The following is a 71,032-nucleotide window of genomic DNA, read 5'->3' as shown; positions in this document are numbered from 1 at the left end:
TGGGCAGCCATCCTGACAGACGGTGTACACTGGACACGGGAGAGGACAGGAGGTTCTCTCTATTGAGTTTTCCTTGATGGGTCAGGTCAGAGGCAGTTTTTCACACGTAGTTATGAAATCTTCTGACGACAGAACTGTCTTTTGTGTTCCGTTTGAAGGAACAGATGTTTTATAATCTTCATAAACAGGTATATGAATATGCAGAATGTGTAGGCGCTGGGTAAGGTAAATGTTTGCGTTTGCAGGCCGCATCTCACTGACACTCGAGCAGACTTTGTTTGCGCAAACGGTCTGAATGCAGAGCAGTCTTTACATTTTTGGATGTGATCATGATATTTAGATTGAAATATAGAAAGCTTGTTTAGAAGTAAAAGTGACTGAATTCACATTTTTACACCCAAATTTGAGAAATTAGTCGAGCATAACATTTGCACAATAAAACAGATTTTTCTGTTCAGGGATGCAAGTAAATATATATATTTTTGGCAGCTTAACGAAAAATGAGCAAACCAGTAAACATATAATTATTTCTAAATAATTAAATATGATTAATAAATATGATTATTGATAATAAATATGATTATTTGTCCACACTGATGGATTAAATACTACAGAAACATTAAAAAAGGATTTCTTTATTTTTGTTTTTGTAAAATGACACCCGGGAGTTTTTGAAAGTTTGTCTTCTCACCACAAACAAGAGAATTTCCTAAATGTTGAACTATTCCTGTTAATTGTTGACTAAATGTTGAAGAAAAGTATGATTTTTGTGTGCTGCTATACAATATCACCTACATGCATCTGCTGTTGGTTCATTCCATGTCTGGCTCATTTGGCCAGTGTTAAACATGATAACTTGACAATTTCTTAAATAGCGCTTTTCTACCCCTGCATGATTTCTCATTTTGCAAATCGAGCTCAACACTGCCCCTAGCGTCCTGGAGCACCTCTGTTGTGTTTGTATGTGCTTTGTCTCCAGGGGCCACTGCAGACAGTAAATAACTACTTGTTACAACAAAGTCATGCAGAAGAGCAACTGTGATTGACCCTTGAAGCAGACAACCACATCAGGTGCTGCTACAAACAGGAAACTGAGGCTACGATTTGCACAGGCTCGCCTAACTGCACCATCTCAATCATCATGTCAACATGGACCAAATCTCTGAGCAGTGTTTCCAGCGTGTTGAATCTATGCCCCGAAGAACTCAGAGAGTTCTGAGAAATGGGTCGAAGCGACCGGGAGAAACTACAGTGGTGCCTTGGAGTTGGTGCAAGTAGAACTTTACTGCCATCGCCTGCTTTTTTACAGCGTTCAGAAAGAATGACACCAATAAAGGAAAACAAAGTGGAGCTTTCTTCTCTTTAATCCTTTTTAGACTCTAGTTCCTGAGGGCCGAGAGCAGGAAATGTAATAAAAAGTCACCTGATGACGGATTCAAGGATGATCTGACACTCGAGAGTTGACCATTTTCTGCGGAAATTCATGAGATTCTTGAGATGTTCTGTTGAACAGTCAAATCCAGAGTAGACACTATAAATTGACATGGCTATTGTAAAACGGTCTGTGTTAATTCAGTTGTTTCCTGCGTTTAAAGGATGCTGTTTGCACAAGTGCATTAGCACGTGTCAAGGAGAAAGTCTGCATCTACAACAGCAGGAAAAAAAAACCCAGTACTTCACGGTTAAGGCTGCCCCAAATTCTGTTCCTGAAAGTTCATTTAAAGCTTTCTGAAAGCTAAATAATATCTATGGAAGCTATTTGGTTTCGTGTTAAACATGCTGTTAAAACTTTTGCCCTCTGAGCAGAAACAAATCAAGATTTATTTCCGCGGATCAGACCAGCACTTCAGTAAGCAGTCATATCAGTCCAGACTGAGTTATGAGCACTCATTTAGAGAGGAAAAAACAAACACTGGAATGAATTGTCTAGACTAAACCAAACCCAGTGCCCAGAGCTGAGCCAAAACAAATGCCATTCTTGACATCAACACAATCTTAAGGGGTGTTTTTTCTTCTTTTGCTTCTTTTTTAATAGAAACCAAACAGAGTGCTGCTTGAGAAACAAAAAGAAAAACTTCTAACTGTCAAAAGTGCATGACAGTGTGAACAAAGACAGGGTACAGCTTGCTTCCAAAAACAAACAGCAAATACAGCCAGATGGATTTTCCATTGCAGAGCTGTGTTAATGAGAGGAAGCAGAGGAGTGCTTCCCAGGGATTGCATTGTGAACCCGTGCACCACTCCACCTTAACTGCTTGATCGAGGGAAACCTCCTAGAGTTTGGCCCTCATTTTTACCTGCCCTTCTCAGTCAGAGATGGTAATCCCCACATGGGATCACTTGAAAACAGCCGTCCAGCATCCGCTTTCAGCCTGCTATATAATAGGATGTCTGATAATGCTCTTAGGTATATGTATGACTCAAAAGCTGAACTGCCAAACTTAACAGTTAGTTGATGCCAACTCCACTTAATGTTCTTCCTGTTCTGGCCTACAAATTCGTGGAACATATTTAAAAAAAAATGCACAGTGCAGTCCAAGGTCAGAAATATCCGAGAGCTATTGTGGGTAAACATCTTGAAGAAATATTTAGATATGTCTGAAATCTTTTTTTAACACATGTATGAGTCTTTGTTGCATTCGCAGTCTTGGAACTGATCATACAAAGTCTTAAATCAAACACATGTCGTTAGCTTGAAGGTGGTACACCTCTCTCCGGCTGGTCATGATGGAAACCAATAAAAGTGGGGAAAAGGAGATAAACAGCCCACTGTTTATCTTCCATCTGCAATAGAGTCTGTTGTCTATCCCAACTCTTATGAACGCAGAGGCGGGGTACACCCTGGAGAAGTTTGCTAGTGTGTCAGAGGGATAATGCATACAGACACACAACCGTTTGTGCTCACAGTTACACTGACAGCAAATTTAGAATCATCATTTAAACTCACATTCATGTCTTTGAAATGCGGGAGGAAGCTAGAATGTCCGCAGGGCTCTCTCCTAAAGACCAATAACAGGAAGAAAAAAGGACCGCATCCAAAACTTGTTCGCACTTTGACTCTGTTTTGATAGAAAGGTGAAAACCCAGTGAAATCCTAACTCTAACAGGTTGTCTAAAGAAATAAAAAGGACAAAGACGTGTGTTCAGAGTTTCATTTTTGCATTTGTTAACTGATGGGGAACATTTCTCTAGACTCACCTTTAATCGGGATTTCTTTGTTTTTTTGACATAGCTGCTTTGAAATCCAGTGATGATGTTTCTTTCGTAAATTCTATGTGTAAAAGACATTCTGCATATGAAAAAAAGTATCTCTGGCTCTCTTCCACAGTTTGTCTTTCTTCCCATTTCCCTCCTCTCATCCTCAGCAGGTTGTAACCAGGGTCTGGTTATGCTGGAGGTTTCTTCCTGTTAAAAAGGAGTTTTTCCTTCCCATTGTCGCTAAGTGAGTGCTCGGAGGAGGTCATGGGATTGTTGGGCTTTTCTCTGTATTATAGTAGAGTCTTTACCATATAAAGCGTCCTGGGGAGACAGTTTTTGTGTTTGGAAAAGCACAAAAACTGTGCTATAGAAATTGAATGGAATTTGATTGACCTGAAAAATTTCTAGTAAAACTTAAACAATACTTTAGTTAAACCACTTGTATTAAAGCTGAAAGTCTAATCACAGTACCACAGTGGCTGCGGTACTGTAGGAAAGCTACAAAAAAACCCCCAATTTCATCAGACTACCACCCAGTAGCGTTTTTTGATACGGGCGACACGGGCGGTTGCCCGGGGCGGCATCACGCCCATTTACTCGTACTCATGCTGCCCGACGTCATGCCAGCGCATATTGGGAAAGTCATAGGCACCAATCGGTTTTCTATCGCCCATTTGCTGGGAGTAAAGGCGCCCTTGCGACGTGCGCCTGCTGCTTGCGGCGCAGGTAGGAGAGGGCAGGGCGGCGGGGGATTCTCTGGCTGGCTGGAGCAGCATCTAATAACCAACTCGCAAAATAAAACAAAATAAAAACAAACCAAACACGAAAACAACAGACATTATAAGACAGACTTATAATTTGCACCGCTGTTTTTTCAAAATGCCGCGAAAAGTGAGCGTGAGAGCCCTCGGTGCGCCCGCTTCAGGGGCGATTTTGTTGACAATATTTGCTGTTTGTGTGACACACTACTAAAAATATAAAAGCATACAGTACTTGGTTGAGACGTAACACTTTAACAACAAAAGTATAGATAACCTCCCCCCCTCCCAAAGTGGTTTGTTCCAGCTCGCCTCTCCCCTGCTCTGGCTCTAGCGCCCTTTCTGCCAGAGCGATGGTGGCTGAGACACAGCAGAGCGGAGTTGTAAGTGCCTGGCTTAAAACAGGACATGTTGGCTGCATTTAACCTTCAGTTACTCTTTATATAGTTAGGTAGGAGTCAGACCATGTTTCTTTTTAGCTGAAAAACATTACACCAGGTAACCTGCAGTGTTGAAAACGTGTTTTTCCAACTACGGTTGCCACCCTACAATCCGTCCTGCTCTGTAGTAAAATCAGCGACCGTCCTGTTGCTCCCATTGAAATGTATACAGCCTATTTAAAATCTAAAACTTATAATTGTCCGTAGCCTACTGTTGTTACCACTGTCCTGTTTGAAATCTAATGAGAGAAACTGGTTATTTTCTCATATGTGCATGTGCTGATATTGAACCCAAGGTACTAACTAGCTAACTGACTGGATGCCCATTAACCTTATAACTCCTGTTTTGTGTGTGTGTGTGTGTGTGTGTGTGTGTGTGTGTGTGTGTGTGTGTGTACAGAGAGACAGCCAGGTTAATAATGGATATGAGGAGTTTTTTTCAAAAAAAGGAGCCACATTCAGGTAAAAGTGTAAAATCAAATGATCCATCGATAAAGGATAATGTTGGATCAGTGTTTCAATATTTATATCTTTTATTAGATGTTCATGTGGTTTGGTTATTTGCCTTTTGGTTTAAAGTACACTGAGAGAGGACTTTTTTATTAGTGATCTTAATAGTTTTTGTTTTTTTTATCTAATTGAATACAATCTATTTGTGTATGATTGTCAGTCCAAAGAGGGAGAGAGGAGAAAGTACAAGGTCAGGAAGAACCAGGTAAGAAAACAGGCAGGAAATACTAACAGGCACAACACAAACTGTTAAACTGGCAAAGAAAAAAAAACTAATTTTACTCGTACAATCTGGAAGTTGTGTTCTCCCTATATTAAAGCTGCTATACAGAATCTGCTAAACAAACTGGGTTGTCAGCCCTGGCACTGCATTACCATATTGAGCTTCAGTCAGAGGAAGTCACGGTTGCCAAAAACTTTTTGAAGCTCAAGAGTGAGGCTGGTGCCATCCCAGATATGTTTAACATTGTGCAATCTTCTGGATAATCAGATCTTCCCCACACTGAAAACTGCTATTCAGGTTGCCCTAACAAACCCAGTTAGCAGCTGTAGCTGTGAGAGGTCTTTTAGTGTCTTGAGTCAGCTCCATACAGTACCTGGCTGAGAAGGACCATGGGTCAAAGCTGACTCCAGCAACTGGCTGTGATGTCAGTTGAGAAAGATGCTTGAGAGACTTGACCACCAAAATGTGATAGACAGATTTGCCAACCTCAAGCTGAGGCGACATAGGTTAAAAGAAAAGATCTGCAGAGCAATAGTAGCATCTGCAGTAAAGATCTTTTCATACATTGTATACATTGTACCGTAGGCCAAGGTGTCTCAATTTTTCTAATTTTTTAATAATATTTTGTACATTTCAAGGACTCTATTTTTGGAGTGTATTTTTATGTATCTGTATTGTATTATACATACACTTTAAAAGTGAGTCTCTGTCCAAAATATGCACTCAGTTTACTTCTTACTCACTGTGAGCATCATTCATTATTCTCCTGCAGTAATTAAGGTTAGGATATATTTTTCAGTCCATTCTTCATTAGCAGCATTTAAATAACCTTTATCAAATTTGATGGTTTTGTTACAAACTTTTCAAAAAAGTGTTTTGCTTTTCTTTCACAAATGTGGGGATTAAATTGTGTTAAAATGTACAAAACAGTGATGTCATGTTTTGTGACGAGGACCTAGGCACAGAGAGACTTGATGAATTTAAGAATGTTATGATTTAATAAAGAAATTTGCAGACTTGCACAGAGATGGTAAAATTATGATGACTGATGACGGAGACGAAGAGGGAGGAACAGAGGTTTAAATGCACCAAGGAGACAGTCAGAGGGAACTCAGGACAACTGGAGACATTTAAGGATGCAGGGACTGACAGAGACAGGGAAGAAGTCTCATTGTGACGAATAAAGTTTATCTTGCCTGGATGGGCAGCTCTCTGGGTGCTCAGCACCCCCAAACCTGTGATTCTAGAATCGCCCCTGGCCTGCTTGCGGCTGAAGTCAAAGTAAACTTTATTGTCATCTCCGCTACATACAGTCCAGTATATAGAGAGACGAGAAGACGAGGCTCCAGTTACAACAGTGCAAGTAAACAAACAATAAATATAATTAGAGTAAGAAAATAAATATACACTTTAGGACGAGGGGTGAAGGGATCAATAACAATTTAAAATTTATATTTGATGATTTAAAGTCTCACACACAACCCATCGAAAGGGGAAGGGGGCCGGCTGCTTCCAAACAGAGCACATTTCATTTATAATATTGTAAATCCAAGCCCATTATGTATTCATGATTTGAATCCTGGGTTGTGCGAAATCTCAGAAATAAACACTAGACAAAGTGATTCTGTGAACTAAGGTGTAGGTCTATGAGGTTATGTTGTGGTGATCCTCAGGTTGGGGGGTGATTGTTCATACTGGAGTGCAAAATTAAAACCAATGGAGGTTTGGACAAGAAAAGTTCAAAGCCATCAGGTGCTCAGTTTAGAAAAAAGAGAAAGGAAGAGGAGAAGAAAAGAGCAAAAGATGCAGGTAAGCAGATGTGTCATTGGATAATGGCAGCTCATCCTGAAACAATCAGAATCAGAATACTTAACAGTAACAGACTAAACTCCAAACATTATGTAACATTATGTTACAGATTTTACACATTTAAGAAATAGCATTAAGATATATATGCTATATATATATATATATATATATATATATATATATATATATATATATATATATATATATATATTAGGGGTGCAACGATACACAAAATTCACGGTTCGGTTCGATACTTTGGTGTCACGGTTCGATATTTTTTCGATACAAAAAAAATGTTCATGCATTTTTAATTTGTCATTTATTAAAATTATAAATATATATTTTAACTCAAAAGTACAGTTTTTAAATTTAACCCTAACCCTTGTGCGTGTTTTTTATTTTGACAGCGAATGCGCACCTGCGGACCACTTATGTGCAGCCCTGGTTATTTAGCTCGTCATATTGCAGCCACAGAAATTATTTTGTCCATGAAACCATAAAGCTGCACTTTCTTTTTGCCTTATAGTCTGATTTGTCATAACTTTTCCGTTTTGTGGTAAGCTTTTCTTTGGCTGTCACTTCTTCACCCTGACCTGTCTTATTTGGCTCAGCAGAACTGAAATGCTTTTACACACTCACTCACATAAGCTCAGCGATTCTCTGCGCGATCAACCTCTCGCATGTTTAAGCTTGCTGCGGGAGATTTCACTTGTCATGTTTGCATAGTAAGCTAACGATTAATAAGACGATGTCAGAGGAATTGGTGCACAAATTATCATCACTCACAGATCAGTGCTGTCGCTCTCTATACACAGTTCGCACGATTGCAAAGTGAAAGCAAAAAAACAAGCGCAAATTCAAACGCAACTTCAATATGTCACATATTGACAGTGGCTCACCGATGCCAATGACATAATTACCCAGCTACATTTCTGAAAGAATGCAAAAGCATTGACATATATTTTTCCTACAATAGCCCGACGGGCAGGGAAGAGATAGATTTTGGTAGCCCGACTGAAAAGATCGCTAGCCCCGGGACGTCGGGCTAGCGATATTGCAAGCCCTGTATCTGATTGAGGAATCACTCATCTTTGGAAAAGAGAGTTTATTACAGAGAAATGGCTCTTTCCAAAATAAAAGCTATACTATCCGCTTCTTCTGGGCTATATTCTCAGCAGCATAAGGAGAATCATGTGCTAACAGCTGTCTAAATGACTTGGCTAAAGTTAGTAGCATGCTTGCTTTTTTTTGTCTGCTTCCACTTGTCTTTGCACTAGGATGATGTCGGCGTAAATGTGCAGTCATATTCGATGTGTTCCCACTAGTGCTTTCAGGTTAATCTCGTTGAAATGACCTTAACGCCACAACACGGCAAATCTCCGTTAACGAGCTACCGCCGATCGCTCCGTGCATGGGGCTAGACGGCCAACACGTTAACGAGCTAACTGCGCTAACACACTAGTTCCCACCCATGTAATTGAGCATTGCATGGCACATCCAACATACTGTTTTACTTTAGTCCATGACTCGCTTACCTTCAGGGTCATACGTCACATGAAAACCAAAATAATTCCAAACGCCAGATCTGAATGAGGTTCAATTTGCCTGTTGCAGGGAGAGCTTACTTCTGTCTCGCTAGCTTGCCCTGTGCTCTTCCTTCTGACTATGCTGTCTGTGTGGAGCGCTCAGGGGATCTGCGCTGGACAGTGCAGCCTAGGCAGAGTAGTCGAACACAGATTCACTGAGCGCTCAACACAGACAGCATCGTCAGAAGGAAAATTGATAAAATAAATTACAAATGTTGTATTGTTCGATACATATGCGTACCGAACCGAAAGCACTGTATCGAACGGTTCAATATCGATACGAATATCGTTGCACCCCTAATATATATATATATATATATATATATATATATATATATATATATATATATATATATATTGACAAGAAAATTGACAAGAATATTCCAGAGTAGAAAAGAGCGTGTATAAAAAGGGTGTAACTATTGCAGTGTTCACAGTGTATTACTTCCTGTTTTATTTTGGCAGTCTTCTGTCCCTTATATCTTGCCTTTAGAGTTTTTTTTTTTCCTTTATCCCCTTATCCCTTGCTGTGTGTTTACCCACCTGTTCCTCAGTCCCCTAATTAGCCTTTTGTGTGTATATATAGCTTTTGCCCTCCCTTTGTCCTTCTTATGTCATACTGTTGTCTTTACTCTGTCTATTTGTAATTCCTCATTCCTAGTATTTTTCATGGAGCTCTAGTGTTTAGTTGAACATTGTTTTGCCACCATCTACTTATACTAGCCTTAATAAATGGCCCAGTATTTATTTACTAATGCTCCTTCTCTCTCCACCTCTACATTTGTGTCCTTGCTTCATCACACTCCAACATGACTGTCAGACGGGCAGTAGTAATAGTGCTGTTACTATTTTCTATATTATCATTTTAGAGTTATTTGGTTTTATAATAAAACCACTGTTTTAAGACTTTTTATTTTTTTACTATACTTACAGATCAGAAAACAGAAAAGGCAAATGTATGCAATCGGAGAGCATACCACTAACTACTGTACAGTCCAATAAAGTCACACTGCACACATTCAGCAGCCACTTTATTACTTACACCTGTCAAAACAAGCTGCTGATGTTCAAACTGAACATCAGGAAGAAAGGTGAGTGAAAGTGGCATGGTTGTTGGTCTGAGTGCTGATCTACTTGACTCTAATGGATTTTCCCACACAATGAGGCAATGGTACAAAAATGACCAAATATCTTATGAGCCACAGTTGTCTGGTTGAAAATACCTTTTTGAAAATGCGCAACAAATCAACACAGTAAGAAATATCTTTACCACTGATCAATACATGGAAACCATAGCAGGGAGTATAAAAAGCTGATTTGAGAGCTGCATTAATAGTAGTGACAAAGACTGTTCTACTGTGAGGTTAGTGGCAGAGTGGAGAGGATTCTTACTTTTTATCTGAAAACATGTCTGCAGGACTAAATGTGTTGTTTTCTGTCAATATTTCCAAATGGAATACATGGTTATTATTGAATAATTACTAATAATTTCTAATGATCAGAAATTGAAATGAATCAATGTGAAGCAGCAAGCTTATATGTGAATGTAAATTTACCAAAAGCACTTAAAATAAACTTGCTGGATCGTGTTGTGTGACCACCCTTTACTACACTGACCTTACTGCGGTAAGGGGACATGGAGATGGCCAAACATCTGCAGTTCCATGCTTTTCAAATAAATATATCCCACCACCTGCTGTGAAATCCCACACGCTCACGGCAAACCTCCCAAGTTATTTCAAAGCACACGGCCACTCATTCAGAATTCAAATACAGATCCTCTGAGAGGTCGGCATGTAGAATGACCCCTGCTGGGGCTGGCCAACTTTGTTATGGTAAGCCCACGAGCAGCTCAGACATGAAAAAGCTCAGCGGCAGCAGCAGAAGGGAAGTTCCCTCCTAGTGCATAACGTAAACTTGGCTCCAATAAAAGCATCCGTTGGCACCTCAGCGGACAACAGGAAATCTTTGTTTAGTAAAAAACATCCCGTTGTTGGCCCCGGGTTGGATGACCCTTCTTGTTGCAAGACAGTGCAGTCGTTGTTCTTGAGCTCCATATTTAAAGCTCTGTTTACTGAACAAAGCAGCCTTACTCTTAAGATAAACAACAAAGACTTTATGTGTAGGTGGGCGTATATGCGTTGGCTACATAGATTGTGTGTCGGTCCAGTGCCTGTTTGTCAGAGTACCACTTGGTATGTATTGTTTAACATAGTGCTAGACAGCATGTCTGACCCTCCGGTGATCAGGGGTCACAGCACCTAAAGTTAGAAGCTGGCAGAGTAACTGACTAAAAGCATATCCATTCTAACAGTTACTCAATTTCTATTGGATTTCTCAGACTTTTTAAAGTCTAACTTAGTGCTCTGTTATGATAAATGATGATATTTTATTAGACCAATCCAAGAACAAGCTAACTTCAATCATTTCTTCCTAAAAACCATCATTGTGTCTTTTAGACCCCATCCCTGCTGCTTAATAAAGTTCCACCATTAATTAATCCTTCAATTGTAAACATGATTAACTCATCTTTATTATCAGGCCATGTACCACGGGTTTTTGAGGTGCCAGTAAATAACCTTCTAGGCACGACTCCTCTGCTTCCTTAATACCAGATCACTCTAACAGGTCCCTGAAAAGTCTTCAGTTAATCCAGAATTGGAGCTATAAAAAGAAACCATGTGTTTCCCATATTAGCTTCTTTTCATTGGCTCTCTGTTAAATTCACAGGTGAATTTGAAACCTTTCCCCGCACACTCAGGCTCTGAAAGGTCACACAACACCTTATTTTCCTAACAGAGCACCTTGTTCTCAGACTGGTGGCTTACGTGCGGTTCCTAGATTTGATAAAAGTTTAGTTATAAGCCGAGCATTATTAAGCCGTCTGTGGGACCGGCTCCCGGTTTGGATTCAGAAAATTCACCGTCACTGCTTTTGAAACTTTTGTTTTTGATCAAACCGATAGTTAGTGATGGATCAGGTGATTCTGAACCATTCCTTAGTGACGCTGCAATAGGCTTAGGCTGCCGTGGGGTTTCCCATGATGCAGCGAGGGTTCCTTCTACACTATTTTTTGCACTCTCTGTATGTTTATACAGTACTGCTGATTTTTTACCTGAAATGCAAAACAGAATTTGAACCCACAATGACAGAGCTGCTGAATCACTTTACTCGACCCAGTCAATGGGCTTTTATTATGTTTCCAGCAATAGATCCATTTCATTCACAGTGACACAACAGATTTCCATAAAATTAATATGCAGTACTAAGAAAACATTGTAAAAGTAAAATGCAAATGGAGGATGTTTTGAAGAAAATAAAGCAATTTTGCATTTTTCTGTATTAGTTTAATTCAAAGTGCAGTCATGAAAAAACACCAATAAAACTGCACCACTTTTGTTTGATCAAAGGATCTTGGAGACCTTGCCACAGTTATTTTATGACTTCTTTCATGTTATATATAGCAATGAATGTTTGGCCCAAATCTGACCCACCTCATTGGATTTGGTGCAAATGTGACTTCTGCAGCTCAGCCACAGGTCCACTTTATCTTATATCCACATTTGTAACACTCACAACATTTGCCAGTTATATCGGTAAGTGTCAGAATGATCCCAGATTAGGTCCAAATGTTCAGGACCCTTTGTTTTTCTTATCACTAAAGCCAGCATCATATTGGCCTAATTGCACGCAGCAGAATGACTTTTTAACAGATCAGGTATCTGGATAAGAAGCAAACAGCTAAACAACAGCAAGTGTCTTTAACTTTTTATGCACAGTACTGTACATCCATATGCTCTATATACCAGAGAAAGGGTATATATCATTGGGTAAATATATGCTGAAGAGCAGACATTGTAAATCATATTGAAGTTTTTTGTGCAATGACAATTAAGAAATAAAGGCTGAAAAACTAATGAACATGATGTTACATTCAGAGGATATATTCTTTTTTGTTTACTTCTGTAGAGGTGTAAATAAACAGCAAAGTACTGTAAATCATGGTGAGTTATTAAAATACACAGTTTGTTTCATCGTTAAAGCAAAAGCGAACACGAGGAAATGGAGAATTGTCACTGAGGATGTACAGTATGTGCAGTACCTGAGGTTTTTTTTAAGTGGCTGGTGACAAAATCAGTTTTGGTCAAGGTGCATGTACATCTCATCTTCGCAGTATGCCTGTGACTACTCTCCTAGCACAAACACTAGTGGCTAGTCTTCTCTGTGAAGTTTAGTCGCATCTTCCTTATTCTCTGCAGGCTGAGGTGTAGCGTTCCTGATGCTTACTCTGCCTCTCCGTCTTGGCCGGTGCTCTGAGAACCAGTTGGAGACGGTCATGGCGAGGCGGAGGAAACCCAGGCTGATGCAGTGCACCTCTGAGGTGATGGGAATATCGGAAAAGAGGGCGTGGTCCCGGCACATGAGGGCGCTGCTGCATTCAAAATCTTTGACGACATTGAGGATCTCCTGTCGCTCTGCCTGCCGCATCATCCCTCGAACATTCAGCAGGGTGGAGACATGCTTCTTCCTGCAAAGAGGAAGGATACAGGGAGGACGAAGGATAAATGGGTATGAATCGGAAATTAGATCTGTGTGGTGTTGTTAAGAAGTGCCATGACGCCGAGTAACGGTCATTTTCTCTGAGTCACTGTGTTCACTTCTGGGAAGGACAGAAAATTCAGTGCCCGTCTAAAATTTTGCATGGCGATGGTTTTAAATCATATTGGGCCTACTTAAATTTACAAGCTTCATTTAAACTTAAACTAACACTGAATAAGGTAAAAACAAGAAGCACTTGTGTATGTAAACATTACAGAATAAAAAACTACAGTGGGGCAAAAAAGTATTTAGTCAGCCACCGATTGTGCAAGTTCCCCCACTTAAAATGATGACAGAGGTCAGTAATTTGCACCAGAGGTACACTTCAACTGTGAGAGACAGAATGTGAAAAAAAAAAATCCATGAATCCACATGGTAGGATTTGTAAAGAATTTATTCGTAAATTAGGGTGGAAAATAAGTATTTGGTCACCTCAAACAAGGAAAATCTCTGGCTCTCACAGACCTGTAACGTCTTCTGTAAGAAGCTTTTCTGTCCCCCACTCGTTACCTGTATGAATGGCACCTGTTTGAACTCATCATCTGTATAAAAGACACTTGTCCACAGCCTCAAACAGTCAGACTCCAAACTCCGCCATGGCCAAGACCAAAGAGCTTTCGAAGGACACCAGGAAAAGTATTGTAGACCTGCACCAGACTGGGAAGAGTGAATCTACAATAGGCAAGCAGCTTGGTGTGAAAAAATCAACTGTGGGAGCAATCATCAGAAAATGGAAGACATACAAGACCACTGATAATCTCCCACGATCTGGGGCTCCACACAAGATCTCATCCCGTGGGGTCAAAATGATCATGAGAACGGTGAGCAAAGATCCCAGAACCACACGGGGGGACCTGGTGAATGACCTGCAGAGAGCTGGGACCAAAGTAACAAAGGTCACCATCAGTAACACACTACAACGGCAGGGAATCAAATCCCGCAGTGCCAGACGTGTTCCGCTGCTGAAGCCAGTGCATGTCCAGGCCCGTCTGAAGTTTGCCAGAGAGCACATGGATGATACAGCAGAGGATTGGGAGAATGTCATGTGGTCAGATGAAACCAAAGTAGAACTTTTTGGTATAAACTCAACTCGTCGTGTTTGGAGGAAGAAGAATACTGAGTTGCATCCCAAGAACACCATACCTACTGTGAAGCATGGGGGTGGAAACATCATGCTATGGGGCTGTTTTTCTGCCAAGGGGACAGGACGACTGATCCGTCTTAAGGACAGAATGAATGGGGCCATGTATCGTGAGATTTTGAGCCAAAACCTCCTTCCATCAGTGAGAACTTTGAAGATGAAACGAGGCTGGGTCTTCCAACATGACAATGATCCAAAACACACCGCCCGGGCAACAAAGGAGTGGCTCCGTAAGAAGCATTTGAAAGTCCTGGAGTGGCCTAGCCAGTCTCCAGACCTCAACCCCATAGAAAATCTGTGGCGGGAGTTGAAAGTCCGTGTTGCTCGGCGACAGCCCCAAAACATCACTGCTCTCGAGAAGATCTGCATGGAGGAATGGGCCAAAATACCAGCTACTGTGTGTGCAAACCTGGTAAAGACCTATAGTAAACGTTTGACCTCTGTTATTGCCAACAAAGGTTATGTTACAAAGTATTGAGTTGTATTTTTGTTATTGACCAAATACTTATTTTCCACCCTAATTTACGAATAAATTCTTTACAAATCCTACCATGTGGATTCATGGATTTTTTTTCCACATTCTGTCTCTCACAGTTGAAGTGTACCTCTGGTGCAAATTACTGACCTCTGTCATCATTTTAGGTGGGGGAACTTGCACGATCGGTGGCTGACTAAATACTTTTTTGCCCCACTGTAAATGAGAAAATGATTTTGATAACTACCAGCAGCTGTGGCATAAACCTTACATTGGGTGGTGATCTAATAAAATTGTTAAGCACTGTATTTTATTTATCATTGGATTTTTTCATACTTTTTATCCACAATATGTAGACACAGCCGTATGTGCACAATGTGACTCTTAAGGTAGATAAATAAAAGACTCGGGAAATCCTGCATTGACTTGCGGGTCTGTCATAAGGTACAAAGAAATGCAGCAAGTTAATGTGTCTCTAGGTCTGAACTGCTACTTTTTCTCTTCTCTTCCACACCTTTCTCTCTCTGACTCAAAGAGTGGCACCAGTCTGTCTCCTGCAGGATGGCAGGAACAGGAAGTATTCGGCAGCAGCTTCCTGTCTGTTCCTTGGAGGGTTATGCGTCACGTGCATTAGGTCGAAAACCGTCACTAATGTGAGTCTTAATCTGTGCACAAACAGGCTGGAACTCCCCCCCAGAGGCTTGTCTGCTTCATCCATTCTCAAAACAGACCCGCACCGCTCCAAAAATAGCAAAGTTAATGTAGATATGTTTCCGCGCTCCTTTTCCTTGTTTTGATCCATTGCAACAAAACAACATATGCAGGCTTACATTTTTCTTGTTTTAGCGCAGTGCCAAAAACAACACAGCGAATGTGTAGCCGTAAGCATAAAAGAATATAGGACCTTTGGGAGGGACCAGTGCAGAGAGCATCTGTCTTATAGATGTTTCCTGGTTGTAACATTTCAAGACTGTTCATTTGTGAGGGGGGGGGGGAATCCTTACCGTATATCTGGAAATTCTTTCACCAGGACAGCCACCTCCATTTGGATGGAGGGCGTGTCCTCCAGGAGAATGATGTCAGCAAGGTGACAGATGATGCTGTCCAACCAGGAGGAGCTCGATTCCTGAGGCAGAGAAGAGGCGACAATTCATTCACAGGAAACTCAGGACTACAAGATAAATCAAGTACTTTGAACGTCAGTAAGACTACAAAAGTAGCATATAAATGCAAGCACGCTACATAAATAAATATAAATCTGTCAAGTTGGACAGCTGTGCTTTTGTTTGAACTTATAATGTCGTTTGGGCACTTAGTTCTGGTGATTACACCTAAAATACCTCAAATACAGTGGATGAAATTTCAAAACACATAAAAGGCTAAAGGCTGGCATCCTTGCACATCTAATGGTAATGTATTGTTAGATATAAAAGTCATAAAAGATTCTGCAGACATCTTTTTCAAAGAAAAACAGTGAGCGAGAGACGAGACATTGGATGGACAGAATGAGAAGAAATGGACTGCAAGAAGACGCGAGTTCCACTTATTTATTATCATTGCCCATCCAAATGACCTCTTCTTAAGTCTTAATGTGTTTTTCAGGCAAGAAGTGACAAGCAGTTTAGTGAACAATGAAACCCACAGAGGAAGCACAGGTTAATGCCTCTGGAGGCCAAACACTTAGGAATTTGATTAGTGAATACCAGACCTCAACCTCTGCTTTCCCAGTTCTTGTTTTTTTCTCAGGAACACTGAGGAAAAGAGAGGTTGCTTGCCACTCACTAAAAATAACAACGTCTTTTTTTGGTGGTCGTTAAAAACTCATCCTCCCCCCAATGCTCCTAAGTTCCCAGTTTCCACAGAAACTTCATCCCACTCCTCAGCGAAAAAGGCCATCAAGGCCATTCCAGAGCCACATCAAAGTGCGCCAGCTGACAGGAACAGGAAGTTTCCTCCGAACACAGCAGCTTCCTGTTGTCAGCTGAGGTGACGGACACTTGTTTGAACTTGTAGATAGAAAGGGGGCAAATGCCATGCCGTCAGGCCTCGTTGTTTGACTCCCTCTTCCCCACTTTGGCAAGTGCTAACGTAAGCCCGGTTCATCCCTCTCCATTTCACTGACGGCAGCCATTTTTCAGAGCTCAGTCCTGTATCAACACTGTCTGAGTTATTCCTGACCTAGGAAATTCCAGGGTCAGGCTCCAGTCACAGCCGGCACACTCTTTCCCCCTCCCCATTCCAAGTTTTTGAGAATCAGCACTTTGGATCGGTTTGTGCTCCCCGGAAACATAACCACTACTTGTGTCTTGGACTCTGTAAATTTCCTTCTCCATATTTGGAGACCATTAGCACTCTAAAATATAATTTTCTTTTCCACACTAACACAGTCTAATAAAAAAAATGTTTTGTGTCTGCAGACCAGACTTACCAGATCCTTAAAGAGTCCTTTGAGCTGCTTGGCCTCATCTTGCAGGCGGAAAGCCATCCTCTTCCTCATCTTGGAGGATGTGCACATGAGGCGTCCCCTCATAATGGCTCTCACATACTCCACTAGGACCCGCCGGTGCACCTCACCCACCAGTGTCTGTCAGTCATAACAGCAATTGTAGATTAGCTATAGTTTTATATAGTTTCATACCTTTATACATTGAAAATGTTATCGACTACCATTTCAAACGTGTATTGACCTGATAGGGTGGAGAGTCCATCCTTCTAAATTTCTTGAAATGCTGTTTAATACTGGCTTCAATAGCCTCGAAGGCCTCTGTGTTGTTCAGCCACTTTCTCTTCATCAGTTTGTCAAAGAAGGGCTAGAAAGGCAACAGACAAAGTACAGATTAAGAACAGATTTAGGTTTGGTAAACCTAACCAAGGAAGGAAAACAGCAGATTAGCCTGGGTAAAAGACTGAAAGTGAGCACACAACGACGTGGGCTGCTGGCAAAGTTTCTGGGCTGCCTTTCCTCATAACAGCCATCCCTAGGGTTGCCAACCGTCCCTTAAAATACGGAATCGTCCCGTATTTCGAAACAAAAGTACACGTCCCGTATTGAGCTAATAAGGGACGCACTTTGTCCCGTAATACAGTGAGAATCAAAAGTAGTCTATAACTTTTAATGGAATTAACGCTTTGTTTGAAAACATAATTCCCAGCCCCTCTCCTGCTTTGTGACCAATGAGCTGACAGCACACTTATGACAATTCGAGTATGACAATTCAGATTACCGCTCATCTCATTGGTCGAGGAAAGGTCGCTTACGGAGAAAATACCGGAAGACAACAGATGACCACAACAAGAAGCATGGCCAACAGGGAAACAAACGCCGACTCTGCGGTGCAAGTCTCGGACGACAGTACACCTAAAGCTGGGCAAACACTGTGCGATTTTTTCAGTCACGTTATTCAGCACCTGCTCAAACTGTACGGTTGACTCGCAGGGGTTAGAAGTTGGTAGGTCACGATGCAGGTCTCACACTATACCGCCCGATGCTCTGATGCGACCTGAGTGCTCACACTGTGCCTCCATAACATGAAGGTTATAACAGAAAATCTGTCGCTCTGTCTTTCACTCACACAGACACACAAACCACCACCATCAACTTTGCTAAATTGCTAATGAAAAACACTCATCAGGCAGCTGTGATTGAGCAGCAGTGTAAATCCAACTGTTTTCACGGTTGTTGTGGTCGTGATAATTTTGTGATGCCACATCGAAAAGGCTCGGATGAGCTTTCCAAAGTTCTACAAGTTGTGCCTCCATCGCTTGTGTCCAGATCACACGCTGCACAGCCGTGCTGCTCCATCTTTTACACCAACGTTTACGTGTTTGCGCGCGAGCAGTGTGAGCGGCTGTGGTGAGAACCTCACGAGCGATTGATGATCGGGAGCTGGTCGTGAGGTGTTAATCACTTCTCGTTACCCCACGTATACTACACGATGCACGATGAAGGCCAAAATCGGTCCGATCACTCAAAAATCGGCTCAAAATGGGCCTAAAACCGCACGGTGTAAGCCCAGCGTTAGAGCAGCAATGTTTGTTCCCCTCAGACAAAGGGAAGAATGGGAAAAGGAAAACACCTGGCTGGAAAAAGTTAATATGGGCATGTGCAGTGAATATCAGCGCTATGTGGCCAGAAGTGTGATAATATAATTTATTTTGTGTAATAAACAACTGCAAGGATAGATGATTACAACAAATAGATGACTAATACATAAAAGTAATACATAGATGAATAATGATGATGAGTTAAGATGCGTAATCATGGGAACAAGCGGGTTTACAAACAGGAGCAGCTGATTAGCATTAGAAAAGCTGAAATAATATTTCAACTGAAGCCAATTGTACTAAATGCACTAAATGTGCACTGTTACAAGAATGTTTTTCTTTCTATTGTTTTCTATTATTTTAAGTTAAGCAGGACAGAGTTCTTTTAAAGAAAGATTTACTTATATTCTCAAAAGTTAAGCATGACAGGCTTCTGTTTAAGAAGGAGACCTGTTTTATTGTGTTAATGTTGTCATTTTGAGCTAAAAATAAATGGCTAAATGATCATTTGTTTCACATGTGTTCATATCACAAAGAATACACATCTACTTAAATCAAATTCAAGTCAAAGGGTTAAAAAAATAATTTCACACACAAAAAAAGAGCTAGAAAATTCACCACACTGGGAAGGGTGAAGACAACTGGGTCGCCCGGCCCTGGCCACGAGGTGTCCCTTATTTATTTTTCAGGGAGTTGGCAACCCTAGCCATCCCTCAAGAGTCTCTCCATCAAAAACAATGCATTATCAGGGGCTGTAACATCTAGTCCTTTTAACTGAATTAGTGTGGATGGTTTTATTACTTGAAATTTCAGATATAGGAATGAGGTAAAGACTGTACTTTATACTCATTGTTTATTATTATTATCATTATTATCATCATCACGTTGGACAGTTGTATTTATTAGCTGTTTTTGTCGAAACAGCTAACGAAACAGCTAATGATACAGCTAACGAAACAGCTAACGAAACAGCTAACGATACACTAAACAGCTGTGTGTACACAAAACACTTCTGCCCAAATACTGACTTTTCATGTATTACATGTAAGTTCTCCATATAATTCGGTGTATTATCAAAATAATAAAAGACACAAGTATGTGACCAGAAACTTAGCTACAAAAAAATACTGTTTTGTTTTAGCTTACCTGTCATGAACACAAATCTGCCAGAAACTTGTTCAGAACTAATAATAAGTAAACTTAATGAAATGAATTTGTGCTTTGTACCAAAAGCATAACCTTCAACCACTAAAACTATTTTTCTGTTCAGGAATGCAAGTAAATAACTGTAATTTTGTATCTTAACCTGATAAATAATAATGTGCTTTAATGTTTTTTTCTTTTTGTACAGTAAATTGAAAAATTCTTTGATAAAAAAAAAAAATTATATTTTAGCATTAAAATATAATTTTATTGAAGAGCTTGTGCATACTGGAGCAACCATTGCAGTGACACACACAATAATTTTGCCGATTACCATTACAGTACTGTTAATTTAGGGTAGCTGTGGAACATTATTAGTTCATTCCCTCTTTTTAAGTCCACCCTCAAAACTCATCTGTTTAAAATTGCTTATGTTTAAACCTCTGTATGCTCTTAACTTTTATCTGTTATTCTTATTATTGTGTATATTTCCAGTTTTTGTGTTTTTATCTGTTGTACAGTGTCCTTGGGTGCTTTGAAAGGCGCTATTTTTAAATAAAATGTATTATTATTATTATTATTATTATTATTATTATTATTATTATTGGGTGATGCTCTCATAAATTTGTTAAGCACAGCACATCTGGGTCATGATCGTAATTATGTTTCCAGAAAACCATCTTTAATGGCTCAGATGAATCTTGCCACTGTCCTACTCACTCTGATGTGGTCAAATAGCCTGTCAGTCAGCACCCTCACTGACTGGTTGATGATCCTGTCCAATGAGGAGTTGGCTTTCTGCGCAGATTCCTCACTGCCCTGTGGGTCACACTGCCTGCAGCGGTCCACAAAGGATCTACACATTACACAAGAAATATGACATGTCAGTTTAGTTTCTGTAGCTCTTTTAGAAAATTTTCAGATATGAAGTTTCACTGATCTTTGCCAACCTGAGAGGAGGGCAGCAGTTAACCAGAGCTATAGTCCTTGACACATATCCATCTCCTCGGTCTCCAAATTCTGCCTGACTGTCATGAAACATCTCCACCTTCCTCTGGAAACTGAATGCATAGAGGTTTTATGAGAACACTTTGAATGCAAATACTCTCTCTCTCTTTCTCAGTAGATAGATATATAGATATGATTTAACAGCTATAACCTTAAACTACTGTCCACACACCTGTAAATGAAGTCAGCCAATCCAATGAGACTGCAGCGAGCCACTCTTGCTCCTAGAAACTGGTTCACAGATGTAGATCTGTCCAAATCCACCTTTACCCTCTGAAATTTTAAAAGACATGAGTGATAAGACAGAGGTTTCATTCAAGGAAAATGTTACTGAAATAGTACGGCTTTGTACCTGGATTACTGAGCATGCTAGGTGAGACTGATACTCCTCTATGTGCAAAGTCTGGGCCCACCGCCTCTCCTCTTCATCAAGCACATGGATCAGCTCTGTTGTCACCTTATCCTGAAAATTGAAAAAGCAGGAAATTTAAATGCATCGCTTATCCACATTTTCCCAGCAACAGACATTCAAACACTCTTTTCTCACCCTGACTACACTAATGCAGTCTTGTTCCAGCCTATCCACTGTCTCTTGAGGCAGAATACCATCCAGTGTGCTGTAGTTGATGGGTGTGGTGGTCCCGATTGTTCCTAGGACATCCCTGGTGGGAAAGAATTAATGTAAAAATTTAACTAGGAATAAAAGCTTGTTGTGTGTGTCGTTATTGGAGCAGGCAATCATTACCAACCTGTTGTAGATGTTGTAGAACCAGTCAAGTAGTGAGTATACGTCTGTGATCTGCAGTGGGCCACTGGTAATAGTGCGAAGACGTTTGGCCACAGCTCGATGGTAACTTTCCACATACACCTGGAAGGCTGCAAACTCCTCTGGGTAAATGGATATAGCGTTCCTTCTCGCTGCATCCAGATCATCCACCATTCGACACTTCAGGCGCTCCAGGTATGAGGCCAACTGGCCTGCTTGGGTGTCTACCTGATGTGGCAGGCTCCAGTCTGCAGCCTCCGCTACAGCCTGCCTCCACTTCATCTTCAGTCGCCGGGGACGCTGGCTGGGCTGGATGCGGGGGACCTCTTGCTCTGGCTTAGTCTCCTCCCTCAGAGCCCAGGCAGCATCAGCATGCTCCTCCTGCTGGATTACCAGCACCACCAGACCAAGGTTGGGGCCAGCACTAGGCTGACGGAGTGACTCCCGCACCACATCCCACATCTCCTTCTGAAGGGCTTCATACAGGAGCTCCACATCCTTAGCTTTTCTCCGGCTTGAGTCCAAAGTCGCATTAGAGCTGAGGGACTCATCAAAGGAAGAGGACAAACACAACATGCTGGGTGGAGTACTGGGACACAGGGTAGGAGTAAGGGTAGGAGGAGTTGTGTTTGGCAGGAGAGACAGGAGCTCACACTCTCGCTCCAGTTCCTGAATGTGTGTGTCAGCCAGGAGAAGGTCCCTGTGATTGACCAGCTGTAAGATCTCCAGAACTGTGGGAAACCAGAAGAGAAACACAAGTTTAGAGGTAATAGGTTTAGTGACAAATATGTTAATGCACGTATCTCATTCAGCAGCTGTGCATGTACCTGGCTGACAAACTCGCCTGTTTTTTGCAGGTTTGTCTGCACATTCCTCTGTTCCTGATAAAATTCCCTGCCGGAGTCTCCAAACAGTAGCTGGACTGAATTATCTAGAGGAAGCTGGGGAACATTTCTGACCCTACTTCCTCTCCTTTTCAGCCTGATGGTAAGTGAGCGCAGTGGCTCCCAAGTGAAAAGTTTTAACCCCATCAGAGGGTTGTCTAGGTTTCAACAACTGCTGTTGAAATTTGACCTGAAATATTAACTAATGTAATGTAGATTCTTTGCTAAAGTCTACAGGGTCACTTGGAAAGAAATTTTTTTTTATCGACTTCTTAATTATTACCTGAGAGGGGCTCTCTGGTTTTCACTACTGGATCCTCTGCCTCCTCCTCCATTTCCTCCTCCGCCTCTTGGGATGCCTTGTCTGACATGGATTCCCTCTTTAGCTTGCCCAGACTGACCATCCTGAGGAAGGATGATCGCCTGGAAGTCTCTACCTCGTTGCCTACGCTCAGGTCTCCACAGGGCAGGCTTTCTCTGCGCTCCTCCTTCCGTCGACCAGTGAAGCTGCAGAACATCCACAGCAATGACAAAGAGCATAAATCATGGCCCTAAATGATGCAAGGACTTTAATGAGTGCATGAGGTTTGTATTGTCCTGTACGGAGTTCCTAGGAAAACCTGTGCTTTGAGTGCCACACATTCACAGTGTTGCTGCCGTGTGTGGCTACCTCGTCTAAAAATAGTCCCATTGAGTGAGGACAGCAAGTACACAACATGCCACTGAAAAACAAAAGAGGTTCCTTAGATCAACAAGTTACCACAGCAAATTACACAACCGCTTAGGAAATAAGGGCACTATATGTTATTCTGTCACTGACCAGTAAACAGGACTTTTATTCTCAGTCGCTGAAAAACAATTTTTTAATGCAATCAAAAGCATCATATGAGTCCAATGAGCATAGAGTTGCTTCACATAAGTGACATACAGTTGTCATCAGAATTTACATGGCTGTGAATATCACGGTAATTTGGGGGCTTGATTTCTTTGAAATGTTCTTTTTCCAGTCCTACATCTTCAATGACTTAAAAATTAACCAAAAATTGTTTGCACAAATTTTCTTTCGTTTTGGATTTTCTCTAATCCACACAGGGTCAAAGGTACATACAGGCTTAAAGAAATACAGATGCCCCCACTAATATTTGTTGCTTAGATAGTTGTGCCTGAACTTCTGATCACCGACAAGCTCCTGGCATAATTCTTGCTGGATATTTGACCTGTACTCTTGGCAGAATTAGTAAAAATTTTATTTAAATTGGTTGGTTTCCTGGCACAAATCCAGCATAGTCCAGAATTTTTCAACGGGGTTGAGGTCTGGGATTTGGGAAGGCCATGCCAGAAGCTTAATATTAGCCTATTCCAGAACCATTTTAATGTGCGTTTTTACATTATTGCCCCATTGGATCACCCAGTTATGTCAAGGTTTAAAGCGTCTGCCTAATTTGGTAGATGGTAAATGGACTGGTTCTTATGTAGTGGTTTTCTACTCTACTCGAGCACTCAAAGCAAACAGTAGCTTACCAATGCTGAACGCTGAACACTGGCACAGGTTTGAAAGCCTCTTCCAAACGTACCTCTTTTAACTGTGACTCAGTCTTGTCTCGTCTGACAATAAAACTTTCCCACAAGGCATTTGGCTCGTCCACATAGGGAGCTACAAATTTCTACAAATGGATTAACCCTGAAATGTAAAACTTGCTTCACTGACAGTTATGCCAGCAGTTTTTCTGGGTTATGGTTAGGGATGTTTCTGAATATTCTAGCCAATTTTTATTTTTAGAACTTGTGCTTGGGTATAACTCCTTCAAATGATGAGCTCAGAATCTGCAGTTTTGTGGAAATGACTAAGACACCTTCCCAGCTTAAATTTACGTAAATTTAGAGTTCTTATTAATCATCTTTTCCCACAGACTTCTCTGGATTTTCCCATTGTTATGAGTATTAGTTAATCCCATGTGTGCTGTGAGCTGTGAAACACATCCTTTTTGTGCTGACAAAGATAAAGTACCAGTTGTAGTCAATGGTGATCACTAATGAGAAGTTAGTAGGCCTCGGCAAGTTAAAAGACATTCAGTGGACCTTCAGTGTCACCTATTAAAAGATTCAAGTGAGTGTATGAATATATTTTAGCCTATATGTATACGTTTGGCCCTGTGTGGATGTGACAAAATCCAATGTCAATTCAAACTTGTATACTCAAAGTGCAAAAGCATGCTGCACAATGATTACACCTGGAAAAAAGAACATTTAGGTCAATGATGAGTGAATGTAAACGTCAAACCACAACTGTACCACAGGTTAAATTGTTTAAAAACTGCTTTCTTTCTACTCCAAATCTCTCCTCACCGAAGCAGGGTCATTATTCCCTCTGAGCTCCTGCGTAGTCCTTTTCTTTTCTCTTTCTCTGCTGGTAGTGTATTTGAATCTCCAGGGCTGTAGTGTGGGGTGCTGTTCCCCCATACACTCCGTCCTGATATGCGAAGCCCCTTTCCCAATTTTCCAAGGGTCTTAAGGGGAGACACTCCACAGATCCGCTCAAGGGTCCCCCGCAGTGGCTTCACTTTAGGATTCCCTGCCCCGTGTTTCCCAGCATTTACCTCGTTCTCCTCCTCTTCACCATCACAGGACGACTTCAGCTGGAGGTTACCCTTGACCTCCCCCATAATGAGGCCCATGTCACCTCTGTTCCTGTCATCATCATCATCCAGGTCCACATCCTCAAAGGGGTTCAGGTTCTTGTTTAGATCCTTCAGTTCATTAAGCTCCTTCAGGTCCTTGAGCTCGTTCAAGTCCCTGATGTCTAAGTCTAGGCGAGGCAGAATCAGTTCACCGTTCACTCTGGGGAACTCGTGGCAGCTCTTGGATCTTCCCGGGAGTTTCTTCAGAATGGGCATGGTTGCATTTAATACGTTAACAAACTGCAAAACAAAGATAATGTGTAAGATCTAGGAAAAATGTTTCTTTTCTTTTTCTTTTAATTTAGATTTGTGTTTGTAATTCTATGGAAATACTTAGGATGAAACAACTGGGATAAAACACAACCTACAGAGATCTGTCAACATTACCCACAGTTAACATTAACTAGGACATGAGTACCAGACATACCCGGGCTTTAACCTACCAAGATAAGAGCAAAATAATATAATTTCATGCCCCAAAGAATTCAGAAACAGTCCTGGATCAGAGGTTTCATTTCAAACTACTTATAAGTGAACTCATTTTAAACTGAAAGTTAAAATAACTTTTAATGACATTTTTTATATAAGAGTTGGTTTGTGACGTTTTTTCAGTTCTAATATAAGGTGATGAAACTGAGTTTTTGCTGTTCTTCTTGGCCCCGATTTACACCTTAGTGACAAAACAGTTTCCAGGGAAACACAAATAGTCCGTTTCATACCGAGAATCCAGGTGGTGTCACATTAGTTTCAAATATACGAGTATGTGACAAATTAAAGGAAAAAAGTAGAACTTTTGATCCTTAAAGTGATGGGATCTGGTGACTCTGCGGTGGGCAAGTTATTGACAAAGTTCTGGAGCCACTCGTCGCCTTGTAGGGAATTGTCACTGCACATCAGAGCAAAATGTTCACCTTTATCCCTCTATGAAACATTTCTGTCCTGGTGGGAGTGACAAAAAGCCAAAGCGACAACAATAGGGCATTAGAGCTCCCTGAATACTTTCATGTGAAATATATTTGACCTTCATAGTAAGAAGAACGCAACACAATGGGTAGTGTATATCCTATAGCAGTGCTGTTATTGTGCTCTCTAGTGCTGGAATATCCTTTTGAAGAATGCCGTTTCATCCCCCGAACAAGACTTAGAGAAAAGAAGCTAAGGTGCTGTTCAGGTGATATGTATTGGCTAATATATGCAAGACTGCACACAGCCCTGGGTGGGATATCGGTGAGAAACAGGACAGCTAGTTCTTAAGTGCTTAAGTAACTTTACTACCTATTAAAGGTATCTAAAGATTGTTTTTCCACTTCCAGTTTTTAAAAAAAATCAAGTCATTGTGCTGTTATACGTAGAAAACATAAAATTGTCTGCTCTCATGCGTTGCATATTCAATGAGCAAATTTTTACAGAATCTTAAAAAGTACTGAAGGCAAAAAGCACCCCCTGCTGACTCAACATTATATTAACACCAGGCCTACAGTAGATTGCTGTTTTTGTCTGACTCTCCATTTTTTCTGCTTTGGCTGTTTTTCATTATTGTGTTTTTTTGCCTTATGATGTGGTCATAATATTTCATATGATTACTTGTGGTCAGATGTGGTGGTTACTTTTTTGGAACCCAGGAGTATGTTTTTCTTTCATTTGTACTTTTTCATTAATTCAGTAAGTATACTTTGTTTCACTTCCACTATAATGAGAGGCTACTGCTTCATGATCAAGAACAAGAAACAGTGTTTAGTTTCATACCGCATGCGATGCTGAAAAAATACTTTAGGTGCTTTAATAGTGATTAAAGTTTGTACGGTATCATGCCAAGCTCATTTCAGTCAGTTTTTACTCGTTATATGGACTTCATTTTTAAATAATGACATTGAATAGAACAAATAGTAGCAGGGGAACAATTTTTATTTTTTTTTTGCTTTGATGGCAGTGAAAGAGAGTTCTCCTTTTGTTTGTTCATCTTTGTTCCTGCCAACAGAAACAGCCAAACTCCAGACAGTGACAACAATTGATCTTTTGTTAGTAAAAATTCAGAACAGTGACTCGAGTTGAGATGGTTACTGTGATGCTTTGGCATTTGAATCCTTTAGTGTCTAGATGGAAAAATAATACTGAATGTTCCTGATGAAGAAAGTAGACGAGCAGGGATGGTATTTATCAGTTGTGTCTTTTTTAAGAAGATGACCTCAAAGTTCATAAAATCAGTGTGACTGGCAAACGCTCAAAAGCCAGACATCAGCATTGTATTACACTTAGCAACTGGTGGGTTGATCAAATATGAACTGTGTATGATTTTTTTTCCTTGATATTCTTTCTTGATTTTTCTAAGCTGTTTATTTATTTGTTTGTTTGTTTGTTTGTTTGTGTAATTAGCCAGGATAGGGAAACTCTTCCAAAAATGAAAAAAGTAAAGGAGGAACGGTGAATCAGTTTGGGGTTTTTTTCTAAACACAAAAATGACTACCCAACTTTAAGTATATATGTTACAGACAGAGGTGGTGAAAAACAGCCAAACACAATGATTTCCACATAAAAACAATCATTTGAACTTAAATCTCTATCACAACGGAAACACTCAGTATGAAATAATAGATGATTGCAGAGGATCAGACTTACCTGATGACGATGCCTTGCTGTGTTTCAGTCCAATGTCATCCTGGAGTGTGTTGGCTAAATGAGCTGCCCGGCTGTAGAGTGTCTGTGATGAGTGTGAGAGCGTGTCTGAAAGTCCTCACTGACTCAAGAGAGCAATGTTGCTGCCTGCGGTTTCCTGATTTCCTGCGGTTTACCCTATTGTGGTTGAAGGTGATATGTTTTCCTGAGGAAAGGCTTGTCCCGTCCTTTCTGCCCCCCACACACACACCACAGACCCCCACCCCACCACCACCCTGTCCTGATCAGCCCCCGCACCTTGGGCCCCAAGTGTAATTAATTACACTAATTGTATTGACCTTAAGGTGAAGGAGGACAACACATCCCCATGTTTTGTTCTACGGTTGTGAATATCTCTACATTCTCTCTGTGTTTGTGAGTGTGGCTTCAGTAGAAAACGTAAAATGCGGATTATTCATTGTCAACAGCCATGAGGGAAAAGTCCCGTTCTTGCACTCTTACTTGAACGTCTTTGCATTACTGCAAAGTTTTACGTTCATCATAGCCGCGACAGAAGTCTAATGCAGGACAGAACAATTGAAGAATGCAGTGAGTTTGTAGAGTTTGAGCACGTGGACGGTTCAAAGTATTGTGAGTTTAAAAAAAAAAAAAAAGCAACATGTCAACAAGATGCAGTAACACATGAAGGGCCTTTATTCACGCTGGCTCCCTCCTGCCACCCAGTGTGCAGAGAGGTGTAGTGCAAAGGGTTGCGTTCTGCGTTTAGTCCAGTTCAGACATGATGACTGATGGAATTTTCTCATTTCTACTCATGTTTTCCATTATGAATGTCTCTCATCATGACAGTGGTTGGGTGAATTTCCGTTGTGTTTTGTGTGCTTTCGCAGCGTTTTTCTTATTGCTGGTGTTGCAGTCCGTTTGGCCTCTCAGGGCCACCGTATCATACAGTCAGGGATGCTGTCCAGCATTGACTTGTTTTCTTTACAATAGGCTAGGCTGGTAGCTGAAATCAACTATGCTGCAAACACAAAGTACAATTTAATGTAACCTAGGTCAAATATAAATACAAATTTGATTAAATGCACTCATAAAACTTCAAACCTAAAGAGGTTTTGCTCTAAAACATCTAAATTTTAGAGCAAATAAGATAAAAGTAACAGCTTTGTCAGCCACTGAAAAGATACACACAGTGTATCATAAGTGACATGAAAACGACTGTGTCGTCAATGTCACGTTTCAGATATGTTTTTATAATGTGCTATTTCCAAGGACGCATGGCTAATATGATATGAATATGTTGTGTTCCAAAAAGCTCATAAAGATGTAGTGGTGAATATGTTGAACTTCAATTATCAAGATTCCTTTTGATTTGATTACAAACACAACAGCTTGTTAAAGATGAGCCCAGTCGCTAGCATTCATTAATCATTCACAACTTTCAGATGTCTAAAAGTTGTTAACAGCTTCACCAGATTGTAGTTTTAGTGGGTATGTTTAGAGTCATAGAATGTGCATTTATAATAGTAAAATGAGTCCAGTCAGCTGGAGTCTTTGAAACCATTAAAAGGTCAAAAGGTCAATACAGTTTAAATGTGTGTTTCCTAAAATGTGTTAAATATACAAACAGAGCCAGCAGGCTCTCAGTTTGAGGCCGAATTCTTGCTGTGATGAATACGTTCCCACAAAGGTCAGGATGAGCCAGGATGTTCGCCACACAAAAGACCCCTGCTGGGGCACCAGGTAAATGTCACACGTTAGTGTATACATTAACATCGTAACATATTTGCAGTGCCTCTATGAGTACAAATAAACACATCCTACAGCTGAATTATCTTACATTGCTTAAAGAGATCTTTTATTTGCGGAGATGGAGATTGGTAAGTCATCTCGCTTCACCTAGCTAGAATTTGTATCGAATACTGCTACAAGACTCCATACCAGAGCCTCCAGACATCCTCATGTCAAACCTATGCTGATCTCACTGCACTGGCTCCCCGTTTAGATTCAATTCCAAGGTCTGGTGTTCATTTTTAGGGCTCTGGATAACCCACCCACCTACACAAGCAAATTTTTGCAGCCATGTCACCAGCAGGGGCCTCGGTTCTTCTGATCAGGGCTTTTTGTCAATTCCCAAAGCTCTCATAGAAATGATCTATGAGCTCACTGGACTCTTTTTAAAATGGCATGTCTTTCTTCTGAGCCTGAAGAAGTCACTTGGATGAAACGTTCCTCCCACTGGAAATCCTACGTCCAGATAAACAGTATAAACACTGGGAAAAGGAGTAAGTGGCCACCCTTACTCTCCCTGAAATTAAGTTTACTTCCAGAAGTATTAGTCCAAGGGTTTCTTCAAGTTAATGACTGCCTGTGTTTCCACAGTGGTCTATGTTTTTCTGCCTCCTGTCAAAATGTTATTTACTGCAAGCCTCACCCACATAGTTCCTCTACTTTTGAAATACTGCCCTTCAGTAGGGACTGCAGCACAAACTGCAAATTATATTTCCCCAAGCAGCTGGTGAGCTTTAGTAGTCCTGGTTGAGGAATGTTGTGGCCTTTGACACAAGCTGTTTTTTTTTAAAGTTCATAATTCACCATTGAACTTATGTGTCCCACATCCAGCTGTATATTAGACTACACATCTCAGCGGATTAGTGCAACCTCCTCCTGAAAACAAACATTATAACTGAACAAAATTATTTTATTAGACATTTCTTCAGGAGACTTCGGTTATTTTGCACAACTACAATTTAGTGAATATATCGACATAACTCACAATGTAGCAACACCAAAACTCAAACACAATATGAATAACAATGAAATATTAAAAAGCTACAGTGGATAAGCAATGCAACAGGATTATTTCCAGTGTTACATCATACCAGTATGTTAGATCCTTATCCTTTTTCTGTAATCATGACAATAAATAACCACTGGAATTTACCAGCTGTTAAATAAGTCACACGTATGTGCATGTGATTGAGCGGTGTTATTTCTAAACCCATGTTCATGTGCTCTGTGACACAGTTCTGTTCACACAGTGAATTTGTTGACCTAGAAGCCACCCTTGGATGTCACTTCAAAATCTGCTGTCAGTCCTGTTTTCCTTCATATACATTCATCCGTTACCACAACAGTTTCTGACACCAACTATATTTACGTAAGGAAAGTGACAAAGAGTACAAGTTAAGCGGTGTTTTGTTTTTCCAGTCAAGTAAACCTACATGTTTGTTTGTGTTTTAAGGTATAGTACGACGTTAAGGGACATATAGAACTGGCTAGACATAAAGACCAAAAATAGGGGGCAAAGCAAAGCTTCTTCTGTCTGAAAGTCACTCTCTCTCTCAACATGTACATCTCCTTTTTGAACCAACGTTTGTTGGCTGTGAGCTGAAACCAGAGCTGTGAGCAAGTGAGCTTCGGTGGTGCCGCTGGGTCAATGTGGGCTTCAGAGTGAGCCAAGAAGCTAATCTATATTTTCCTTTATGAATACTGTATTGGGTTTTAAAATTGAGTGAGATACAGAGGGACTTCAAGAGAAATCTATATTTAATAATTTTGTTGTTGTTTTCAACAATGTATCCAATGCTTCACCGACTTTGCCTTCTGTAATCCAGGACGACTGACTTCATTTCACAATAGTATCTGTGTGTGTGTGTGTGTGTGTGTGTGTGTGTGTGTGTGTGTGTGTGTGTGTGTGCACATGTTTATTGGGCCATCAGAGGGTCTGATTTTGCTCTTGGTTGTGGTGAAAGTGGTGGTGGTGCTGTGGGTTGTTGAAGTGATAAGGCTCATGGCGATAGTGGCCATGACAGATGACAGGATGCTCGATGCCTTCACTCTGCAGCTCATCCTTCCTGTGAACTCCTTGTAGCTTGACCACCAGCTCCTTGATGAAGGTCTGAGGGTGAAACAGAAACCCAGTCCGTTAAGAGATCTTTCACACTTAACAGCACAACCTAAATCTAATCATTTCTGTCTATAATACACAAGATCTAGTATTTAAAAAGTATTCCATGACTCTGCCCACAAAACAAACAAAAAACTAAACAAAAATGGAATTTGAATCAAATCGATTGACAATGGGGTTAATCCTACCCACAGCACTCAGGCTTACTGCAGTTTACTTTGGTCTTTTTTTGTTTAAAATAAAAGATGACAGTAATAGCACCTCCTTATGGCTCACTGACTGAAGCAACACTGGACAATAGTAGAATTTAATATAACTAGAAAGTAAAATGAAGTTACAATGAGCTCAATATAATTACACGTATGTACTGTGTAACAACTGCAACCTCTTCAGGAACTCAGTTATGCCTTTGCCAGTTGTAGCCCTGATTAGATACGCGAGATTGGTAATACATTAAAGATGGGAACTTTTTTAATCAGATATTTAGGGTTTGTTTTTTTTATAGATTTTATTTATAGGAGACCATAGTTGTGTCGGTTGCAACATACTTTATATGTGGAACCATCTGGAAGCATCTGAATCTACTATTACAACCCTGCAGCCCTTATCAGACAATCAAAAAAAAACAAACAGCTTCTTATTTGATAACAATTAATTGTTGTGAGGCACGAAGCAGAACCAAATGTAGCGTTTAATCATTTTTCCACACATTCTTGTTTAAGAGTATTCAGTGTTCATATGTCCATAGATGGAAGAATGTCTCGAAGAGCACCAGAGTCCCGGGAGAATGACCTCAAGGCTGCGACGAGGGAGGTCCCCCCCCCCCCTCCATGTTGTGATGTGGTGTAAATGTCCTCATGAGTAACTACTTAATCTGGAGTTAGATAAAAGTTTAAATGGTCAAAGTAAGGTCTAGTCCATGTGTATAGAGGTTTAAACACAGAGTCATCATCTTTTTCTTAAAAAAAAAAGAAAAAAAAATGGGGAATACATGTCATCACAGCAGATATCTTTCTGAAAGTGCTACAGCTACTGTTATATTCTTCAATGTCATACGCCAGGGGTAGGGGAACTCCAGGCCTCAAGGCCCAGTGTCCTGCAGGTTTTAGATGTGTCCTTGATCGAAAACAGCTGATTTAAATGGCTACATGACCTCCTCAACATGTCTTGAAGTTCTCCAGAGGCCTGCTAATGACTATGTCATTAGATTCAGGTGTGTTGGCCCAGGGCGATATCTAAAACCTGCAGGACACCGACACTTGAGGCCTGGAGTTCCCCCACCCCTGCTATACACCAACACAATACAGAGCAGCTACAGGAACTACCAACATAGAAGTCGATTATGTTGTTAATAATCTTATTTCTTCACTGCACACGACTCTGGATACTGTAGCTCATCTAAAAAAAGAAAGCCTCAAACCAGAGGTACTTGACTCACCAGTATAATTCTTAAATGCGAACCTTAAAGCAGACAACTTGTAAGCTGGAGAGGAAATGGTGCCTCAGTAATTTAGAAGATCATCATTTAACCTTGAAAAATAAATTGTTGCTATATTTTTTTAAGTCCTCTGTAAAGCTAGAGCTACTTATTATTCATCACTGACTGATGAAAGTAAGAACAATACCAGGTTTCTTTTCAGCACCGTAGCCAGGCTGACAAAAACTCAAAGCTCTGTTGAGTAAAGCCTGAGGAAGTCAACTTCAGTAATAATTTTCTCCAAGCCATCAACGTGTCTTTTAGACCCCGTTTCTACAAACCTGCATAAAGAAGTGCTGCCATTAATTAATGTTTCAATCTCTAATAACCAGCTATGTACCACAGGCCTTCAACCTGGTAGTTGTTAAACTGTTACCAGCAGTCTTCACTAATTACATGCCAATCTCCAACCTTCCTTTCATATCAAACATCCTTGAAAGAGTAGTTGTCAAACAGCTAACAGATCATCTGCAGAGGTTTATTTGAAGAGTTTCAGTCAGGTTTCAGAGCTCAGCACAGCACAGAAACAGCTTTAGTGAAGGTTACAAATGATCTTCTTATGGCCTCTGACAGTGGACTCATCTCTGTGCTTGTCCTGCTAGACCTCAGTGCAGCGTTCGATAATGTCGACCATAATATCCTATTAGAGCGATTAGAACATGCTGTAGGTATTACAGGTACTGTGCTGCAGTGGTTTGTATCATATCTATCTAATAGACTCCAGTTTGTGCATGTAAATGGAGAGTCCTCTTCACACACTGAGGTTAATTATGGAGTTCCACAGGGTTCAGTGCTAGGACCAATTCTGTTTACATTATACATGCTTCCCTTAGGCAGCATCATTAGAAGACATAGTGCACATTTTCACTGCTATGCAGATGACACCCAGCTCTATCTGTCCATGAAGCCAGATAACACACACCAATTAGTTAAACTGCAGGAATGTCTTAAAGACAAAGACCTGGATGGCCGCTAACTTTCTGCTTCTTAATTCAGATAAAACTGAGGTTATTGTACTCGGCCCTGAAAATCTTAGAAATATGGTATCTAAGCAGATTCTTACCCTGGATGGCATTACCTTGGCCTCCAGTAACGCTGTGAGGAACCCGAGTGGTTTTTAACAGGATATGTCCTTCAATGCACATATTAAACAAACATGTAGGACTGCTTTCCTCCATTTGCATAATATCTCTAAAATCTGAAATATCCTGTTGCCGAGTGATGATAGAAAGCCTAGTTCATTCATTTATTACTTCAGGCTGGAAGTCATTATCAGGAAGTCCTAAAAACTCACTGAAAAGCCTTCAGTTAATCCAAAATGCTGCAGCAAGAGTCCTGACAGGCCCTAGAAAGAGAGAACATATTACTCCTATATTGGGTTCCCTTCATTGGCTTCCTGTTAAATCCAGAATTGAATTCAAAATCCTGCTCTTCACATACAAGGTCTTAAATAATCAGGCCAGTAATATTATCACCCCAATACTCTAGTTTCTAGAGTCTCCTCCAAGCGGTCGAAGCAGATGGCCGTCCCTCCCTATGACTGAGTGTGTCTGCGGTTTCTTCCTGTTAAACTGGATGTTTTTCTTTTCACGGTTGCCAAAGCACTTGGTCATAGGGGGTTATCACATTGTTGAGGTTCTCCTGTATTATTGTTGGGTCTTTACCTTACAATATAAAGCACCTTGAGGACACTGTTGTTGTGATTTGTGAGTTGTTGGTAGCATGTGATCGTGATGCCTTTAATTTTATGTTTAGCATTACACTTGGTTAAGCTTTTCGCTGCTTTAGCTACTTGAGCCCTATAGTTTGTTGAGACATGCAATACCCAGATATATTGTGTTATGTAACAGTCTACGTGCAGGTGAAAAAACCAGATGCCCCTGCCATGTAGAAATACTCCCTGTCCACATTTGTTTACTATGAACATTCATAAACATTCATCAGAAGTACTAAATCTCTGTGTTAGTATCAGCCGTAGCTGTTGCAGGTGTTTTACATTCATTCATTACCTTCATTAATTGAACCTATTTTAAAACAATATTCACCTAGTCATACGTGCACTGACTGTTGAATATTGTATGTGTGCTTGCTTCAGTCATCACCGATGCAAACGTCACATCCATCCACAGCTGTCCAGCATGGAAACTTTAGACTTGGACTGCTCACGTTTATTTAAGATAAACTTTGCAATCGATTTCTGCACAAACAGGAGTGTGGTTTTTGTCCCTTCCACTGTTAGTAGTGCAGACTGTACAGAAAAGATGGATGCAGCAACCGTGAAACCATTAACCGAGTTATGGACTAACATTTTGAAGCCTCAACAGCATTTCGGCTGCCCCCATGTTAATCTTTGTCGATCTTGTCAGGCACAAAGGCATCCACTGCCAAAACAATACTCTGCTTCAACATCTATTTTTCTTTAAATGAGATCATCAGTGACTAAATGCTAACAACTGAGATCATCAACTCATTAGGAAAGTGTTTATTGAAGTTGTACTGAAAACTTTACTTTTTAGGGCATATAGTCCATGGTGAGGAGAGGATATAGAAGGGAAGAAAAAAATGTTTCAGTGCTTGGATAAAAGTGAATCAGTTTAATCTAATCCATATCCAAAAAGTCTAATAAATTAAGTCTGAGTTAAAAAAATAAAAAATAAACAAAAAAAATGAAAATGCAGCTCCTACACTGACTCTGTTTGTTCCAGAGAGCCTCATTGTTTCAATCACTGAACTGGGGAAAAAAAAAAAAAGAGCTGTTGCTGAGGAATGTGGAAGGACCGCAGGAAGAAAGACGGACTGTAGCTTTAGTTTAGCTCACGTGCATGTTTGCATCAGTGCTTGTAAATGCAACTTGCAGTTTTAACTTACCTCTGTGCTGCTTCTGCACTTTTGAAGAAGTTCCTGTTTTTTAAAAAAAGGACAGTGTTAAAACAAACCTTAAGTTCACACAACTGTATAAAAAAAAAAAAAAAAAAATGTTTGTATGAAGATGATTTGACTTATCAAACTTATCGTTTTGACTCCGTTTTGCTGATTTCTAACTACTATTTTCCATTATTATTGTTATGTGGACATATCTATACCTAATGAGAACGTAGCAACCTGTATACAATTTAATTTGTAAATTTCTTTGTTCGTTGTTACATAAGGGGGTTTGTCTTGAAGAGTGTCTACGTCTACCTGCTCAATTTTGGACTTGTATACCAACCTCATTAATGCACCTTGTGTTTTTTACTTTATTTATTTGGTCAGAAATAAAAAACAAAATGTCCATTTATCTCATGCCAAAATTGAAAAGATAGCGATAAATGCAACAGGTCATATTACCTGCAACTTTTTGACACGCTCCTCTTCATTCGGAAGGTCGAGCAAATCGTCAATGTTAACCTCCTCTGGCATGTCACTCTCCTGAGGGCAACACATGGACATGGAAGTAATGAAAACACACATGTGGAACGCTTCAGCGAGTCATCGTAGAAGGCATACACACGTCACAAGAATGTGACAGATGCATGCTACAATACTGATTTTGTTATCAGTTGAAAAATCAAGTATCGTCCGTTTTCCTGCAGTTGGCATGCACTCAGCTTTAAATGCTTTGTTCATCTGTTTCTTTGTTTAAGGGGCAACCTATGGCGTTGAAAAACTAGGCCAATGCGGAGGTTTCAAAGACTGCTGTTTGTCTAGATAGCAACTGAAGCTGGGTTCAAGAGTTAGTCATTCCCCATAGAATCACATATTAATATGCCCAGCTTTATAGCACTAAAAAGCATGTTTACAGCTTGGTACAAAGAACTGTTTCAGCCTCTGTGGATAGTTTCCCCCTTCATAATTATTTTGAATGAAATTCACTTGGATACAAAAGTTTGGGGGGTGGCCGCTTTGATTGCCAGGTGGCCAGAAATAGGCAGCTGGAGCTGGTTTAAATCTGCCTCAGATTAGACCTTATCTACTACTTTAAGTCATTACACTGGATCTTTACTGTGTTTGTGTTGTCGGTGCCTTTTGGAGCAGGTACTAACTCATAACTTAAGACTTTGTCCTTTCAGTTGTCAGTGGATCCAAAGTAACTATGATCATGTGAACAAAACACATCCGTCAAACTGGCGATCACTACTGCAAACCAACCACCAGCTTTATCTCTCTGTAGTTACTATTACTACTTTCTTCATTCGTAAGTTCTTTAAAGTAGTTATTTCATTTTCTCAGCACTCTTTATTAATTAGTACATTTTCATGTCTATCCTTGATCACCCTGACCTGCTGCACATCCTTTCCAGTTCAAGCCCTCTGCCAAGCTAGTGCAAGTCCTTCTCTCCTTCAGTGTCCAAGCTAGCATAAGCTCACTATAAGCCTTTTCTTTTACTTTGTCTGTCTTTGCTGTATGTCTAGCCTACCCCAATCCACTTTCTTCATCTATGTACCGATCTCAATTTTTCTGTGCCAGCTTCCTCCTTTGAATATTTTTGTGTACTTGCTCATTCCACTGCTGAGTCTCCTGGTCTTCTTTCATTTGTCCAGACGATACAGCAAATACTTCAACACGTCAGCTGTACTTTCCCAGTTATCTGGTAACTCTTCCCTACCACCTAGAGCCTGTCTCAACTCTTCCACTTCAACTGGCTAATAAAAACCATAAAAAGGAATAGGCTGAGATTAGGAGAGGATTCACTCCCTGGGAATGATAATTTTTGGAACACAAACAGCTGATAAATTAAAATTAAATCTAACAGAAAGTCACCATTGGATGGGGACTTTCACCATTTGGATGAACATTTTCTAATATGATGGTCTAAAACATCTTCATACACACCACACCATTCAGAGAGTCCTCACACCCTCAAGACTGAGCTTAAAATAAAAAAAAAGTTTCATCCCAGGATAAACTGATCACACAAAACAACTTTTGCACAACTTTACAGTAATATTCTTACCAGATGTCTGTTAGTCAGCACATACACAGTATGCATACTTACAGGGACTTTCTGAATACCCAAGTTCTAAAGGTAGGCTACCTTTATGCTGAGAAAAGAGATTCAGCCATGTGCAAATGTCCATTTTAACAGTCACTAAGTTAAAAAGACTTCCTGAAACATTTAACCTCCATGTCCAAATAGTACTTTAAGCTTTAATAGTAGCTGGAATATTTACATTCAGCCTGCAAACATTAATTGCATTGTTTAGGCTGTGGGGACCGAATGTTAACAGTGTTCATGTAATAGGCTACAGTAAGAGTGACGTGTTCTGTTTGAACAAACAGCCATTGTACAAGCTGAGTGAAGGGCCAGTCCACCCACCCATGCACACCAGTGCACTGCACTGCCTTTGTGATCAGGCCCCTGGCACTTATAGGACTGCAACTCTATGCACTATAACAGCAACTCCTGTTTTTAGGCTTGTTTTATTTTTGAAAACAATGAAATGCTGTTCTTGAGTGTGACATGACCTTATGTTGCATAATCATACTTGGTTGAGTAAGGTCGGTTCACTGTAAAGGACCATTTTACAAAAAAAAAGCATTTGTCTCACTCAGAATCTTCTGGGTATGGGGATGATGAGAAAATTGGTATGTTCGCTCCTTTTTATTTGGAGAGATGACTTATCATTGTAACCATCTGAATTCTGCCATTTTAAAAATCAAACCAGACTTTCATTATAACTCTTAAGTCCAAAAACAAGAAACTTTCCCTGAAACTCCTGTTGAGGGATTCTAACATCTTGTCAGCTGCTTCCCAGATGTAGTGTTTACCCCCTCCTGGGACATAAAACCAGCATTCTCCCTCCTACCCCCTCTTCCTTTTCTCCCAGTTCCACACTGCCCATGTAAGGCAGAAAGCTCCAAGACAAATACAGATTTGTGAGACAGGAACAGCAGCAGATCTCACATCTACAGGATGTTTGGCCTTGTAAGGACAACATAGTGCCCCACCCCTCATTCCCTAAACACCTCATAAATCAACAGAGACCTGAAGATGAGTCTCAGGAAAGTGTCTTCACGCAACATTCTTGTTTAAATATAATATTTTCCATTTCGCATTTCAACTTGAAGGAAACTGTTTCCAGGGCCTACTCCGTGGATCGGCTTCCTCCGAGGCGTGGACGTCTATCAGCAGAGAATGTACCTTCACCTATCAGCAGAGAATGTCCCTTAGTCTGTAACACAGTCAAATATATTCTCAAGTAATATTCAAGCATGCCATTCAGCGTGTTAGTACGAGCAGCTCGGGAGCAGCTTGGGAGAACAAGAAAACAGAGACTGCTTTAGATTGTCTTCCCAAAGTGACTCAACTTTATTCACAAGTACAACAGTTTATATAGAGGGTAAAATTCATGAGACAGCAGATTTATCAGTTTAAACCAGTACAGACCAAGATAAGGGAGCGTCTTCCTGCCCTTGGGTGAAGAAGCATCCTTTGTGTAGTTTATTAGTTCAGCTACAATTGTGATTATCTCAGCGACATATTTTCAAGGCACAAAACGAAGAGTTCTTTCATTAGTGAAATCTGAAACAAACCATTTGGCCTTCAACAGGCGTCTAAAAGATTAAGAAACTAATGTAGCTGAGGGAGTGATCTCTGTGGTATTTCAACCTTGTTGAATGACAGAGTTTTCCTGTATAATGTCACTATAAAACAATATCCAGTAAATGCTCCCATGGTACTAAAATACCTAACACAACTTCTTCTCAACTCGAAAGCTTTTAAACGTGTTGGACACGCAGACAGTACTGTGCAGTATCCTAAATCAGTTCACTTCTCTCAGAGACACCCACCTGCCCCGCGTACAGTCTATCCAGGCTCTCGTCGATCCACTTCTCTACGTCGAGGCGTCGCTGCAGCTCCTTCCTGTTGTACTTCACCGTAACCCGGGCATGTCTCTTCGGGATGCTACGACTGCACTCTTCGCCGGCGTTTTCTTCGAGCGCTGCGTCTGTCCACTCGGCTGCCATCTCTGCTGCCATCTCTGCTGTGGACTGGTCGGGCTGGTTTCTCGCCTTTTTGACGCGCACGGACGGGAGAGGAGCTGGGAGGCGACACAGCTCCCACCTTTTTTTTTCCTTGTTCCTCTTGAGATGTTTTTGTGATTTGATAAAAACTGAATTGAATTGAATCTTTGGCTTCTCTGGAACATAGAGCAAGTCACTGAACCATTCCGACTGTAAAACCTTTAATAAAAACAAGAAAAGAATAAATAAATACATGAAAATAAAAGAAGAGATATTTTCACTTTCTAATTACTCAGCTGTGCCTGGTTAACCGATTGCGTCACTTAAGCTCATGATGTCACAGGCGCAACGTGTGTAAGCGTTCACGGGGGGCACATGGCATGCACACCTACCACCACCTCAGGCACTTAGCGAGACCTCTGAAAGGAGTGGGTCCTTTCTCTTCAACAACTAATCTTTTTACGCTGCGTTACGCGGATGCATCCATCGGTGTGCATTTAAATAGAATGTTAGTAAGTGTTTACTATCTAACACTATGTGCTTGGAAAGTACACTTACATAAAAAGAGCATAGGAAAAAGTGCTGGAGTGACTCCTAATGGGATGAGCCATGAGAAGAAGAAGAAGAAGATTTGATTGAGAAGCACTGAGCTGCTACTTACCCTTTAAATTCTGTGGAAGCACCAAGAGTGTACTTTGTTTAGGAATCTTCCCAATAACACATAGTAAAACTTTCTTTCTTACAACTATACTCATTTTCCATTACCTTTCACAGCTTGACAAATGGGTTAAGGTTGGGTGGTTGTAGTGGTGATTGGATCTTATTCACCACTCAATATTCTTGGTCTAGAAGCCATAAAAGAGGGAATGCACCCCCCCTTCAACCCTTAGGGAACATACCATCTGTCAGCCTCTCTCTGCCACAATGACATGGCAGCTGGAATCAAGCATCTCATATTTAGATTTATCAGACCAAGTTCAAATATCTTCTGGCCAAATGTCCATGATTCTTTGTTCTCATCTTGTTGGTGAACCTCATCAGTGGTTTATTTTCTTTGAAAGCCTGATAAACACCTGATTCTGAGACATGGCTGCAAAGCACTGAGCTGAGCTCTGATCTGAGCTGCTGTTAACTGTTGATTTCTCAGGCTAGTGACTCCAATCCACTTTTGTTTAGTATCAAAGGGAATTGTTGGCGATCTGGAGAAGTTTCATCACAGCGTTTGGTGGTTATTATTGTAGGTGCAACTGACACTTTAAACATTCTTGAAGACTGGATGAACTATAATTTCTCTTTACTCAGCTGAGCATTTCTAATATGGATTACTGCAGCAGTTGAATGAAGCTGTTTGCTGTATTTCAGCACAGCCGAATGTCTGATTAGAAGATAGAAATTAATGTATTTTTTGTTTTATTTTGCAGTTGTCTCAAGGCAGTTTATACTGTTTGGTAAAGACCCTTCAACATTAGAGTAAGAACTCCAGCGATCATCCCCTATGAGCAAACACATGACAACTATCAGGAGCAAGAACGCCCTTTTAAAAGGGAGGAGCAGATATTTTCCCCCACAATTTAGGAAATTGGCAAATTAATAATTCCCATTAGTGGCATATATGAATGCATTGGGAGAGAAATAGGGGGTTAAGGGGAGGCATTCAGTGCATCATGAGTCTGTCATCATAGCTACAGTAAGGGGCTAACTGTAAGCTTTATCAAACCAAGTTTTAGAGAAGGTTTCTGTCTCCTTAATCTAAACTGCGAGCTGATTCCACGTGAGAGGGTCCTGAAGGCTTAAAGCTGTCTCTGATTTTAGTTATTTTCTCATTCCAGATGTATTTACACCAGTAACATGCAGAGCTTTTATCAAGAAAAACCATGGAGAAAATCTATAATATTAATTAATAAACAAACATGTGATACAGTTTCCTCACACTTTTTAGATAGCTGTAAAAACACCGTCCTGCATATTGTCTTTTAACTATGTCGCAGCGTTTATACATAAATTCTGTCCTGCAGCTGTTGTAGTTAGTACTTTCCGTCTCACTTTAACATAAAAATCTAGAAGTGTTTTGAGCTACCCTATCATTTCTTTACATTTTGCCTCCAAGGAGACAGAATCACTTCTATTGTAATTGCCAATTTAGTTACTTTCTTACAAAAACACCTCATTTGTTCTGATTTCTTTAGTTGAATCTATGAAAAGTGCCAAACAGAACATAGTTTGATGGGTATAAAATAGCATCGGCGAGTTCATTCCTGAAGAGCTATAAACTAAAAACTTGCTGTATCTCAGCAAAGTGTGCAGTGTGTTCCTGGAAAAGAAATCTGAGGAAGCAGAAAAATTGGAAGGCAAAATAGGTTTAATAAACTGAACAGCATCTGTTCAGTTAACAGAAGCCTCATCAGGAATGGTCACAGCGGTAGGGTGGCTGCTAAGAAGCCATTCTTAAGGAAGAGAAACAGGGAGAAAGATCTGAGGTCAGCCAAAGTACACAAGAACCGGACTGATAGTCACTGGTTCGAAATTTCCGTGTGTGAGTGCAATGAAGATGCATTTTTCAGCATCTTGACCTTTTTTTTTGAGCGAATTAGTAAATAGTTAAACTAGTTTATTTAAAAATATATATTTGAGCTCTGAAGTCATTGCCTCCTAGATCAACCAGAATATAAATCACCACTGATACCATGTAAAACAGGACTGTTCAAGCCTGTGGAACAGAATCCTAAAATCTCGGATCGCTTTAAAGCAAAGTTTTATTTCACATCACAACCATGACATAATGAACTTACAAATAAATAATATGAATGAAAAGATGCAACATAAAACAAACTTTGGCATGAACTCAAAATGGCACATGAACAGCAGTACTATATTATATATATTTATATAAATTACAGTGATGGCTGACGTTATGTGAAAAAGCACATTCTCATTATATCCCTGCCCATCATATCTTTGGGATATCTCACACAGCCTACAAAACATCCATGCACAGCATCAAGCATCGGTCTTCATTTAGCATCATATAAATATATCTCTACATCTGTGACAAAGTGAAACCATAAACACGAGTTTTCAAATAAATAAATAATAATTAATAATAAAAGGATAAAAAAAAAATGATGGTACGCACAACAAGGAAATAATGGCAAAAGGAAGATTGAAAAGCAAAAGAAAATTTGAGTGTTAAAAAAAAACAACAACAAAGTGAACATATTCAAAAGAATAACCCAGCAAAACACATCTGGGCCAGTTTTCCAAAAGAGGCCTGGATATCGGATCTTCCTGTATTTGGTTTTGTGTTTTAGGTCCTATGAACAGTGGATCATATTATTTGTCTCTTTGGGTCTTACACATGGAAGAGCTTGGCCCCGGATACCTTCTCAGTAATAAATCATCTATATCAGAATAGTTTATTTGTCACAATTTTGCTTTTTTCAGTGATGTTTATATTGGTTTGTGAGCACGAGTGGTTTCCACCTCGTGGATTTACTCCTTCCCTCACTGTACATATCGAAAGAGGAGCAACAAGTGCTAATGTGTTTCTTTCCCTGTTTTTCAAATCTGTGCTTTGTCGCTTTTCATCTCAGTCCTGCCTCATCTCTCCACATGAAGTCCTGACGCTCCCCTCTGGAAAGGCTGTTCTCCACAGGGTTGTGCCTGTAGCCCGGTCTGCCATCTGGGCAGAGGGAGAGGCTGAGACGGGCTGTGCTGTTGCTGATCTTGAAGAGGCCATTGGGGCCGAGGAAGGCGTCTCTTTCGCTTCCACCCAGGTTGTTGACTGTCTCCAAGTCGTTATAAACTGCAGTGTCTCTTAGCTGCTTCCTTCCCTGCATTCTCCTCCTCCTCCTCAAGTAGAGGATCCCTGCAACCAGGACTAGTACCAGAATAGCCAGAGCGCAGGAGAGGGTGAGGGTAGTAGATGAGGGTTGGGAGGTTTGGCGCAAAGCTGGCTTGAAACTGGGCTGAAGCGTGAACTCACAACTGGGACCCATAAAGCCCTTGGGGCACTGGCACACGGGCCCAGTGAAGTGGGTGAAACAAGTGCCACCGTTCTGACAGGGATGGGCACCACAGGCATCTGAGCGCACGCTGCAGTTCTTGCCAGTGTATCCCAGAGTACAGGAGCAGGTGTAGTCATTTACACCATCTTGGCAGGTTCCAGCATTCTGGCAGGGACTTGAGGCACAGTCGTCAATGTTAACCTGGCAGTTGGCACCTGTGAAGCCTGCCTGACAACGACACAAGATGCTCTGGCCGAGATCCAGACACTCACCGCCTGCAGAAGAGAGAAACACTCTGTTCAGCATCCATTAAATCAGAAGGTGGCCAGTCATTTAAAGAAGGAGTGTTAATTGGATTACATTTGGTACAAGTGCATTCATGCAGAAGTGCTGAGAGTCACACTTCACCACTGACGAAGAGCCAAGGTTGGTTGATTTGTACTTCAGCCACAAGATGTCGCCGTACACTCACCATTTAGACAGGGCCTGTTGCTGCAGCGGTCCAGCTTCTTCTCACAGTTGGAGCCAGTGTAGCTGGGAGGGCAGCGGCAGGTGTAGCCTCCGGTCATTGTCTCCACACAGGTGCCGCCATTGAAGCAGGGACCATCTGCACAAGTCATGGCAATGATCTCACAGTTCTTCCCATAGAATCCCTGAGGACAGGTGCAGGAGTAGTCGTTCTCCAGGTCCTGTGGAAGGAAAGAAAACCTTCAGCTCACAGAGCAAAGATCTAGAAAATAAGACGTAAGCAGCCGATCTATTTCGCTGCCAAGAACTATTCTGTATGCATTGTGTCAAATCTTCTGTAGACCAGTAGAGAGCAATCATCTAGTTCTACTCCCTCAAGTGCAATTTTGACTTTTCTTTTCTTTCTTTCTTTCTTTCTTTCTTTCTTTTTTTGTTAGCACAGTTTATAATCCATCCATTCATTTTCTTCTGTTGTTTGCAGTATATTGCTGCACATGGCCTATCCTATCTCCTGCTGTTGTGAAACTTAAACTTGCCTGCATGGGATCAGTTTTTCTTATCTTATCTTGCTCTTATTGCATCGTTATAATAAGCAGACAAACTGATTGTTGACTCACATTGCAGCTGCCTCCGTTCTTGCAGGGGTTGCTGTCACACTCGTTGGTCTCCAGCTCGCAGTTGGTACCTCCAAAGCCAGGCCGGCAGTTGCAGGTGTAGCTGCCCTGGCCTGTGTTGGTGCAAGTGGCACCATTGGTGCATGGCTTGTGGTTAGTACAATAGTTCAGGTCCTGGTCGCAGAAGAGGCCCCCCCAACCCTCCTGACAGTTACACTGCCACGGCTGGCTGCATGTCCCATGGAGGCAGCCTGGGTAGCGGACGCATTCATTGCAGGAAGGGCCCTGCCAGCCCATGCGGCACGTACAGCCCCCTGGGGCCTCGCAGTAGCCATGCCTCTCACTGCATTCCGCCGAGCAGATGGCTGGGGGGGGAGAGGGAGGGGAGGGTGTGTGATTACAATGGGCACCCCTTCTCATACATCTCACACACAAACACATACAGGGCCCCATGTCTGACCCCAGCCCTGTTCCAGACTTCACTATTGGTTAAGCATTAAGCCAAGCAGCTGGTAGGCACACTGCCGGAGAAAATGCTTTCTTTTATCTCTTCCCGATTACATGCACACAAGTACACACACACGTGCACACACACACACACACGTAGCCTGATCACCTTGAAAAATGTGTATGTCTAACAATGGTCACAGCTCTTTGTCACATTGTAACACAACAAAAGGTAGATGGAATACCAAACCCCGCCTTATTAAAAAAAAAAAAACTCTACAGGATATCTGCTGATGAGCATCTGTGTAATGTTTTTATAAATCTTGCTCATCATATTTTTTTTATACATATCTATCTATCTATCTATCTATCTATCTATCTATCTATCTATCTATCTATCTATCTATCTATCTATCTATCTATCTATCTATCTCAGTCCTTACATTTCTTATATTTGTGCATTTATTCAACGTTTTTATTGATTTTTTAGGAACATTTTTTATTTGATTTAATTCTATTTAATTGTTTTCTCTACATTTATTTAACATTTTTGATCAAACTATAGTGAGAAAATTTGAATTTCCGTTTTATCAGCGTTGTAAGTTTGTTTTAAAAGATGCTATATTGTATAAATAGGTGAACTAACTTAAGTAGACGTATTTGTTATACACTATATGATAAAGCCACCGCAACATAAAAGAGTATGGCAAACTCAAGTGCCTTTCTCATGGACACTTCAAGTCATCAATCATGAACGCTTACGCTCAGAGCAGTAGTTTCCTTTCCAGCCCTCCAGGCAGATGCGGTTGCCCTCCTCGTCGCAGGTGTAGTGGCCCAGCGTGTCATCCCTCGGCCTGCAATAGTCAGCGCAGCCGTCTCCAAAGTAGTACTCGTCACAGAAGACGTGGTAGGAGTAGCGCAGCTCGCTCTGTTCTCCAAAATGCACGTCCTGGGACCAGTCTTCTCCAATGGCAAGTCTCCTTCTGGTCGCCAAACGGCTCACGAGGTTGTTCTGGTTGTCTGCAAGGGTTACAGAAAGTTGTAAAACAAATACCCTTCCGCAAGATATGTTGGTTTGGCTTAAATAGGGTCAGTTATTTAAAACAACCTACCTGTGTATTCAGTGGGAGATTCAGCGTTCCAGGCTTCAATGATCAACGAAAATGTTCCCTAAAAACAGGAGGGGGAAAGCGCATCAGTACTTGGTAAGTTCGAGATCAGGGATGTGTAGCGGACGTAAACTATGAATATTTTAAACGGGTATATGAACTCCAGCACCACTGTTTGTGTAACTGATATTCTTTTTTATTTATTTACCGGCCACTTGAAGTGGAAAGGCACCCTGATGGGAGCGCTGCTGGAGATCGAGGTGTGATCGGCTCTGATGACGTTGGTCTGTCCGGTACCAAAGGTGCAGGGCGGCTCTGCGGAGATGACATCCTCCGGGTGTTTCAGGCAAATTCTGAAAAAAATGTGACAGTCCCTGTGTCTTCGACAGATCCGCTGCGCGGTGTGGAAGGAATGAATCTTCAGCTCAAACACACCAGAGGACAAAACCTGTAATGAGAAATAAATAAAATAAGATATCACGGCGTAAAGACGTCTTCGGGGTGTTATTTGAGCATAAACTGAAGACAACTTACAACGTGCACTAAGGCCAGAGCCAATAGGCATCTCAGATGCAAATGTGCCATTTTTCCTGAAGTTTGCTTTTCCAAGTTTAAAGCTTGGAGCTCCTCATTCGCCGTGCGTCACAATGCCAGACAGATAGATCACTTCAGGATGCTGTCACAGTGGAGGGGAAATCTCTCAAATATTTTTCATCACTCTTAAGTCTGTTATCTTTTCAGGGTATCCTGAGACCTCTTGGTAGTCCTCTCCTTTGTCCTCTCGCCTCTTATTGGCACTCGTCTTGTTTGGGTTCTGGTGCGTAAAGGCGCAGAGCGGTTTTATACCCTCTGATCTGCGCGTCACAGGCAAAGAGGTGGAGCCGTGGCAGACCTCAGGGGAGTAGATTTGCATCCAGACACAAGGGGCCTGCTTAGGGATTTAGGGAACACTCGTTACATCTGGACAAAGTTCTTTGGAATATGCATTAGAAGCTGGTACATGAAGATACGTTTATCAAGTTTGTACGATTCTTGATCAGCCAGGAAAAAAAGCAAGCCGATGCAGGTGATGGGACTAGATTGTCACAAATAGACAATAAAGTCAGTTTGATAGTAAACGATCCAACTTTTATTGATGGGCGTTGAAGCGTGTTTGGAGTTAGTTTTAAATCAGAACTTCTTTTCTCTCTGAAAGGATTTTTTTCTTCTGTATTTAGAATTTTGTTGCAGTTTTAATCAAACGCACTCCAAAGCATTCAAGACCTCCCACATGAATCATGACAGTGGGCTCTTCGCCATTTTCCTAGCTGTATATCATAGTTTAGAAAGTGTTTTATACATACACTAAAGATCAGAAGGGAGCAAAGAATAGTATTCAACCTTCTAATTGCTGTGGCGCGTGTGAGGTGACAAAGAGTGGGCAGGTTCCGGATAAGCGCGCATTGTGTGTGTAGCGGTCATTCAGACTTCTGTTGTGCTCTTGTGTCACAAGAAAGAAGGCGGCGCGCGCGCACGCGTGTGTGTGCAGGCGTAACCAGGGAGTCGTTGAGACTCTCTGTTGCCTTTGTCTGAACCTCATCCGAACAGCTGTATGATAATCAGCGGCACATGATCCGCCTTGGGGGGTTCCAAACCCGGCTATTGTCTCCTCAAAGCGTCTTCTTCCACTGCGCGGGCGCGCACAAACCACTAACCCCTTATTGATTTAAGAAAAAACTCCGGTCTGTTGCCGAGTCCCGCACCTGTCGCAGGAGAGTAAACACACCTAAACTGTTAGCTTTAGACCTTGAACTGATCCTACCATTGCCACCGACCTTTGTTGTTATCCATTTTAGTAGCCAGTTAATGTTTTAGTTCAAGTAAGTGTTAATGCTATCGAAGCTGTAGAGAAGCACAAAATAAAAATGTGGCAGCTTGACTGTTTATTAATATAAATACTTGTTTGAAGGTGAGTTAACCAATTCTTCATCCCAGTGCTTCAGTTCCAAAATCCCTGTCACTACAGTGGATTGATGAGTCACTGTAGCACAAATTAACAATATTAATACTGAATAAATAATATAATATATAAAATCTGACACATGATTCCACCATGGTAACCCCAAGGCATTTCAGCTACGTTCATTATTTTTTTCATTTTACAGACATGTCAGTTGGTATATGTGTGCTGTGACGGGGGCTGGACGACGGGTGGATACCTATTGATATTAAAATGAGAAAGGGGAACGCGTGCCTGAAGTGGCCCCCTGAATATCCTGGCACGCTTCTCTGCAGATAACGAGCACAATACGGAAAGGAAACATTCTAAAAGCGCAACAAAAGTCCTCCTTTAAAATATCGACAGCCTTGGAAAAAAGGACGATTTAGCAATAGTTTGATTGGGCAGGTGTAACCGTATGCCTGTAGGCCAAATAAATCCTGCTTGGACAGGAGAGGAGTTGTTGTGTCTTCTTTAACTTTCTTGTCTGTTTGAATTGTTATCTGTTGCATCCATCCATCAACTTAAACCATCTGAGTTTTATGGGGGAAAAAATCTCGTTTCAGTTAACTGAGGAGTACCCATGAGGAGGAGGTTTGTAGGTTTATCGTTTTTGTAATCTGTGTTGTTTTTAAAGTTGGCACTATGTGCTCTCCCGACTTGGCCCTGATTGCCAGCTATCACCTCATTACAAACTTTTCAACTGTTTGTTTTGTTTTGTTTCTAACACAAAAAATAAACACATTTATGGTGAGAATAACAATGTATTTATGATACATTGAGAAAAACATCATGTACCACACAGTGGAAACTTCTGCTGTGGACCTGGCTGCACATAGAAATGTCCTTTCAGCCCCATCACTTTGAGATCAGACTCAGTGTAATGCAGTCACCTGTATGTTATATATATTTTACTGATCACTGAAAAGTACAAATCCATATAAATCCTTGGTTCTGCACATGTTTGCTACCTAAATTGTAGAATCATCAGGACCAAACACTCATGTTTGTGGACTGTGGGTAGAGACCAGATTTGACCTGCGGGTGTTGATTTTGACTCGTGCTGTTAACAATTTTGTAATTGTTCTTTTTGTATAAACTTTTATTTTAGGTCGAATTCATTTGCCCAAAAAGGAGAGACAATAAAGTTTGAAATCAGTTTAACTTCTTGATACTTTCAAAAAATCCCCATTGATATAGCAATTATTTTGTTTTTTATTTTTTTACCATGATGATCACAATGTGAGAATACAAAACGGCAGAGAAAATGATCAAATATCTGTGCTTCAACTGGTTAACTGAAAAAAAAATAGCCATCCGTCTGCTGATGTGTGTTAGAAGTTAGAGCCCATAAATAATGCAAAACATCAGAGCTGCAGTTGTTTGTTTTTGTGCACGTATCAGATGCTCTGTGTGGTTTTATGTCATGAAGCAAAGGATGTGTGGAACACCTGTTCCTGTACATCAGATCATATGTCCATCCTACAGCCCTCGTGTCACACAGACATGACAATTACCTTATCTGTTGTTCCTCTGGGTGAGACAGCAATGTTCTTTAATGTGTGCACTCTGAGCGTATACAGTATCTGCATCCTCCTGCAGATGCTGCAGGAGGATGCCTGTGTCTTTGTGTGGGGAGCAGATGGACAGTGCACCCTCACTGCTGTTGTCATCTGTATTACTTGCGAGGGTGTGACATGAACGTGCCACAGGGCATGGGAACCAAAGAAGAGTTATGTAAGCCCCCACCCCGGCCGCCGCGGACCTCCCATTAGTTTGAGTGGTCGGCATCTGCTTCGTCTATGGCCCCGCAGCAGCTTGGAGATCCTTCTCCCTGAGGACTCTTGAAGGGAGGGTAGCTGCTGCAAATCTGACTCGCACAGGCTCTCAGGGGAGAAGTCAGCCGGTTGTGGCCACTTCTGGAGTCCCGTCCTGTTGTCTGACTGCACAACAATGGGAGGTACGGGATGGATGTGTACTGGGTTGTGATGTTCTGTTTGTGTGCGCCCATATGCAGGCAGCCTCTAATTTTATGCATGCCATGTGACTTATTGGTTTATCTCATTAAGATGCTGGATGCACTGCTGGGTACCAGAAAAGCCTTGCCACCTCCCCACTGAATAAATTTATGAGTCAAAGAGGTGTGAGATAGCTGGAAGTGTATTATGAGGCAAGTCACTGGCTAAAACTAACAAATATACAGTATCTTCTCATCTTTACAGCCTCCAGCCACATGTCATGAAATGACCTTCTTAAAGTTTTTTAGGAAATTTACTTCTCATCTGCTCAGGACATCTGTATCTGCTTACTTCCTCCAGGCTGTGCTTGTAATCCTTCTAGGCCCCAAACTTCTCCTTTCAAAGCTGCCACAACATTCAATTATTTCCTTTGTGCTGATCTACATTTCTTAATATCATTCCAGGCAAGTCATATTAAACAAAGATTTTTATTTATTTATTTATTTATTTTTACAAAAATACTTCATAATCATTTAGATGTTTAAAATAAAAATGGAAAGGGCTGGCATAGTTACATTAATTCATACAGTTTGGTAATGAAAAACACTTGTTTGAATGGGTATTTGCAGTGCACGCTCAGTTTAATTATTTGGTTCACAGTAGTTTAGTTCTGCTTCTGCAGCAATCACGGTGACCATCCTGAGTGAGGAGGACCCTGAGCAGGTGGCTCTATGCAGGTCAGACTTTGGGAAGTGCAGCTCATGTCTCCTTGAAACTAAAAGAGGTCATTCATCAGCTCATGCAGCTTTAAAGCATAACCCTGCTTCAAAATTGCAAAACAAATGAAAACAGGATATTCTGTCCTAGTGTGTGGTGAGTTGATCAATCCACTTCTGCACCCAGAAAAAAAAATCTCTCCTGTTTTCTCCATGAGTATACTATTTGTAAAGGGTTTTTGATTTTGGTTCATTTTCAGTTTTTTGGTTTTCCTGAGTAGCACAGTGACTTGAGTTGAATGCCCTCCAGTTCATATGGTCTGCTGTGGGCCTTCATGTAATTGCAAATAATAATAAAATATTTCTACAAACAGCTGGAAGAGAAATGGAAGACTCAGTGAGTGCTTTTTAAAAATATATGTATGTGCAAAACTGAGAAAGATTCACTGAGAAAATATTTAAACAAAACAAAGTATATTTAAATTATTACATTATAAAAAATACAGCAAAATAAAAAAAACAGATTATATAGATAATCCATCACAAGGTCAGCTGTAAATATTGTCTGTAAAAAGAAAAATACCTTATGTGGAGAATTTATCAAATATAGAACTAAAGAAGCACAAAATAGATGTAAAAGTACAAGAATAAGAATAAGTTACCGTCTGTTACGAAGTTTTCTAAATAGAAATATTGCAGTAAATTGTTGGTTAGGGTTTAATATGCTGATGATAAGTACTTGTGGCAATATCAGGAACAAAGCATGTTTATGCACGTTTTCATGTGTTAGAGCCCGGACTTCAGTTCAGGCTCTGAGGTGAGGAGGAAAGGAGGGAGGAAACAGAGCAGCAGCGGAGGAAGGAATAGACATAATCAGAAAGAGATTATGAAAATAGTTTAACATTTGGTTAAACGTTGTACATTCATTCCACCCATTTATTTCTAAGAGATGCTAATGTGAAAATGCAGTCCGAGTGTGCTCCGGTTCATCTTGCCTGTTTCATGAAAGTGCACGTGGCAGGAGCCGACCTCTGCACTCTATCATCAGGGTTTTCTTTGCTAACGTGCTAAAGCAGTTATTAAGAATTTCTTCACACTGCACTCTAGCTCCTCTACATTAAACATGTTGCCCAATATGGTCAGCAAGAGAAAACTTTTCTGCTTAATGATGCTATTTCTGTTCAAAAACGAGCAACTGTTAATCTCAGAGCAGGGAAATTGGAGCCAGCAGCAGCTTGTCCAGCACCCTGATCTCTAACCAGTCTCCCATCAAGGACCTGAAGTTTATCCACAATGAGCATGCACAAACCTGAAGCAAAGCTGCTGCTTTCTCAGCCTGACAAGCTCAAGCCTTTTCTAATAGGACACAGACACGTCCATGAAATTGAGAATTGAGTGGAATTAAAGGCAAGCCTGTTTCCTCTGATAATGCCTAATTTCCAAAGGATGAAAGTAATATAAAGAATAGATGGGAAGAATTATGACAGAATGGTTTCACTTTGGTCTAATTGATATCAGCTTGTCCTCACAAAATGACCACTGGTTGAGGCTACGGTCATACTACCTTGATTACACCCAATCACATCTAATCTCAGAAGCCAAGCAGGGTCAGGCCTGGTTAGTACTTGGATGGGGGTACCAGGTGCTATAGGAGTTGGGTGTGGCTCAAGAGGTACAGCAGTTACCTCAGCTAAAGGTGAGTAATGAACGTTTTTCATTGGGAGTGACTACAATGGACAGGATAGACATATCAGAGCAACAGGCTGGGATGAGAGGTTTGGAGGCTAAGTTATAGTAGAAGCAAGTTTAGGTGGTTTCTACATGTACAGAGAAGTTAAAGTTGATATATTGGACAAAGGATGTTGAATATGGAGCTGCCAAGCAGGAAGACCACAGAGTGGGTTCATAGATGTAATAAAGGAGGGTATGCAGATGGTTGGTGTGACAGAGGAGAATGCTAGGGACCTGGGTGCAACTGCAATGGTAAAACCAAATCCTTCACCCATAATATGGAATAATTTGATACTGAAGTAATATCACACAAGAGTAGACTCTCTTCTCTTATATTCTATAATTTCTCTCTGATCATTTATTTTATTCTCGTTCTTTTTATTAATAACATCTTATTCATATTCATCTTTCTAACACTTTCACAATTCCACAGACAACAACAGCAATAATACTGCAGCAGCTAGTATTTACTGACACTTGTTCCCTCCTCTGCAGGTTGTGTGTCCATGGTAGTGTTCATAATGCTGGTAAATTAAGTCCTGGGGACATGCAGGCTAAACAGGTTAATATGAGGATGACTGTCTTCAAAGTTCTTCTAGAAAGAAATCTGCCCACTCTGTGAGAAAAATGAAGAGTTTGATCAAAAAAAGGGAAGCAGATAAAAAACTGCCCGAGTTCCTTTTAATGGGTGCAACCTGTTATTGTCTTTGTATAACTTCACAGATCCAGTTTATGACTATAAACCTTTTATATGGTTTTAAAGAAATTTTTAAAAATTGCTTTAATATATGGAAGGAAGAAATCTGTGTCTCCGATCAAGTCCCAAATCCTTCCCGAAACAACGGCCGCGATGAAGTAAATAAAAGTGAAGTCTTTGGCTTAGCAGCAGATGCATAATTATGCTTTTGTTAGGGCACAAAAGAAATCATGATAATTATCTAAACCCGTCCAAGCTGAGCAGCAGCTCTGGCTTCCTCCAGTCCTACCTTTCCATACTTAGCCCTGCAGCAGCTTCAGTGGCAGATGGGAGATGAAAGGGGGAGCTGGATGAACGAGGGAATGAAAACAGGTGTTGGTGAAAACTGAAGAAAAGGAAAGGCCAAGGGGTCAACTGGGGCATTAGAAAGGGGGAGGAAACTTACATATAGACTTGCAGACGGACAGATCGATGGATAGATTTTTTTCTTTTTACCCTTTTCAATGTGCCTCTTGAAATCTGTTGTCTTGCCAAATGGTGAGCGGCTCTGCAGAAATGTGAACATTTACACTATAGCTAGAAAGAGTGTGTTTCACTAACTATTTTAACTAAAGACTGTTACAGTGTTTCAGCAGCTATACTGTTCAAAGCAAGTAGTTCTCATATTCTAAAATATAAAGTCTAGTATATTATTTGATCCAACCTTGTTTGTTTTAATCTACCTTTTTTATTATATGGGTCACAGCATTTTTTACCTTTGACATTCATTCTTCTGACCATAATGCACCATGTCGTGTGGAATAGTACAGAGAAATCCAGCCTATGAAGGTATTTAACAACTGAATGGATTCGTGTGTAGATTTAGTGTACCCTCCAATAAGTCATACTTTATTCTCAAAGAAGAAGAGGGGGGGTTGGAATCTGGCAGAATACAGTTTTATAGGCACTCAAAGTGAATAAGGTCTTTTCAGAAAGGCTTAAGTCTCAGTTTTAAGGGCTCCGTAAGGAACTGAAGGTGAAAGACCCGCTCACAATGTGAATACAGCTGCCTATTCAGGACCCCAGCCCCCATCCAGACACAATAATGCTGCCCCCTACCACTCAGCGATGGAGGAAACGGCATCAGATTGTTGAACTCCTGCTGGATCCCGCCCTCCTCCCCTCCCTGCTGCGGCACGCCGGCCCAGCCCTGGCAGCTGTTTAACCAACTGAGGCAGAAGGGCTGCAGGAGAACAATGCAGTTCGACTTAACCATTCCTCTTTCTCTCTCTATGTGTGTGTCAGTATCTGTCACTGCATTTAATTAGGAGAAGCTCTCTATAAATGAGACTACCACCACCCCAACATCTGACAATGCTAGGCTGCATATTTATGCCAAAAGACAGAAACTTCATTACGCTCATTAAATCTGTCAGCGGAGAGACGGAAATTCATGTTTTAGTCTACAGTAAACAACAGAGCGTGGATTTATTGGGATACATTCAGTTTATTTCTGTCAATCCCAAAAGAGAGTTTGGAGCACAGCCACAACAATGCAGTACATGTGCACTGACTTATAAACTGTTTGTGTTCTATCTTGTCTTCTGTAAAGGTTTCAAGAGGTGTCGTGTACATAAAGTTAACATTCTTCTTATTGTTGTTGGAATGATCCACAAACTAACAAGCTATTCTGATAGCTTCACACAGTTGTTTCCATATAAGATGCATTTGCACATTGATGTAGAGAATGCTTATACAAAAAAAGCAAATTGTCATCATCTCAGCACAGACCATCCTGGACAATCAGTGCAGCAGAGCCCCCTGCTGCTACATCTGTACTCCTGCAACACTTGCTGGGTGTTTCTGTTGACACCGCTGGTCTGCACTGTCAGGATTTAGTGAGAGCTATTTAAAGATAACACAATCTTGGGTGATAAAATATTACACATAAATGATAAATCTTTAAATGTATTTCTAAGATATTTAAGCTACTATGTGCAACAGCACTACTGTAATCTCCTGAGGGAAGCACATTCAGTAGAAATGACCCATATTCGCTAGATGTGCCTCTCTGACTTAACCTTCTTTCTCAAAGTCAAACACAACATGACGTTTCCCATTTGACACACTGCAAGAGATCAACCAAGCATCTCAGATGTGCTAGTCATCAGAATAGGACTTTCAGGGTGTAATTTAAAGATGGTAGCTTCACCGGAAGCACTTAGTTCCTGCACAAAAGGACACTTGGAAATTGTAGAGTGTTTGCATGTTATAGATCACAGCTCAGAGGTTGGCTTATGTTCTGTTTAAATACACCAGTTTATTATATTTTTAAAAGAACTTAGTGAAATTTTCATATTCAAGTGTTCATGTTTGCAATGTAAAAAACCAAAATCAATCACAAATAATATACTTACTTGTATTTTAAAAGTATCTAACACACACCACAGTTAGCGCTCAGACATAAAGACCATATAATGGTCAAGTGCAGACATCCACTCACCATTACAGTACACGTGATAATCTCCAGACATAAAGTAAGGGAAACGTACAACATAAGGACACAAACGCATTCTGAGAACTTTTCAGAGGCTTTAAACAAGTTGTTTTATCAATAGAAAATGTGGTGGAGTCTCACTGTCAGTAGCAAAACGAAAAACTCTCCAGGTTCTTTCTTTATGGCTAATATTGGTTGTTTTTGCAATCCACTTTCATATAACCACACAAACAGTAATTCCAACGATACAATGAGTCTACCAATAGTTTTAAAATATAACCACAGAAAATCTGCTGATTTAAAAACCACAGGTGAAGTCCAAAAGAACCGAGAAGTTCCTGCACCTGAAGGTCATGTGTGACGTCAGTGAGATAACAGACCCTCACACCTCCATGTGTCACTGCTGTTATAATGCCGGCCGTCCATTCAGTTTGTCATGCATGAGTGCGATGGCTCCACCTGTGAAGTCTCTGAGCACCTGCACCGTCTCCCGCTGGAGCTGCAGCGACTCACGCACAAACTCCTGCTGAGTCTCTGCCAGCTGCTGCACTGACTCCGACAGAAGCTCCAGGGAGCGCGACACAGTCTCCAGCAGGATGTTGGTGGCGTGCTGCTCCTGAAGGCTCAGCGATGCACTGTGCAGCATGCTGTCTCTCGTGCTCTGCGAGGACTGACCGGGCGACGGAAACGCAGCCGCAGATGCCGGCAGTCCAGTAGACGTGTGAGGTTGCGCTTGTTTCTGGGTGCTGCTGTTAGCTTGGTGATCATCTTTTGGCTTTGCTGTCTGAGTTGAAGGAAGCATATCGTCTCTTTGTTCATCGTCCGAGTCTCCAAATGCATTTTCAGTATCTGAGAAAAATAAGACACATCAGCATTTTCTAAGTACTAACATAAACCAGAAAAGCAATTTCTTGACAGCTCACCTTCTGCTGGAGGCACCTCATATTGCACATCAAAAGATGGCTGTGATGAGTCCCCTGCAACAGTTCAAATCAAATCAAATCACTTTTATTGTCACTTTTACAGTTCATATAAAACTAATTGCAGGAATGTGAAAAAAGACACTGCATGCAATAATTTATAGGACATGTGTGTGTGTTCACAATGCACTCATGTTTAGACTGAAATGAGGTCAATATGTGACCCCCTTTGCTACCTGACTGTCCTATCTTGTAGGAAGAAGGTGGAGGCATAGGTGTCATGTCCAACCCGCCATTAGGAGAGCTCTGCATTGCAATCATATCATCCTCGTCCAATTCTTCTTCCTCCTCTGGCACATCGTCGTCTTCCCCCAGCAGGCCGAAGTCACCGGAGCTCTGCTCCTCATCGTCCATCTCCAGTATCTGGAGGACTATTTTCTCTGTCTGGTTAAGATCCCGGGAAAGGCGTGAGTTGAGGCCTCTGTTGGGCACTGTCCCCGACCTCATAGCAGCCACTTTCCGTTTTGTGTCACACTTTAGGTCAGACCACTTCTTGATGACTTCTATGACCTCACGTTGGCACTCTCCAATCTCATTGACCCGTGCAGTAATCTCTGCCCATGTGCGCTTTTTCATGTCTGTTGGCACACCACGATTGAATTTGCCTTTGGGAATGAAAAAAAGAAATCCTGTCACTGTCAGTGACTGCATAAGATTAAAGTTATTATAATACAGAAATTCGCACTCAGTTCATGCATACTTTGCACATTTAAATGTTTCAATTACCTCTGCTGGTAACGTTTTCATGACCAGCCACATCACACTCATTTATTCATTCTCCAGACACAATCTTTTCAGAAAGAGCTGAATTAAAAAAAATAAAAATCCTAAATGCTGTAAGCAACTGATAAGCTAATACATACCCACAACAACCATACGGTGCTTCCTAACTTCATCCAGCAATATGTGGACTTCACTGAAAGAGAAACGAGCCTTTCTTTTCTTGAAGCGTGTCACACTGTCTTGATTGTAGTATATGGGTGAAGACATTCTTCACACACTGTGTCGGTAGGTATCAAGCTGCTCTGAGGTCTCTGCTGTGCTTCAGCTCCTCCAGGTGTCTGATAGGAGGCTCAACAGTCTGATTAACAACAAAGTGTGGACGGTAAATCGTGTCTTGTCTCTCTGATGTGAGTTTAATGTTAGATTAACGGTTATACAAAAACAACTGGCATGATGAAACGTCAGATTAGTAGTATTCATAATCTGTTATTCTCCTGCATGTTTAAAAGAGCCACGGACACCTCTGGAGCTCGAGTTAGTCGATAAGTTAAACTCATAATAAACTAATATAATTAAAATTTAAGTTGTAACATACACAGCTTTCAAGGTTAAGCAGGAAAATAGCTCAGGCTCAGCTTTACACTATCAGCTCTGGAGGAGTGAATGAACAATGGAGGATGCTGTGCTCACTTCACACATGCGATAGCATAGTTAGCTTGTTACATTTAGAAGCCACTCGTAGCTACTTGCTAAGGATACCTTTACATATCGCTCGTTATTCTATTGAGTGATGGCTCTGTCATCTCCCATTACAGTACGCTGAACACTTAGCTAGCCTAAAGTAAAATTACAAAATACCCACTATGCTAGCTATATGCACCAAGGCAACGTTAGCTAACGCTACGCTTGTTTGGCTAACAAACACGTTGTTAAAACGCAACCTCACCTCAAGAGGTACATGCCGATAGCAGAAATAGCTAATGAGATTATGAACATACCCCCGAGTTAAATAAATTGGGATTTAGTCCGGAAACGTGAAGATAAACTTCCTTATCGCCAAGATAGCAATTGTCAAGTTACCCGCTGTGACGCCATCACTTCACAATTTGTGTCCGGTTAATATTAACTACATAGCTAAGTAAAGCTTGTTGACGAAAACAGGGGCATTAGAGTGGGAATTCAACCTTACCTATGAGTGTTTGGTTCACATCTAACATATAGCGACGACAATCATTTATCTGGCCATTTAACTGCTGAGTTTTATAATCTATTTTAGAGCTGTGCGACTTTTATTTTGAAGGCTCTAGCCGGATTTCGGTATCGTTTGCCATGGATGGATAGCGGAACTATGGATGTGTGTCCCAGAGCAACGTGATCTCAGCAGAGGTAGCAAAAGTACATACAGTCTGTACTTAAGTAGAAGTACAGATACTTGTGTTAGAAAATACTCCAGTAAACGCTGAAGTACTGATTCCACTTCTTTACTCAAGTGAAAGTAAAAAAGCACAATCTCTGAAATGTACTCAAAGTCCGAAAATAAAAAGTAGCTCCTTGAAAGACAATTATACCATCTATTTTTATGGACAGGTAACTCTGCTCTATTAATGTCATACAAATACAATATTAGAATAGAATACAATAGAATAGCCCTTTACTGTCATAATATATATGGACAACGAAATTGTGGGTGCTTCACACCGTGTCAGAATAAAATATTAATTATTCAGACATATGAGAATACAAATGTTATTTGAATCTAAATACTAATTCTAATGAATGTGCTTAGCTTGAATGTGTTATTTAGACCACAAGAGGGTGACTTTGCCTCCACACATAAAAAGAAACATAAGTACAGTTAGTAGTTACACTGGGAGCTGTCTTCCATTTGCTACACCAACAGCATACTGTATGATGTCTTTATACTAGATGGTATAAAGTTGGTCTAACAATTGAATTCAGTAAATGGAGCTCAGAATCATCAGCTTAAATGTAAATTAATCACACTTGATTTAAACCAGCACTAACCACCACAGCCACTGTGTAGCAGTCAAACACAGTGTTTTACTGTGAATTTACCATTTTAATGCAAACTAACCTTTTTATCCTTCACAAACTACAGAGTATTTTCATGTAACCCATAAAACACATCATCTGGTTGTAATGTTTTCAGTCAATCACCCAAGTGACTTCCTGAGTCTCAGATCAATGCAGGTTTCCCCATCCTTATAAAAAGTACATATTCACTGAAACTAGCACCATGGGCAAACAATGAGATCAGTTTCTTGATCATTAATATGCAAATTGACATGACCCTTGATCAATGGGCAGTTGGGAAATGGCTGCAATCACAACATTGTAAGATGGTGAAAGATGTACCCTTAGGCCCCCTCCTCGATTCAGAGATGGTCTTTCCTTTTTCACCTAAGTGGCCTCCTTGACTCCCCACTCAAACCAGCGTTCCTCCCTGTCCAGGATGTGTACATCCTTCTCCTTTATGTCAAGTCATGACATTTTGCATATTAATGACCAAGAAACTGACCTCACAGCCCATTGTTCAGCAGTGTGTTTGCTGATTTTGTTGAGCTGATAGAAATGTTATGTCGAGTAGAAACGCTACTCCCTTCATGCTTACTCCTCATCTGTAGTGCTAGCTAGAAGCTGACTACAACATATGCCTACTAAAGTAGGCCTACGAGTATAAACACTGTAAATGATACCACTGAGCCTAAAGCACTAAGCCTGTTTTGAAAATGGAAGTAGTTGAAAGTACAGATATTTGTGTTAAAATGAAGGGAGTAAAAGTAAAAAGTTATCAGAAAAATACTCAAGTAAAGTACAGATACCTTGAAATTGTACAGCAAGAAAGAATTCGCACTTTGTTACTTCCCACCTGTTTCTCAATCATATATTTCTGACTCCTTAAAGTAGGCGGCATTAGTACTTAAGCATCCCATCATGCAAAGTGTTTATTCCGAGCTTTGCAGAATCATTAATTTATTTTAATTTTAATAAGGTTTGCACAAAACTTCAAGGAAACATTTGACAAGTCTCAGTTTCACCAGTTTGTTTTTGCCATGACAACCTTGTGGATCTAGAGCAGGGGTGGGCAATTCCAGGCCTCGAGGGCTGGTGTCCTGCAGGTTTTAGATCTCACCTTGGGTCAACACACCTGAATCACATGATTAGTTCGTTACCAGGCCTCTGGAGAACTGCGGGACATGTTGGCTGTGTCCCAATTCAGGGTCTGCACGCTTGAAGTACGCGCACTACGGGTACTACGTACGGTGCGTACTATGAGTACGAGAAGTGCGGAAGTGAGAGGCTTGTGAAATGGGACGGTATACGCTTCGTCGCGCTGTTCAGGTTGCCTAGCAACCATGATACTAACCGCGAGACACGTTACATACAGCTTTGTTTGACAGAAATGAAGGAGAAAAATGTTTTGTTGGTCATTCATTTTTGACATCACTTTGATTAGTTGAGTATCTGAGGCTGAGACCACGGGACTGTAAAACATGATTGTTGGGCTTCATTTCTGTGCTGAACAGTCATTTAAGATTAGTTAGTAAATAACAATTAGTTGTTCATGAGACTAAAGTCATCTCACTGTGGTAATGTAAATATAATATGGCCAATTTTATAGTATTGTCAGATTATTATGAGATATATATATATATATATATATATAAAATCACTGACTTTCAGCTTGTTGTGTTTGTGGATATATGACTGACTTTAATTATTAAGCTTATTCATAAATAAGTGACGTCATGTTCAGTACTTTTGACAGTTCACTTTTCGGCCGCTCCATCTTATTAGGGAAATTCCACATACATAAATGTAAATTCCAAAACTCAACCCCATCATTTAATTTGTTTTTGATTGAAATAGAATATTACTTAAACTCTATTAAATTAACTTCCAATAAAAAAGGTTTATCATTGATTGAAATTCATTCAGAAATGTTTAACGAATGAGCTGTCACAACTTTCAAGTACACAGTAAAAAACCAAGTGTCAATTTTACACTTACAGAGTTGATTTTAACTCTGCTTCAGATAACATTTGGTCCCACTCAAAATTAGTTAAATTTACTCTATGGCCAGTGTTAACTTTTCAGTGTTAATTGTACTCAATTTAGTGTCAAAATTAACAACAAAATGTGTAAAAATATTTAACACTGAGGGTTATTCACACTGTTCAGAGTAATTTGATTACACTTTATAGAGCTATTTTTACTCCAAATTTAGTTTAATAATAACACTCTGATGTGTAATAATATATCATTTTTATTTCTCTGTAGTGTGATTCTTTTCATATTCATCTTATGATGCTATATTACTAAATAACTGATCTATCCTACATTATGGAAATAACAAATATACAGGTTAAAGTAACAGCATTTATTATGTTTCTCAATTCAGTGTCATTTAATTAACGTAACAAACCTTTACAATTCACAGTTCTATGATGCTCACTAGAGAAAGCAATATGACATTTCCCCAATGTCGTAGTTGCAGAAAAGTAACAAAGTTGGTCAGGGATGAACTGTATGATGTACCAAAGACATAATGGGCCCTAAAGAGTTCATCAAGGGCTCCTACAGAACCTGTCGCATTACATGGAAGTGCATGCTTCTCAATCACAATGAAGCTGTGAATGCTGCTTCTTGTGGATCCCTGAGTAAGATGGTAGGGCTGACTGCTTCGGGTGATGTTGTCTAGATGCTGCTGTACACTGGTTCCAGCCTACAACAACACATTAAACAACAGTATTAAGTGACTATCCTCTGACAGTAGATTAGCTCAACTCACTGTCCATGAAAATAGAGGTGATGGAAAGTATATTTTAAACAACATACCTTTGGGAATTTGATGAGGTTATTGACAGCTTGAGATGCAGACATCTTTCCTGGTCTCTTTCGCCCTTGTGCAGATGGTAGTAGCAGATGTAGCAGCAGCAAGATGGTAGACAAGTCACTGTCCCAGCCTACAGACGAATAAACAAAGAATTATTCCAAAAATACATTGAATTGACAGAATTACCTATATAACCAACAATGGCAAATAAAAACAGTCACAATCATACCATTCTCAACTTCAGTACCTGACTCAGCATTGCACATTAACTCCAAGAGCTCTGAGGTGGGGACAAGTCCATGACTTTCCTTTACAACCTCTGCTTTGAGATTGGTGAGCCACCTCTCCAAGAATTTGCTCCCAGTGACCTCACAAAACAGGAGTCAGAAATCTTGTTCTATCTGTAATGCAAAAATACAGAACATAGAGAGGTGTATGATTGAATCCTGCCTACAAATTACATCAGTATCATTTAAATGATAAGTGAACTTACTTTTGGGAGATTTGCAAACTGAGACGCTTCTTTCCTCCACAGCTTTTCTTTGAATGGTCTTCAACCGCCATGCAATGTATCCTGAACTGTTCTCTGGATCGTAGTAATGTTTCTATGTAATTAAATAAACGAAGAAGGACTATGTTATCAACATTTCTGAGGGCAATTATGTATGTAATGTTGAAAAGTTCCCTTTACTTACATATCCATGTTGTGAATATGGGTCTTCCAGATATGGAGACAGAGCAACAATGCCCTGCGCATACATCACTCTTACACTTTTAGGGGGAGATGTCCTAATGTATAAATTCAATAATTGGCATTAAACATCACAATTAAAAATAATACAATGTTTAAAATGTTTCTTTATATCTTACATTTTTGATTCTTACCCATGTCATTCTGTCATCTCAGCCTCAAGTATGTTTCTCATCCGTCTTCTGGTTGCATCTCTCAGAGATTTGGTTTTTCCATACTCTTAAACCTTTCTATAAAATAGGAACATTACTTAATATTACTTAACATGTCATTAACATTGCTATCAGTTAATTTACACAAAATACATATTTCTTACTAAATAATGAGCAAAACTCTAAAGTAGTGTATGCCTTTGGCATTTGCTTAAAATAATATAAACCAGTAAAGTTAACTTTATGGTAATGTTACCCACTTTTTCCTGAAAGTATGTTCGCTTATGTAAGCTAATTAGCGATTATTAGCTTACTGATAAACGGTAATTTAGTTGTTCAAACTGTGCGATTTGACATGTGACAATGATATTATTTAGACAGCAGAAATACATAGTTAAAATGTTTTAGGTTCATATTAACGCAGTGAGAAGATAACGAACATCTTAACTTTTAGCAACTGCTAGCATGTAGCTACTGGAATGCCATTAAACCTATGGGTAAATGCTGCTAACATGTCCTCACTCGACATCAGTGAAACTATAAAGAGCTACTTAGTTTAAAAATACCTTTTAAACAATGTTACCAATATGGGAATGTTAACTTCACTTACCTGACTGTGGCAGCTCTTCGGAGAAAATTCCCTGCGCATTAGAGCTCTGAGGCCACACACGCCTGCGGACTGGTAATAATCAACACTGTGTGGAGTGAAGTCTTCACTGCGTGACTAACAAACTTTACACTGACTTTTAACTCTGATGTTAGAGCTGGTTTACTCCTCATAGAGTTGTAAATACTCTATCTAGGTTAAAATAGGTTTACTCTGAAATATTGACACTCCATTTTTTACTGTGTACAAAGTTGTTATGAAGTCTGTCACATTCCCCCCCCCCCCTTTTTTTTTTCTTTTTTTATCCTTTATTTATTTATCCTTCCTATTTCATTGTACTGTATATTGTTACTCTTATTTGCCTTGTATGTACTGGAATGACTGACTGTTCGCTTTATAATTTCAATAAAGTTTGGAGAAAAGAAAAAAGAAACCTCTTCGGCAGCTCCTTTCTGCGGCAAACTTATCCACACCCACCGCCGCGCTATGAATTGTGGGATATATGGGACCACGAAGCATGCACCGGACCACGCTTGGTATTTTGGGAAATCGACGGCGCATTTGGAGTATGTATTTGAAGCACACTTCGAATTGGGACAGCCGTCGTCGCGTGGCGGTGACGTAACCGCACTTAAAATGCGTACTTCAAGCGTGCAGACCCTGAATTGGGACACAGCCGTTGAGGAGCTAATTTAGCCATTTAAATCAGCTGTGTTGGTTCAAGGACACATCTAAAACCTGCAGGGACACCGGCCCTCGAGGCCTGGAGTTGCCCACCCCTGATCTAGAGAAAGCATATGATAGGATGCCAAGAAAGGAAATGTGGTACTACGTAGGTCAGCAGTGGCAGGGTAGTAGTAACGGACATGTGTGAAGTCAGTGAAACAGTATTGAGTGCATTATGAGCTGGGATCAAGATGGGGGTGGGATTTCATCAGGGATCTGCTCTGAGCCCCATCTTGTATACAATGGTGATTGACCTCTGACGAGGTCAGGTAGGAATCTCCATGGACTCTGATGCTTCCAGATAATATTGTTATGAGCATAGTAAGCAGGTGGAAGAGAATCTGAAGAGGCAGAGGTATGCCCTGGAAAGAAGAAGAGTGAAAGTCAGTAGAAGCAAGACAGAATACTTGTGGGAACGAGAGAAAACAGCTGGAAATGTGAACATGCAAGGAGTAGAGGTAGTGAAGGTAGATGAGTTTAAATACCTGAAGTCAACTATCCAAAGCAACAGACAGTGCACAGGTGAGGTGAAAATTAGACTACAGGCAGGATGGAGTTGATGGAGATGAGTGTGACAGGAGCTCAGGTGCAAGAGTGAAAAGGAAGGTTTATAAGATGTTGCTGAGAAGGTGGAGAAGGAGGCTGAGCAGTAGGTGGCAGAGATGAATATGTAAAGGTTTTCACTGGGAGTGACTAGGATGAACAAGATTAGACATGAGTACTTTACATCAGAGGTACAGCTCGAGTTGAGTACTTTGGAGACAAAGTTAGAGAGGCAATGCTGAGATGGTTTAAACACGTGCAGAAGGAGAGTGGAGATAGTGAACAAAAGGTGGTGAATATAGAGCTGCCAGGAGGGAGGAAAAAGTAAGATCTCAGAGGTTTATAGATGAATGAACGCAGTAAAGTACAGCATGCAGAGGGTCGGTGTGACAGAAGAGGATGTTGGAGACAGAGTGAGATGGAGTCAGACTGTATGCTATGGCAACATCTAAAAGGAGCTACATAAAGAAGATTTTTGCCATGCTAACATTTCATCCTTGTGGTCTGTATCCAAACCAAACATCAGACTGTGGAAGAAAGGTGACGTAAGTGACTGTCAATGTTGGTGCCAAACAGGCTGGTCTGCGTATTTTAGAAACTTCTTAACTACAGAGATTTTTCCACACAGCCATTGTCAGACGTTGTCAGATCTAATGAGTCTCAATTACGAGAGGGTCAGAATTTGGCATAAATGACTGCATAGATCCATCCTGCCTCGTGTTCCTTAAATGACCACGATGTGCTCATCTTCTGATCACTGTCAGCAGGATACTGGTCCATGCTTTAACATGACATTGAGTTCACTGTTTTCTAACTGCCTCTGCAGACACCGGATCTCAAACCAATTTGGGATGTGGTGGGATGTGTGATGCTGTCAAGTCAAATCTCTCAGAAATATTCTCAGCACCATTAAGAATAAAGGCAAAAGGTGGCCCAAGCCAGTAATAGAGACTGAATATGAGTAAATAGCATAACTATACGCTTTAGAATTCCTTCAACTGCTTCTGTCCTCTGTCACATTATCGAGAAGTGCTAATGAAGTCATCCATGTTCATGGATTACTCTGTATCAACTCTCGTGCAGATATATTTTATCTTCATGTGTTCAAAAAAATACAGTTCCAGAACAGGTTTGTCTTTTTTTTTTTTTTTTACTTCATTCTAATTCATCTTCTTTTTTCTTTTAAATGCAGATGGATGGTGTGCAGCTTGTTAGTCTTTTGTCTTTATGGCAGCCTTGAAGAAAGTGAATGATGTTAAGGGGCCGATTTACTAAACGATCCTGCAATTACCCACCACACTTGTCTTTGAAGATATCAGCGTTTTGTTTTATATTGCCAAAAACCATTGTTGGTCTTCCCAGAACATCCTAAACCACTGATGTGACCACTCCAAATACTCATGCTCTCTCTGATTAAACAGTTTTGATTTTGCAGCTTAAGGAATGGCCTCTCTCATCTGCATAAAGAGCTCCTTTGACCACATATTGTGGATTCACACAAAACAGCTTTCAAATTCCCCTTGTATGTTTTATTCAGTGGCATGTTAATTACTTAAATGTAAAAAAAAGATCAATTTAGGATGGGTCTGACAAATCTGTTTGTGTGTGTGTATTAGTAGGAGTGTCAAACGTAAGGCACAGGGGCCGGAAATAGCCCGGCAAAGACTTCAATCCAGCCAAATAGAAGGCTTTGGAAAATAACTAGCACATCAATTTTTGGACTTACAACTGTATCTGTAGAAGTCGTGCAAGTTTTTGGGCTGATAAAGACCTCCCACATAGCCATTCAAAAATACCAAAGTATTATTAGATAATCAATGAAATGACAGAAAAGTTCCTGTTTTTTCACCATCTACTAGAAATTGATATTTTCATTAATCAATAAAAACTACAGAAAGGTTTGGGCAATAACTTACCAGAATGTTTTCTGCAATTTTACGCATTCATCATATAGGAAACTGAGACATTAAGATCAAAGTGAGTGAGTCTGACAGCTCTGCCTTAGAGTAAATGCATTTTAAACACTTTTCCAAACAAGAAGCGTCTTTGTTTAAAAGTGATAAGATGCACATGAAAACCAGAAGATGATGTGCCACGCACAGTATACCGAAGGATGTTTTTACAGAACTTTGTTTCAACTTTCAGAGTCTATGATCATATTGAAGCCGTTTACAAAACATCCATCACTGATCATCTTCTGCTTTAAACTGACCAAGGCGTCACTCTTTAATAACCCACGCAGAGTATTTGTCAGCAGTACACCAATAATAAGACTGACATATTTAACATGATGTTTTTATTCCAAATGCAGTACAGGTCATTTATCAAGCAAATCCAATAACAGTTTAATGGCTGTGGCATAAAGAGTTACAGGATTAAAACCCCTTAATTATGGCATTTCACTTTGGGCTTCATGCATTAGTGGCATACAGCATCAGCTCACACACTATGCTGGCATCATCTAATGGAGGCATAAGTGATCAGAAAGCTGAGACACACAAAACTATGGCAGACTTTCACTTCAAACAGAAAACATGGCACATTAGCCTTTCGAGCAAAGCTCACACCTTTCACACTTTAATGTACATTACTACTATAGATGGAAGATAAAGTCAGCTATGTTGGGTCGTTGCATCAACTTACCATTAAGTGCAGGACCCAGAAAGTACAGGATATATATGTTTAAAAACCAAGTAGCCATCTAGTGGCCGTAAAAGGCATTCTGATAGTGATAAGATGCAATAACAGTCTATGATGTAAAAGAATGGAGTGTAGAAATCAATAATTCATGCTGTGTGTTCCTACAGTGCTGTAACTCACCAGCAAACACAAATCTGTGAGCCAGTACAGTCTCAGTGAGCACAAATCTACAGTCAGAGGAGCTGGGGCTGGTTTCACAAACGCTGAATATAGGGTTGAAAAGTTTAACATCAGCGGTCTCTTCCATGGCAGAGTCTCAGCAAGGATACGGTGCTCATACCTGTTTTATAAAATGAAACCTCTTCCTCTGAGCTGCATGGGTGTGCACAGACTGACAGCCTGTTTATCCTGTTGCTCATGCTTGCTTAGACACACCCATAACATTTAGAACTGCAAGAGATGTGGCCACATGTTACACTGTATGGGCTCACTCTTCAGCCACAACACCTGAAAACAGCTCTTGGTATCACTGCATGAGTGACAGCCATGATAAGAGGAGGTCAATGGAAATGTGTTTATTTGTTAATAATAATAATAATGTCTCTACACAATTTCTTCTGGAAGGAATATTCAGAGTGACACATCATTCAGTTAGGTGTGAGCTGCCTTTGGGGGTTTTTTGCTGCAACTATGCTTAGTCCTCTGCTCAGGATGAAACTGGGTGGAACTACTGAGAATTTATGAAATTCTAAGGACCTACATGTTTACTGATGAAATAGGCTACCTGCCCCAACAGGTGTAACAGAACTAATAGCAGCCACAAAGAGTTGTCAACACAGCAATCAGCGCTCACACACCCACACAATTCCTAGAAAGATCTAAGCTAGTGGAACGGGTGGAAAGAGGTGTGCGATGCCTAGTCTACCACATCACAGCTGACCTGTGCTCAGAGAATAGAAGTCACATCTTTAATAAAGTGACACCTGAAGGAGGTTTGTGTGTCTTTTACAACACTTGTGCAGCGCACAGGTGCATTCCCAGCAAAGTTTGGAGTTAAAAGGCAGAAAAAGAAGAAAAAAAAAAAGCCAGCTGACAATCAGGTTTTAGGATAAAAACAACCAATGAGCAAAAACATGTTTCTACCAATTCTCTAAGACATGGTGATTGTCAAATCAGCCCCAGACAAAGAGCAATACTGCTTTCACATTAGATTTTAAATTACAAATCACAGGGCGGCAGAAGCAGGATCTTCTTGTGCCATTTAGAAATTTGGGGTGTGAGGAAGATCAAAAGAAAATGCCAAAAAATGGCAGCAATTCAACATACTATCACTTTTACACAACTATGTGATTTCACAGCTGTCCAAAGCGTTTATTAGCATTCACCTTTGATCATCGTCAGCTACGGCAGCATTCTGCATGCAGCTTTGTTAACAGTGTTTTCCAATCTTTCGTGTAAGTTTTAAGAGCTGTGAAGAATACCACATGTTTCCATTAACATGCAATTGTGAAAATAAGCCTGCACACACAAGGGATTTGCTAACACAGGAAGTTATTGGGATGATGATTAAAATATCTCGAATTGTGTATATAAACAAAGTGGTTCCATGAAACAAGCCGGAGAAACATGATCTGGACTTAAGAGTACATGGTGAGCTGGAGCCACTGAAAAGACACAAAGAAAAGCAAAGAACAAAACAACCAGTCAAATACTTTAAAATGGTCTGAACTGAAGTCAAAACCCACTGATACAAACAACAAAGATTACTTTACCTCTTGAACATTAACTTTGATGGTCCCGTTGTTATCCTTATCCAAGGTTTTGAAGGCACCTGATTCAGAACAGGTATTAAACTTCCGAGTCAATCATTCCTATCACACTAAACTATAAAGAATTAATTTAGTGATTGGTCTTTAAAATGAAACTTACGGCACATTGCATCCAGCCTTACGAGACAGCCAATGTAGTTGTCAAAATCCATGTTTCCACTTTCATCGCTGTATCTGCGAATGATCATCTGGTACAGCTGACCACTGAGAGGGAAGCCTAACGAAGAGACGCACAACTGTGTGTTACAATTAAGCAGTACAACAACAGGTACATGTGCATTATGTCTGGATAAGGCTGTGCTGCTTATATCTAGGGATGGGTATCGTTTAGGTTTTATCCGATACCGGTGCCAAACCTGTACTTTTGAAACGGTGCCGGTGCTTAAAGAATCAAGAACACAAACTTTGTCCTAAAACCTCTCATGTTTAACGGTTTTCCAATTTTTCTTTGGTCATTTTAGCCTTTTTGGCCAGGGTGAAGGGAGTATCTGCCATCAAACAAGAAGACAGCTGCATGTAACTACGACGGTGTTTGCTAGTTCACCTTACATGCATTGATGTAATAATGTGGTTAGCCTACTCAACGTAAATTACACACGAACAACATTGAGCTACTCATGCAGAGAAGAACGGCTGCTGCTGCCGTCATCATCCGTCATCATTTCTGCTACACTGGCAGGGCTAGGGGCCAGGACTCTCCTCTTCGGGTTCTTGGGGGATGTTGCTAACTCCGGGTCCGATAACAAGCACCACACCCGCAGTAGGTACGGTGCATTTCTCGGCTTTAAAAATAAACCCGCTATGCGTCGCCAGGTGTTTCA

The 71,032-nt window shown here is 40.6% G+C and overlaps 5 protein-coding genes across 7 annotated transcripts in view; all 5 read right to left on the bottom strand.

Annotated features, from left to right (window-relative positions):
- Positions 1-11,686: 11,686 nt before the first annotated feature.
- exoc3l2a (exocyst complex component 3-like 2a) lies at positions 11,687-28,062 on the bottom strand. The gene is made up of 13 exons (XM_082549858.1): positions 27,879-28,062; positions 24,931-25,502; positions 22,868-23,091; positions 21,684-22,431; positions 21,482-21,596; positions 21,287-21,397; positions 21,107-21,207; positions 20,877-20,987; positions 20,647-20,782; positions 17,427-17,549; positions 17,168-17,323; positions 15,744-15,865; positions 11,687-13,052 (listed from the first exon to the last, which is right to left on the bottom strand). The coding sequence occupies exons 2-13, from the start codon at positions 25,476-25,478 to the stop codon at positions 12,737-12,739; spliced, it is 2,811 nt and encodes a 936-aa protein (XP_082405984.1). The 5' UTR covers positions 25,479-25,502; positions 27,879-28,062; the 3' UTR covers positions 11,687-12,736.
- Positions 28,063-30,552: 2,490 nt separating this feature from the next.
- ppp1r14aa (protein phosphatase 1, regulatory (inhibitor) subunit 14Aa) lies at positions 30,553-40,538 on the bottom strand. The gene is made up of 4 exons (XM_082550199.1): positions 40,031-40,538; positions 36,587-36,667; positions 36,128-36,160; positions 30,553-31,773 (listed from the first exon to the last, which is right to left on the bottom strand). The coding sequence occupies exons 1-4, from the start codon at positions 40,457-40,459 to the stop codon at positions 31,591-31,593; spliced, it is 726 nt and encodes a 241-aa protein (XP_082406325.1). The 5' UTR covers positions 40,460-40,538; the 3' UTR covers positions 30,553-31,590.
- Positions 40,539-43,068: 2,530 nt separating this feature from the next.
- Positions 43,069-64,762, bottom strand: dlb (deltaB). Its single transcript, XM_082549017.1, has 8 exons — positions 64,477-64,762; positions 47,381-47,774; positions 47,055-47,294; positions 46,850-46,907; positions 46,500-46,757; positions 45,294-45,655; positions 44,681-44,897; positions 43,069-44,483 (listed from the first exon to the last, which is right to left on the bottom strand). Exons 2-8 carry the CDS (start codon positions 47,429-47,431, stop codon positions 43,786-43,788), a joined length of 1,884 nt encoding a protein of 627 aa, XP_082405143.1. The 5' UTR covers positions 47,432-47,774; positions 64,477-64,762; the 3' UTR covers positions 43,069-43,785.
- Positions 55,566-59,736, bottom strand: LOC309715701 (uncharacterized protein). Of its 3 annotated transcripts, none has more exons than XM_082549022.1 (5): positions 59,295-59,736; positions 58,246-58,463; positions 57,559-57,987; positions 57,326-57,379; positions 55,566-57,251 (listed from the first exon to the last, which is right to left on the bottom strand). In XM_082549022.1, the coding sequence occupies exons 2-5, from the start codon at positions 58,370-58,372 to the stop codon at positions 56,809-56,811; spliced, it is 1,053 nt and encodes a 350-aa protein (XP_082405148.1). In that variant the 5' UTR covers positions 58,373-58,463; positions 59,295-59,736; the 3' UTR covers positions 55,566-56,808. The 3 variants fall into 3 exon arrangements, with proteins under 3 accessions (XP_082405148.1, XP_082405146.1, XP_082405147.1); XM_082549020.1 differs by lacking the exon at positions 59,295-59,736 and adding an exon at positions 59,052-59,251; XM_082549021.1 differs by lacking the exon at positions 59,295-59,736 and adding an exon at positions 59,104-59,251.
- Positions 64,763-68,021: 3,259 nt separating the features above from the next.
- Positions 68,022-71,032, bottom strand: part of capns1a (calpain, small subunit 1 a) — an 8,116-nt gene continuing 5,105 nt past the window's right edge. The window contains exons 9-11 of the mRNA XM_082548417.1: positions 70,312-70,428; positions 70,155-70,213; positions 68,022-70,046 (exon numbers count right to left, since the gene is read on the bottom strand). Coding sequence (XP_082404543.1) covers positions 70,020-70,046; positions 70,155-70,213; positions 70,312-70,428 — 203 coding nt within the window. The 3' untranslated portion in view covers positions 68,022-70,019. The remainder of the gene's footprint in view (positions 70,047-70,154; positions 70,214-70,311; positions 70,429-71,032) is intronic.

This window comes from Aulonocara stuartgranti (assembly GCF_965226115.1).
Source record: "Aulonocara stuartgranti genome assembly, chromosome: 10".
NCBI lineage: Eukaryota > Metazoa > Chordata > Actinopteri > Cichliformes > Cichlidae > Aulonocara > Aulonocara stuartgranti.
Note: the sequence above shows the minus strand (reverse complement) of the source record. Positions and strands in the feature narration are given on the sequence as shown.

Coding starts and splice junctions, on each gene's coding strand:
- exoc3l2a (XM_082549858.1), bottom strand. CDS start 25,478: ATGCCCATTCTGAAGAAACTCCCGGGAAGATCCAAGAGCTGCCACGAG. Junction 23,092..24,930: donor GGAATAATGACCCTGCTTCG/GTGAGGAGAGAT, acceptor GATGTTCTGCAG/CTTCACTGGTCGACGGAAGG. Junction 15,866..17,167: donor AAGGACTCTTTAAGGATCTG/GTAAGTCTGGTC, acceptor TCTCTGCCTCAG/GAATCGAGCTCCTCCTGGTT.
- ppp1r14aa (XM_082550199.1), bottom strand. CDS start 40,459: ATGTATTTATTTATTCTTTTCTTGTTTTTATTAAAGGTTTTACAGTCG. Junction 36,668..40,030: donor ATAGACTGTACGCGGGGCAG/GTGGGTGTCTCT, acceptor TGTTGCCCTCAG/GAGAGTGACATGCCAGAGGA. Junction 31,774..36,127: donor AGTGCAGAAGCAGCACAGAG/GTAAGTTAAAAC, acceptor TTTCACCCTCAG/ACCTTCATCAAGGAGCTGGT.
- dlb (XM_082549017.1), bottom strand. CDS start 47,431: ATGGCACATTTGCATCTGAGATGCCTATTGGCTCTGGCCTTAGTGCAC. Junction 46,908..47,054: donor CTTTCCACTTCAAGTGGCCG/GTAAATAAATAA, acceptor TCCTGTTTTTAG/GGAACATTTTCGTTGATCAT. Junction 44,484..44,680: donor CAACAGGCCCTGTCTAAATG/GTGAGTGTACGG, acceptor TCTCTTCTGCAG/GCGGTGAGTGTCTGGATCTC.
- LOC309715701 (XM_082549022.1), bottom strand. CDS start 58,372: ATGTCTTCACCCATATACTACAATCAAGACAGTGTGACACGCTTCAAG. Junction 57,988..58,245: donor GCACCGTATGGTTGTTGTGG/GTATGTATTAGC, acceptor TCATTCCCAAAG/GCAAATTCAATCGTGGTGTG. Junction 57,252..57,325: donor TGAGGTGCCTCCAGCAGAAG/GTGAGCTGTCAA, acceptor TATTTTTCTCAG/ATACTGAAAATGCATTTGGA.